Below are 72089 nucleotides of genomic sequence, written 5' to 3' on the forward strand. Positions count from 1 at the left end.
ATAGTCCCTTAATTAATTTGGCTTTTCTCCTGTCTCATAGCAGAAGATGGCTCTTTTATTCTGGCATGATACAGGGAGTTTGCATTTTCCTTTTAACAACATGCTTGAGTTTAAAGAAGGAGAGAGCCATTCTCCAACTCCAAAGTCAGCTTTAAATTTTAATTGGACTGGGACTATTAGAAGACCAATAGTGTTAAATCTTTAGAGAAAAGCAGAAACAAACATTTAGGAAGACATAAAATTTTTTAGATAATATATACCCATACGACATTTCACTCTGCTTCCTGGGATAGATGATTTGTCCCTTTTCTTCAGTTGTCTTATTTGTCCAGTGTTCTTCAGATTCCTTAACCTTCATTCTCCTAAAAGACAAAAACAAAAACCTTTCCCCAAGACTAATTTTGGGGATGTTCCTTTTTGGCAAGTTATTATCTGATTAAATGAAAAGACATATGTTACTGGTATAAGTTAGTTTAAATTGGATGTTCATGTTGGTTGATGAGCTAACACCTCCTCTAATTAAGAAGTTTCTCTTGTTCAAATCGAACCTTTATCAATTTTGATGGTACCCACAACTTATCTTCTCCTGTAGAAACAAAAGCAAAACCTCGTCCCCAATGTAACACATACCCTGGTTTCCATTCTGAGGTCAGCACATCCTTAAAATATATAGGCTGATTTAATTCTATAGTTTTTTCTATTAACCAATGTCTCTCTGCAGCTGTTGTTCCTTTCTCATTGGCATTAAGAAAATTCAAAGTTAATAGAGCATTATGCAGTCTATTTCTGGGGGTTTTTGTTGCCCCTTTCTGTTTATTTAGCATATCCTTTAGAGTTCTGTTTGACCTTTCTATAACTGCTTGACCTGTAGGATTATGTGGTATGCCTGTAATATGCTTTATATTGTAATAAGAAAAAAACTGTTTCATTTTAACAGAGACATATGACGGAGCATTATCAGTTTTGATTTGTGCAGGTATACCCATGATGGCCATAACTTTTAGCAAATGAGTGATTACAGAGTCAGCTTTTTCAGAACTCAAAGCAGTTGCCCACTGAAATCCTGAATAAGTATGGATAGTGTGGTGTACATATTTCAGTTTTCCAAATTCTGCAAAGTGAAACACGTCCATCTGCCAGATTTCATTCCTTTGAGTACCCTTTGGGTTACAACCTGCTGGTTATGGCGTTTGATTGTAGAAGGAACAAGTAGGACATTTCTTTACTATTTCTTTGGCTTGTTGCCAGGTTATGGAAAAATCCTTTTTTAAACCTTTACTATTGACATGATGTTTTTTATGACATTCTGAGGCCTCCAGCACATTTCCTATTAATAACTTATCAATCTCATCATTGCCTTGTGCTAGAGGGCCTGGCAGACCAGTATGGGATCGAATGTGAGTTATATATAAAGGATGACTCCTTTTCCTGATTGTATCTTGTAATTGAATAAATAATGAAGTTAATTCTGAAGCATCAGGGATAAATTCTGCAGTCTCAATATATAATACCACTCTTTAAGCATACTGAGAGTCAGTTACTATGTTGAGAGGTTCTGAAAAATGCATTAATACCAACAGAATAGCATATAATTCTGATTTTTGAACTGAATTATAAGGACTTTGAACCACTTTAATTAAATTTTCTGATTTGTAACCTGCCTTTCCTTGTTTGTTGGCATCTGTATAAAATGTACGAACTCCAGATATGGGCTTTACCCGTACAATTTGAGGCAAGATCCAATCAGCTCTCTGTATAAGATCAATTCTATCGCTTTTGGGATATTTGCTGTTAATTTCTCCCAAAAAATTACTGCAAGCTCTTTGCCAAGGTTCACTTTCTGTCCATAATTTTTCAATGTCCTCCTTAGTTAAAGGTATGACAATTTCTGCTGGGTCTATTCCTGCTAATTGACGAAGTCTCAATTTTCCTTTCCAAATCAAGTCAGAGATTTTTTCCACATAAGTTTTTAATTTTTTGTTTGGTTTATTTGGTAAAAATATCCACTCTAATATAATATCTTCCCTCTGCATTAATATTCCTGTAGGAGAATGCCTAGAAGGTAAAATAACCAAAATGCAATCCAGCTTTGGATCAATACGATCCACGTGTCCTTCATGTACTTTCTTTTCTACCAAGGCCAATTCTTTCTCAGCTTCAGGTGATAACTCTCTTGGACTATTTAGGTCCTTGTCACCTTCTAAGGTTTTGAACAAATTATGCAGTTCATCATTTTTTACCCCAACTATAGTTCATAGATCAGAAATATTTCCAAATAATCTTTGAAAGTCATTAAGAGTCTGTAGTCTATCTCTCCTAATTTGCACCTTTTGGGGTCTAATTTTTTGTAGCTCTATTTTATATCCTAAATAATTAATAGAATCTCCTCTTTGTATCTTTTCAGGAGCAATTTGTAATCCCCAGCAAGGCAAAATTTTCTTTACGTCTTCAAACATTCTTTCTAAAGTATCTACATTTGAGTCAGCTAGTAAAATATCATCCATATAATGATAAATTATAGATTTAGGAATTTTTTTACGTATCACTTCCAATGGCTGTTGTACAAAATATTGGCACAGAGTTGGGCTATTCAACATTCCCTGTGGGAGGACCCTCCATTGAAATCTTTTAACCGGTTGAGAATTATTATAAGTAGGCACTGTGAAAGCAAATCTTTCTCTGTCTTTTTCTTGTAACGGTATTGAAAAGAAACAGTCTTTTAAATCAATAACTATGAGAGGCCATCCTTTTGGTAACAGAGTAGGCAGAGGAATTCCAGATTGTAGAGAGCCCATTGGCTGAATTACTTTGTTAATTGCTCTAAGGTCTGTTACCATTCTCCATTTACCAGATTTCTTTTTAACAACAAATACAGGAGAATTCCAAGGGCTGGTTGATTCCTCAATATGCTGAGCATTTAACTGTTCTTCTACCAGCTCTTCTAAAGCCTGGAGTTTCTCTGTTGTTAAAGGCCATTGCTGGACCCATACAGGCTTGTCTGTTAACCATTTTAAAGGTAGAGCTGTTGGTGTCTTTGGAAGATCATCAGTTGTTGTGCCCTGTTCTTGTATAATATGGATGGCTGGTGACCACTCAGAATAATGCCTTCTAATATTTCTCTCAGAAACATGTGCTAATTTATGATTTGTTTCTGAGATTGGAGGGATGTTAATCTGAGTATTCCATTGTTGCAACAAGTCTCGACCCCACAAGTTCATAGCTATGTTAGCTACATATGGTTTCAATTTTCCTCTCTGTCCTTCTGGACCTATACACTCGAGCCATCTTGCACTCTGTTTCACCTGAGATAATGTCCCAATTCCTAACAGTTGAACATTTACCTCCTGAAGAGGCCAAGTTGGATGCCAAAATTCTGGTGCAATTATGGTAATGTCTGCACCTGTGTCTACCAGACCAGACAACAAAACACCATTTATTTTTATCGATAATTTTGGTCTTTGTTCATTAATAAAAGTTTGCCAAAAAATTTTCTTTATATTTGCTCCTGAATTTTCTATTCTGTCTGTTTCATCATCCTGACCAGCATGACTTATTCCAATAGGTATTTGGTTATTTAATTGCTCTGGGTAGGGGTTTCCTCTATGACTGCAGGAAAGGTTTGAACTGGATTTGCTATTGGGGCCTGCATGAGGCCCCTCTGGGAGTTTCCCAAAGACTGAGGCAAAGATTTACCTTGTCTGTCCCTTGTTGATCTACATTCGTTGGTCCAGTGTTTTCCCTTACCACACCTTCTGCATACTCCAGAAGGAAGGGGCTTTCTGTTGCCATTGTTCCTTGAAGAAACATTGTTTCTAGGAATGACCTGTTTACAGTCCCTTTTCAAATGTCCTTGCTTTCCACATCCAAAACATCTAACATTCCTCAAACCTTTTGAAATTGCTTCTCCTACCCACGTGTCATCATGCTCATGAGCTTCAACATTAACCGTATCTCTAATCCAATCTTCCAAAGGTGCAGATCTTGCCTTTAACGGCCTGATTATTGTTTTGCATGCTGCATTCGCATTCTCAAAGGCCAAAGATTCAATTATTATCTTACTAGCTTCTGAGTCCGGGACCATTCTCTTTACTGCTGAAGCCAGTCTTTGTAAAAAAATCTGTGAAAGATTCTTTTGGGCCTTGTACAACCTTTTTAAATGACTCAGTTTTTTTCCTGGTTCCTCAACTCTGTCCCATGCATTCAAGGCTGCTGTTCGACATAAAATTAGGGTTTGAACATCATATAAACATTGTGTTTGTGCTGAAGCATATTGACCTTCTCCAAAAGCTGATCCTGGCAGACTTGTATTCCTTTATCCCTCCACTGCTTTTCTATGTTTTTAGCTTTGTCCTTGAACCAAGTTAGCCACTGAAGCCTTTGACTGGGTTCAAGAACAGCTTGTGCCAGCTCCCGCAAGTCCTGTGGTACAATCCTATTATATGTTGACCAAGAGTTTAACATTTGCTTTACATATGGGGAATGCATACCATAAGATACTATTGCCTCCTTAAACCTTCGTAAATCTATCATTTCAATTGGAGCCCAAATATTTTGTGTAGTCATTTGATCAGGCGACTGCTGTATGGTTACTGGACAAACTAAGGGTGACTGTGTGAAAACAGGCTTTCTTTCTGTAACCCTATGATCCAATCTTGAAGCAGCTTCACTGTTAGTTTCTTCTGTCTGAGTTTTTACAGGTTTAATAGGTTTTTCTAAAGCTGTCATCCTGGCACTTAAATTGACTATCTTTTTAAATAGTAAAATGAGGATAAACATAGTAATAAAATGCATAATTTGATCAACAGTAATCTTCTCATATAGCTGTTCCATTGTCAGACTGTCTAAAATTGCAAACAAATTTTCTTCCAATGTACACAGAAAACCCATTTTTTTTTAATGTGGAAAAATTTTTTTTCTTTTAAATAGTTTTCTTTAAAATATCTGATATGTTAAGTGACTTACCAAGTCCTTGTAGAACAGTACCAATCCGAGATAATTTCAAACAGCCACCTAGTGTCCGAGGTGTGAGTCGAGAGAGAGAGAGAGAGAGAGAGAGAGAGAGAGAGAGAGAGAGAGAGAGCAAGCAAGTGTAGCCACAAGTTCTGCCTAAGAGCTTGAATCCAGCCACGTGTTCCCGCTTGAGCCTAGTCAAGCCTTGGCTCTGGCTACCTTAAGCTCCAACCACGTGCGTTGGTTTTACAGGCAGGGGCCCTGTTCGGCAGGGCAGGCCTGAGTTGTTTGTAGCACTGGCTTTAAGCAAGTAGCTCAAGGTTAGTCTGGCCTGAGGCCAAGCCGACCTGGGCCCAGGCTAGGGAGCCGGCCGCCCTGGCGGGAAACCAGACCTGCCGGCCGCCCTGGCGGGAACCCGGACCTGCCGCCAAGCCAAGTTAAGCGGTTTTAATGGATTCTTATCACGTTGGGCGCCAAATGTAGATGTAACCAACCGTCTTATTAAATAAGAAACACAGAGCCGATTCAGAGAAGAAAGCCAAGAGGTCAGAACTAAGAGCCTTACCCTTCCTGCTACAGCTATCCTGCTTCAGCCAAGAGAGCTCTCCGAAAAAGAGGCCTACTTCCTGTGTGTATGTCTTTAAATAGTCTAGATGTTCTGCCTTCTCATTGGTTGTAAACTAAACACGTGACTGCCTTATCATTGCCTGTATGTACCGCCCTCCAGGTCCTTAAAGGCGTGCGCCACCACCGCCATGCACTTGCTATGGCTCTATAACTCTGACCCCCAGGCAACTTTATTTATTAACATACAATTAAAATCACATTTCAGTACAAGTAAAATACCACCACAGGTTAGACATAAGGATACCCAGTATTTATACAATTCATTTCTAAAACGTGTCTTAAGAAAGAGATTCCATTATACATACCTTGTTGTTGGTTGTGACAAGGCATCTGAAATGTAAAAGAAAGAACACAGTCTGTGGCCTAGGTCATGATGAGTTCTGTTTGCAGGAGTCCTTGAAACACATATCAACATGGTATAATGCCAATCAAAGAGGGAAAGAAAAGAGTCTTCAAATAAAAGACTCTGCTTTAGTATATCATATGATGGTGTCACAAAAGAACTGGGGCTCCTCACTTGTACCACTTCCCACTTTTGCTGGTTCACACACCAGATCAGGAGGCACTATCTGTTTGGTCTCTGATAGTGTTCCCAAGCCACTCTGCAGCATGCTGGGAGCATCTTTATGATCCTGCTATAAAATTAACCCTTCCACAGTGTAGCCTCAACTATTTACACTAATGCTCATGTGTTAAATGTCTAACCACCAGCATCCCTACACTGGACAGAGGAAGCTTGCTCCATACTGACTTTTGTGGAACATATTGCATGGAAATTGAGGGGACCTGAAGTGCCTGACAACTTCTAAACCAAAACTTTAAGTTTTTATCTAAAGAGTGGGACCTTTTTTCTCCAGAAGAAAAGGCCTGCTCACAAGACTGATAATTAACACTGGATGCTTTGATGCATTCTGGACCAGGCTGGTACAATTCTTCTTCTCCCTTTCCTAAGCCAACTCTCTAATACCCATGATGCCTGCTCAGTTTTGTTGTTCAGTGGGATATCCTCTGAACCATAAGATCACTAAAGTAACCTTTCTATCTTAGAGAGAAAAAGGCCCTCTTACCTCCAATGAGTTCTCTGGTATCATTCCTTGGCCATCTGGTCTAAGTGTGCTGTCATCATTTTCTGGTAACACTAGGGGGACAGAATGTCATGAGCTGACAAACTGTCAGCTCTTGGTCCTGCTTCCTACTTATGTAGCATCCTTGCTTGATGTGGGTAAAAGTGCATGCACTTAGTACATGTGACCAGACATACTGAACAGGATGGTTGGGCAGCTGCTGAACAGTCTTCCCTTGAAGGAAATTAAAGCAGAGAAAGACCAGGAGAGATATGAGTAAGAGAATTGTTGCATTTCCAGACAGTGGAAACCCAAAGCAACATAAAATATTCTATCTTTGATTATGTATTATTAAATTAACATTTTCACATGTATTCTGTTTGGAGGGCCACTTGTGAGGTCTCATTGTGCTTGTGGAGGTCAGTGGATAGCTTGTGGTTTCTGTTCCTCCCCTTTTGCCATGTGTGTTCTGAGTTTCAAATCCAGGTCACCGGGCTTGGAGAAGGCATCGATTTCCTTGGAAAGAAGAATTTTATCCTTCCTTATGGCCAAACTTGTGTTTAAACTTTGTGTGTGTGTTTACAATTTTTATCATTCCAATTTCAGGTAAGAGTTGACAGATGAAGACAGTAGGAATACAATCTTTTATGTAGTAAAAGTCTCACATGAAACTCTCAACTTGGAAAGAAGGGAATCACTATGAAGGAGGCAGCTGTATTGGATGTCAGCATTTTACTCCAAGATCAATGAACATAAAGAAATTTGCATGGACTAGGAAGAGAATCACAAGCTAAGAGCAGAACTAGAAATACAAAAGAAACTCCAGGACTTAGAAGATGTGTAACGATAGAATGTTGGCAGATAAATGCCTAGTAATATATGATAGTGCTTTCATTAGCCACTCTCAAGAAAAAAAACCCCTGAACTACTAGGAGAGGCAAAGAGCATTTTGAAAGATGAAATAGGCAACTTTGAATCAAGAGAGATATCCATTCAGCAGGTGTTAGCACATTTGAAAGTTCATTTGGAGGCAAAATTGTCCATCAACATAACCAGTAAGGCTGGTGAAAAGGAATCATATCAATATACAAATATTAAAATATCTGTCTATCTTATCTGGAGCTGTGGGTTGTAGTTTTGTTACCCTTTGCTTACTTCTGGTATCCACTTATGAGTGAGTATATACCAGAGAAGCTAGGTAATAAGGAGGACCCTAAGAGGGATGCAAGGAATGCCTTGGAGAGGAAAATAGATGAGACTTGCTGAGTAAACTGGGGGCTATGGGGGACAATGGAGGGTAGGTATAGGGGTTGTGAGCATGGGGGAATGGGATGGTGGAGTTGGAACAGGGGCAGAGTGGGAGAGCAATGAAAAAGATATCTTGATAGAGGGAGACATCATGGTATGGATAGGGAGAAACCTGGTCAGAGAAGTTCCCAGGAACCCACAGGGATGACCCCAGCTAAGATTACTAGCAATAGTGGAAAGGGTGCCTGAGCTGGCCTACCCTGGTGATCAGATTTGTGAAAGGCCTAACTGTCATCAAAAGCCTTCATTGAGTAACTGATAGAAACCCATGCAGAGAGCCACAGTCAAGCACGAGGTTGAGCTCCAGAACTCCAGTCGATGAGAGGGAAGATGGACTCAATGAGTAAGGGGTATCAACACCATGTTGGGAAAACCTACAGAGACAACCAAACCAAGCTAGTGGCAACTCATGAACCATGGACCCACAGCTGTGGAGCCTGAAAGGGACTGGACTGGGTCCTCTGTGTGGGCAAGACAGTTGCATAGCTTGGTGTGCTTCAGTGGCTCCTAACACTGGAAATAGGATCTATTTGTAGATCATGAACAGGCTTTTGGAGCCTATCGCTGAGGATGGGACACCTTGCAGAACCTTGATGCAGGGAGAGGGGCTTGGACCTGCCTCAGCTGAATGTTCTGGGCTTTGCTGACTGCCCATGGGAGGCCATACATTTTCAGAGGAGGAGATGAGGGGTAGGCTGTGGGGAAAGGCTGGAGGCAGAGCAGGAGAAGGGATGAAGGAGGTATCTGTAGTCATTATGTGGAATGAATAAAAAATTTCCTAAAAAGATATTTGTCTAGCAATCTCAAGCATTGTTGAAATGATAATTTCCATTCTTCAAAGGACATGGAGAGGAGTTTTAAACATTTCATTTCATTTCATTTCATTCTATATATTTAATGTATTTTGCTTCTTTATTTCATATTTTCAGAAGAAGACAATATTCATGTATCCATTTTCTATCATAAGTATATCAATTTTAGTGGGTTCATGTGATGTTCATAAAATCAGCTAAACCAACAAAAGCGAGAACTTTAGATTTTCTAAACATTGTGTGGGTAATTCCCTTCTAATGACTGACGGTCTTATGAGTGAAATAAACATTCAAATTGAGCAAGTGAAATGCTACATAAATCAGTTCCAATGCAATAGAGACCCAAGAAAACAATCTCTGCAATGTGCAATGACCTGGAAATTCAAGCAAATCATGCAAGTGATTAAGATTCCCAATGGTGGAAAGATATTTGGCAATAATTGACTTTACTACAACTTTAATGAGAAATAGTTATGATTGTATTGCAATTGTGCCACATGTCATTCAGATTTCTTGTTCATGGCTATGCATGAATGTGCATGTGTGAGTGTAGGTTTGATCATAGGTATGGATTAGATGCATTTGCTTGGTTTCAGGTAAGTGTTTGTGCACATGGATGTGAGAGGAGGGTGTGGACTATCCTGTATTAGTCCACACACTTAGTTACCACCTGCCCTCCATTCTGATCCCCTAGTGTCAGAACCCTCAGTGGTGGTATTGGCAGGGATCATCCTCTATAGTCCTTCTTGCCTAGCTTTATGAAGGACCTTCAACCTACTGCCAGTTCAGGTATGGACACAGGCAAGTGACCCATACCCAGGCTCTCTGGAGTATTCTAAACCTGTTCTATCATAATGTGCTGCCCACCCATGAAGCCTCTCTATGCCCAGACCCAGGCAGATTTATCAAGCTCTCTTATGAGTCTGACTCACTTCTCTCCTTCCATACCACCCACCAGCAGGCCCAGACCCAGAAAGGAGGCACATCTGTGAGCCCTTTTGCTGACTGTGACCCATGATACTCACTCTTTACCCTCTATGACTATGCCACACCAAACAGATTATGGAGGCCAATACTAGGACCATATTTTGAAATCTCACCCAGGACCCTTAACTCATCCCACCACTTAGTCTCAGACCCAAGTGGTAGCCAGATCCATGCATAGAAGTTGTACATTTTTGGCAAGGCCTAGGTGAAGGCCATGTGTTTTGTCTTCCAAAAAGCACTAAAGGTGGATACTTCTCAGAGGCTTCTGCCTTTCCACGCAAAATGAGTGTGTCTGTACATGAGGCTGCCTGCAGCACAGCTACAGATGTGTATAAAGTAGAGACAGTGTCAAGGAAGGTAGCAGACATTGCACTAATTGGTGTCAGAGCATTAGGTGTTTCAGAGAGTTCCAAATTGACCATCAAAAGTCAGTGATTTGGCTTTGTCACTTTCCATAAATTTTGGGACAATTTCCTTCAGGTTTTTTTTTTTATAATTTAGTTGTTCTTTTACTGTGTTTTATACCAATCTGATTAGGAGACCTTTCCTAGCTGATTTTAGACTCAACTATTCCCTCTCTTTTCTCATATTCAAGTGCATCAGGTGTTCAACAGCAGGCTTTCACCTCTACCCACCAGGTAAAGGCATGAGTCAGATAACCTATTAAGATTCAACCATCTTTCTGGGCACACAGTCTCCAGAGAAGGTTTCTGTTTTGTCTTCTTCTCTCCTAGTGGTCTTGTGACTCTGATGAGCTTAGTGGGGGAAAGAAAATTATGGAATAAAAGAGACCTGGAACATAAGAGACTCAGGTGGGGATTCTTTTGAGCAATGTTTCAATGTTCCCAGGTAGAAAGGATATCACACACTTTGATGCATTACCAGGTACAATGTCTACAGGACTCAGGAACCCAGAGGAAGGCACCAGAGAAGGGAGGAAGAAGATAATATGGGTAGAGACTGCTCCTACATCTGGGAGGGACACCTTGCTCAGAAGCAACAGCTACTGAGCTTAAGGAGAGGAGACACAATGTATTAAGGCTACTGAGATTGTCTACAAAAAGGAGCCAAGCCCAAAGTTGTTCAATGAGACAATGCAGAAGATCAGACAAACTTGTAAAGATCAAAGTCCTTGAATCTACCAAAGAGGGGAGAGCCTGGAGGAAACACACCCCTCAGATATGAACTCATTTCCACCCAAAGACCACCATGTCAGATACTCCAGGAGAAAGTCATAAATATACAAAACATAGAAGACAGCCATAGCCTGTGGCAAGATGTGTGTCAAGAAGGTTGATCCCCAATGGCTCATGTCCTTCAGCCCTGGGAACATGGGTATTAGCTTATGGGAACTTCCTAAGGCACCCTCTCCATCTTGGAATCAGAAACAAGAATGCAGGAAAAAGAGCCAAGGCAGGGGTCAAAGGTCAGATCCCTCCTCACCCATAAGGTCAGAGGCTCAAGGATGAAGGACAAGTCTCTAACCTCCTCTACACCTCAGTCATCCTGCATGGCAGTCCAGGATGAGGCGCATAGGCTGGGAATGAGCTACACATTAACACTAGGCCCTTCCTTGCCAGTATATTGCAGATGTGGCAGTTCTGTCAGACTAAGCAGCCATTTTAGCCAACACTCTACCCTGTTGGTGCCGCAAGAAGCAGGAGTTAACAGTGAACAGAGGACTATGCATGGACTGCTACAAGTCCTGAAGGATGAAATGGAAGGGCTCTGTTCTGCCTGCTTCATTGGACCCTAACTGCTAGACTGCTCTTGAATAATCCTTTTGTACACTGTGTGAATATATGTTGCTATGATTGGTTTAATAAACAAGCTGAATGGCCAATAGCTGAACAGGTAAAAGTTAGGTGGGAAAGCCAAATTGAGAATGATGGGATGTGGAAGGGTAGTGTCAGAGGAGTTGCCAGCCAGATGCAGAACGAGTCAGACATACCAAATTGGATAGAGGTAAAAGCGCTAAGCCTCATGGGGGAATATACATTAATAGGAATGGGTTAAGTTGTAAGAGAAAGTTAGTAACAAGCCTGAGCTATTGGGTAAACATTTATAATTTATGTTAAAGCTCAATGTGGTTTTTATGAAGCAGCTGCTAACACACAGAGAAACTCTGCCTACACTAGACTATCATCTACAAGTTTCTGTGAGTATAAGAGAGAATGTTGTCCTTCACCAGACAGATTGGCTCTATCACATGTTAGAACTCAAAGTGAGCACAATACTTCATAGGCACTGTCATGGTGAATCTCAACAGTCAAACAGTCTATTGGATAATACCCAGTACTCGGCATGGATGTGTGAGATTATATCTATTAGATTAGCTGAGGTGGGACGACTAACAAACTCTTCTTGGCATTATTGCTTAGGAAGGTGTGATAGTTATTGCTTGCCAACTTGTTTGCATCTGGAATATACTAAGTCCCCAAAATGGAGGGCATATTTGTGAGGAATTTTTTTCTTAAGTTGAAGTAGGAAGACCCACTTCTAAATTTGGATCTTTGATGTAGGAAGACACATCTTTAATCTAGATCTTTTGAGCTGGGAAAAGACAAGCAATTGAGACATGAAGACATATGCATATAACTCAGAACATGAGGCAGGAAGCCACACTTTAATCCAGCCCACACTTCCTGCTGGAAGCCTATATAAGAACATGGAAGAAGGAAGCTTTTGCTCTTTGCCTGATTGTTCTGGTCTTGTTAATAAGTGCATTCCTTCACTGGCATTACAGCCTATTTCTTCAGTATCCCAGTGTCTACTGAGACATCCAGCATCATGGACATAGCAACTTCTGGATTCTTTTACTTTCCATTGCTAGTCAGTCACTGTTAGATTTGCTGGACTGTAGCCTGTAAGTCATTCTAATAGATCCTTCTTCTATGTCTATGTATAGAGAAACTCATTCTATACATTATGTTACTCTAGAGAACTCTAGAGAACTGACTAATCCAGAAGGGATAAAGTACTATATAAAAAGAAGAAAGTGAGCTGAGCCCAAGCATTCATTCATTTTGGCTTTCAACAGGTGTTGTTTCTTTACCACAAGCTCCTGCCTCTATACATGGCTGCCCTGCAATTATCAGTTGTAACCTCAGACTCCATGGAATAAACAAGCCAATTATTCTTTAGTTTGTTTTCATCACAACTGAGAAAAAATAATTCAGACAGACACAATTAAAATGAAGAGCTAGTAACCACAAGCAAAAGCTTAGGAATTTGGTAGTGTCACAGGCTGAAAAGATATTCTCATACTCAATCTTAAATGTCTTCATTAACACTCCCTCACCCCAGTTTTAGGGAGGTATGTGGAAGAGGAAGTAGAAAGATTAAAAGAGCCAGAGTGTTGGAAGACATCAAGGAAATATTGTCTTCTAGATATAACAGGACTGACACATGTATGAACTCACAGAGACTATGGCAGCATGTACAGGTTCCAGCCAGACTGGGCCCCAGTGCTGAGAGGGAGAAGTGGACAGGAACTCCCATTCCTAACCAAGAAGCTGTCTTCATTGGCAAACTCTTTCAAGGGAAAAATCAGTTTTCTCCAATAGAGTCTCATTAGGTATATTAATCGCACTTAAGGGTAGACCCAATATATGCTGTAGATGGCCAACACACAACATACTTAACCATTTTGTAGACTTTTGGGGTCTCATATTGCTTTTGGGGGGGCATTTTTAAAGTCTTACTGGTCTTTTGCAAGTATATTATGGTTTCTGATTTGGTGTTTTTATGTTGCTTTTTTGAGTGTGTATTTGTTGTGCTTTTACACTGATTATATATTGGTTTTCTTTTTTAATTTGCCTGTTTCTTTTCTACAGTGAGAGATAAAATAGTGGATGGGTGGTGAGGTGGGGAGAATCTGGGAAGAGATGGAGAAGGGGAAATCAAAATCAGAATATATTGTATAAGTTTTCAAGAAAGAAAAGGAAAATATTCAAAACATTACATTTTAAAAAGCAAGCCTTGAAAAAAGAGTAACGTCCTGGGAAATATTGTCTTCAAATGGCAAAGTACACTTTCCCCAGACTCTGCTTACCACTGTGCAATTGAAAGAGGAAAAGGACATCCCCCTCCCATTTTCCTTGTCCTTATTTATATCTTTCCCACTCCCTGATCCTCTAAACACAGTGTGTAACATGACCACTCCTGGATCCTTGCTCATTGGATCAAACCAGGAACACTGTTATCTAAGGTGAATTTCACCCTCAGTCATGAGACGTTGGAACTTTACCAGGTCACTTTGAGGAACATCAGCTCTACTCCATCTGCATCACCCACTTGTCAGAGAAAGTATGAGAGAGGGTGGTTCACCCGTTCCTGTCTACACCAGGTGAAGCCACCCTGACGCATACAAGATGAGCCTCAGTTTCCACCAGTTCATGCTACTGAATGAGAGCCCAAGGTGACATCAGATGCATTTTAAATTCTGTTGTTGTATATACATTGAAGACTTAGATATATTAGTATTATTCTACATAGGAAAAATAGTCTTAAGCTTCTCTATAGATTTAAATATGAAAGAAAATAATTAGCAACAGTATACAAAATTGGACAGAATTATGGAATTCCCACAGCACCTTCCATTTTTATTGGTGTTGTTTCTGCAGAAGGTCCTTCAGGGATGGGAGGTCCTTCCACATCCTGAGGGGCAACAGCTTGCTCCTGACAAATTTCCCTTAAGAATTCAGGAACTGGGAATTCATTATAACAGGGAGTCATGTCAGCCTCATGACAGAAAAAAAGAAAAAACTAACAATTGTATGTTTTTCCTTTTGATCTGATGGCTTGTTTCCAGGTACAGTCATCAGAGTGAGAATGGAGGTTCAGGAGGTTCACTGAATCAGTTAAGCAACACATGGACAGTGTAGGGAAAGTCTAAATTCATGGCAACATGACAACAGAGAATACTGGAAAGAGCCATGTTTAGCAAAAGCCTAAGTGAAAAACCCCTACCTCATCTCCCCATGCAGTGTCTATCTCCCATTCTCAGAAGCGCTGATCTGACTAGAAGCCTGTGGGCTTTCTAACCTTTCATTCTTCTGAATGTCTGTAAGTAGATGAGAAGTAATGCCCTGGGCATTTGCCCTCTGTGGTAGTCACTACAGGGTCCTGATCTCTGCAGTTTTGGCCCATTGAAGGCAGAAACTGGGATGCTGGAAGTTAGGGATTACTAAGTGCTTAGGCTATGAAATGTTTTTTGATCTGCATGAACAGCCTCATCACTTACCTCTGTGCCCTGGTTTATTCTTCCGTAGAGTAGCACACAAAAAAAAATGTACCACATGTAATGGGCTTTAAACACATACTGTAGGTAAAGTGTGCATCCTAATTTGTTAATTCATTAGTTTGTCACAGGAGATTTGACTGGGTAATCAGGATACCCATCTTGGGGAAAAACAGATTTAGACACAGCCTGATATAGAACATCTCAAACAATCTAAAGAGATCGGATCTGAATCCAGTGACAGTAGACAACCCCAGTTTTTTTAACTTCAGGTACTACTTTTTTTAAAAACCAAAATCCAAGTTCTTCCTTATAGGTGGCTTAGATCACAGTGGTGCATTAGACATGAGGATACCCAGTAACTATACTTTTCTAAAATGTGTCTGAAAAAGGAGATTTCATAATATATACCATGTTTTCTAGATTCCACCTGAAATTTAAAGGAAAGAAAACAGTTTGAGGCATAGGTCATGCTGAATTCTGTTTACATGGGTCTTTAGAACACATGTCGACATAGTATGATGCCAATCAAAATGGGCAAGAGTCCTGTGTCTTAGTATATTATGTGACAATGTCACAGAAGAACTGGGACTCTATAGTTTGTGCCATTCCCACTTTTGCTGGTTCAAAGGCCAAATTAACACTATTTGTTTGGTCTCTGCTGAATGTTCCCTAAGCCACACTGCATCTTTATAACTTGACTGTGAGATAATTCCTCCTATAGCTGGGCCTCAATTATTTACACTAATCCTCATGCAGTAAAAGTCTTACCACTCAACATCCCCATGCTGAAACTGAGAAACTTTCTCCACAGTTTCCTCTGCGGAACATAATCAAACTGCATCAAGATTTTAGGAACCAGAAGTGGCTGTCAACTTCTGAGTGAAAAGTATACATGCATCTAAAGAGGAACCCTTTTCTTCAGGAGAAACTATCCTCTCACACAAACTGTGATAAATGGCACTGCACACTTTTATGTTCAGTTCAGTCAGGAGCAGGCTGGTACAATTCCATTTTCTTTTCTCCCTGAGCTAACCCACGACGCACCTTGCTTTTCTTAATTGAATTTCATATCCACTACAATGTAAGGGGACAAAGTAAATTTTTTATATTAGAGAGAGGAAAGGCAGTCTTACCTCCACCTTCATCATGAGTAGCTCTCTCTGTTCTGTGGAGGAAGATGCAGTGTCAGAATTTTTATGTACCACTAAAAAGACAGAAAGTAACTTTGTCAACACATGATACTGTTTTTTATTACTCCAGGGATCCTTGCTTGATGTGTATAGAAGTCTATGTAGCTAGCATATGTGACTATATAATTTTCCCCCCAACCCACTCCTCCTCTGTTTCTCTGTTCAGAAAGGGGCAGGCCTCCCATGGGTATCAACAAAGCATGGCACATCAAGTTGCCAAGGGACTAAGCACCTCCCTTGCAATAAGGCTGGGCAAGGCATTCCAGTATAAGGAACAGAATCTTAAGAGCCAGGCAAAGTGTTAAGAATGGTTTGCTTTCTGCTTATTCCAGAACTGTGCACTATATTACTGTCATACAAATTAAGGCAAAGAGAAGAACTGAAGAGAAATGAGGAACAGAACTTTTGGTTTCCTAGACAATGGGAATCTAAATCAATGTGGAAGAATCTTTCATTGCATGAAAGCAAATAAATCTTTCAAAATACACACTGCATTTATTCTGGTTGGAGGAAACTATGCATGTGTGTCGGGTGGAGTTAGAAGGAGCTCTTCAGGGGTCTAGTTTTCTCCTTTCACCATGTGAGTTCTGGGATTCAACTGCAGTTATGTCAGCAGGCTTGGCTGAAAAAGTCATTATGCACTGATACAACCTATCTTTTCTAATAAAAGAGGCTTTATGATTAAGCAACAGAATACTGTCACTTCCTGTTTTAAAGCAGGGAACAATTGATACTTCCTGAGGCACATGTCTCAAATCTATTTCAACCTCCACCAATCCATATATGTTGACTCAGAATTTATGATCTAATTATGATCCATGCTAATGTATCCATTTTACTTGGGAAATTTTACTAGGATGAGCATATCTGAGAAAATTCTTGCCTATGTTGTGTGCACATTATTCCCTAAAGTATAGCATATCATGTATTATATTTTTTTATACTGTGCTGAGTATTGTCAGTATTCTACAGGGTTCTAAGGAGCATGAAGAACATGTATGTGTTATAGCCCTATAAGACACAGTGTAATATAAGGGCTTGATTAGTTTCAGATATTGGTGCTAAGGAGTCTGGGAAAAATTCTAAGGAAATACTGAGACAACTGTACATAGTAACACAACTCTGCAAGTCATGATGAAAGAAGTAAAGGAAGCATGGAACCACCTTCCAAATTCACATTATCTAAGAATTCATCCAAAGTACAATGTGAAAGAACCAATCAAAAATTTAAGTTCAATGTTGAGTTAGTAGAGCAATTGGGAAACAATCAATTTGGGTATAGCTGACAACAATGATATTATCAACTATCAAGTACCAACATATATGGAATTACCACACAAAAAAGAGCAAAATTAACATACGTCTCAAATTTAAAGGTAACACTGGACAGAAGTCAGAATAAGAACTATATCCTTTTCAATTGGCATAGTATAGTCCCCTAACACACAGTGTAGTGCTCTCAGAAGAGCACTTGTATATAAGACTGTATCCACACCACCGCCTTCTCCTCCCATCTCATTAGTTCCCTTTACTTTGTTCACATCATATACACATATGTAATTTTATTTTTACATAAAAACCTAGACCTTCAAGTGAAAGAAATTACCTGGGACTTGTCTTTTTCAATGAACATAAGACATTTAACATGGCAAGTATATTCGCTTACATCTATACTATGCAAATGACATAATCCCATGCTCCTCAATAGTTTACACAGTGTCTTATTAGGGTTTCTATTGCTGTGATGAAACACTATGATCATAAACAACTTGTAGAGGAAAGAGTTTATTTCAGCATACAGTTCTCTCTTCACACTCAGTTTCTGGGGGAACTCTGGAGAGGAACTGAACAGGGTAAGAACACAGAGTCAGGAGAGGATGCAAAGGCCATGATGCTTACTCACCAAGGCTCGCTCAGCCTACTTTCTTATAGCACCCAGTAACACCACCATAGGGGTGGCACTGCCTACAGTGAGCTGGGCCCTCACATATCAATGATCAATGAAGCAAATGCACCACAGGCTTGCCTACGGGTGAATCTGGTGGCAGCATTTTCTGAATGGAAGTTTCCTCTTCCCAAATGACTCTAGTTTATGACAAGTTAAAAAAAAACTGAGACAGCACACCTGGATTTCAGGGAGAAGGGGATTCTGACCCCCATTTTAATTTTTGAAACTGTAATTCAGTTACAATATTTCTCCCTTCCCCAAGGGGAAGGGAATTTAAATTAAGCAAAGTATAAGTAACCTGAAAATTCAAGATGCTAGGAATATGACCTTTCATGAAGTAAAAATCGCATATAGACTACTCTACTTCCTAAAATCTTTTCTGTTAATATTAAGCTTCTTGTGGTCTGGCAGCTTTATTGGTGAAATTAAGGGTTAAGGCCAACAACTGAAATGCTATGTATATTAGAAGTAAGGAACTATATGAGAAAGCCACAGAAGATCACAACTTTTGTGATTAGAATCTCAAGGATTTTACAATATGTTTGAAATACTTGACCTTATTGCAGTAGTAATAGAAGTTGGTTATGAGACTGTTGCAGTAATGTAAAATGTATTTCATGTAATTTTATCGTGTGTGTGTGTGTGTGTGTGTGTAAGTGCCTGACAATTAAAACATGAGAGCTAAAAGAGGGCATGGCATACCATGATGTATCACCCTTTTTTCTTTCTTTCAGACAGGGTCTCTCATAGATGCTGTAGATAGGATCACAGCTAGCAAGCACTAGAAATACTCCTGTTATTCACTCAACAGCATAGGATTACAAATATGAACAGTTCTGTCCAACTTTTTTTTTATGTGTGTGAGCAGATTCAAGCTCAGGTCTACTCCTTTTTCAGTAACTATTCTTCTCATTGAGCCATTAATTACCTCAAAGATAATCTTATAAAGCTATTTGAAATGGCATGTTGATTTTGGTTGCAAATCTCTCAAACAGAACTCACCATACGGCCTGTAAGTGTGTAAATAATGATTAAATTTAATATTTTATCATACTTGGGGTTTATCTTGAGTAGATTAAGTTAGATGGGAAGATCTGTTCTCTATGGTACAAGCATTCCCTGAGATGGGATCCTGGACAGTATAAAAGTAAGAAAAGTCAGGAGAGTACATTCATTTATTTTTCTTTGCTTGTGGGCTCTGGTTGCAAGGTCAGTCTCCCTCAAGTTTCTGCCTCTATCTACTGCTTCTCAATTATGGACTCCAAACTCAAACTGTATGGCAAAGTAAACCTTTCCTTGCTCACTGCCTCTGGGAAAGTAATCCTAACAAAACTTCCAAGGAGAGGTATAACAACAGTCAAACACTTATGCATTGGGAGTGGCAGAGGAGGAATGGTCTATGTGTTCTGGGAAATACAGTCTTTAAATAACAGAACCAGAAGCAAAGCACCCTTAACCTTGCCAGTGTTAACCATTACGCATTGGAAAGAGGAAAAGCACAGAAGGTTTCTGTGTCCTTACTGATCTTTCCCACTCCCTTGGCCTCCCAAGCACAAGGTCTAAAATGACCACGCCTAGGGCTCTCTCCCAGTGGACCTGACTAGGAATGCCTTTACCTAACTCAAATTTCATCCTCACTCTTGAGATTCTGGACATTAAACAGATCACTCTTGAGACTTTCCACATCTGCATCATCCATGTCTGGGACAAAGTGACTGAGAGGGTGGCTCAGTCATTCATGCCTACCCCAGGTGAAGTTATACTCATTTATACAAGACAAGCCTCAGCTTTCCTATGGTTTACCACTACTTAATGAAAGGCAAAGGTTACCTTTATCCTTTAAACCTATTTATCCTGTTTAAATTCTGTGGTTGTATTTCTACAGATGAGCTAGATAAATTAACAGTATCTACACACTAAAAACTACAGCAAAACGTCTCTATAGATTTATAAATAGTGCATAGTGTAAAGGGTATCTATTATACATAACTGAACATAATTCCCTCAGTACCTTCTGTTTTAATATGTGGTGTTTCTCTGGAGGTACCGGAGATGACTTGAGGTCCATCCATATCAAGCAGGATCACGGTTGTTTTGATACACCTTTTCTTTAGTACTGCAGAAACTGGGAATGCAGTCACAACAGGGAGAGTTAGGTCAGCTTCACGGCAGACAAACAGAGGAAACTTAGAATGGTTGAGTGTTTGTACATTTGATCTTATTTATTTTTGGGTAAGTCACTGTAATTAGAATGGTGCTTCAGGAAGATCACTGTGTCAGTGTCCAATTAATTATGTATCACATGATTATGTAGATAAAGTCTATTATGGTCACATGATGTAGGTAAAGTCTAAATTAGTGCAGATGTGACAATAGAGATGGAAGAGCAATGTGACTATGTTACGCTGGTGTGGTGACTGACAGGCAGCATTCAAATCCCAGTTAGAGCATCATGGCACAGTGAAATCCATGCAATCCGGCTGTGATCACATCTTTGCACCGGTGAACTAAAAAATTCATAAGGACCCCCAGGAGTCTTATTGGTGTAAAACATATGTTAAACCCTAAGGAAAAGCACATGGATTGTACAAGTGTTCTATGATGTTTGTGAAATGTAAAAACAATTCAATTAGACAAGAATGACTGAATCCTGAGCAAGTGTTTAGTGTGCTACACAACAGTGACCAATGGTTGTTTAATGTCATTCTTTGCTTATCCAGGATACTTTACAGCTCATGCAGGACATATGATATCACTTTAAGTAGGTTCAGAAGGTAAACAGCTGTGTATTCCTCTAACTTTTTAACCTTGGGTACCATATTAGCCATATCCATGATGCTCTGATCAAAGTCCCTGCCAGATATAAGCAAAGAGATAGATGTTCTGCCTTTGATCCCTGACTCTAATTATGTATTTCTTCCAAAATAAGTTGTAGAAGGTCTCTGAATTAGTAAACACAGCCTTCCTCCATCATTTTCATCCTACTAGGTACCTCTCAGCAAGTGACTCTGATCATCAAGGACTGAGAGGTGACTTATGCTTGTGTGTCTTCCGTGATGACTCAGAGTCCAAGCTATTCTAAATGAAATTGTCACATGAACGTTAGACCAAAAGAAAAGTTCCTTTCAATTGACCAACCCTGTATAAACCCTCAACATGAACTGACAAGAAAAGGGGTCTAGTGCTTCATGGTGTAACTACTCTTGAAGTGCCAAGAGATAAGAGGAAGGCAGTGGCTGCCCAAGGCATTACAGTGCATCATATCTGCTCACTGTTCCCTCATCAAACTTTTTAATAAAATACATGATTCTTTGAGAATTCCATAAAATGTATTTTGAACATATTCATCTCCACTCATCACCCTAACTCTCTTGATTCCATTCATATCTCTCCACTCCTTACCAGCTCTGTGCCCTTTTTAGTCTCCCTAAGTAATTCACCAAGTTCAGTTTGTGCTAATCACATATGTATGGGCATGTGGCTAACCTCTGCAATTCAGTCAACCTGCTACTGGCAGAGTCAGTTTCTATACACTCTCCTTCCATCAACAGACCTTCTATTTCAGTTTATTATTTTTGTTTTTTCATTGATTGTTTGTTATGTTTTGTTGGTGAAAAAGGCCTCTAGCCCAGGCTGGCCTAAAATTCACTATTTTAGAAAAGGCTGGTCTTTCTTGAATCTACCACTCTAAATCAAAGATTGCAGACTGTGTAATCCTGGGTACATTACATTGAGTACTTGGGACAAAACTCGGGTTTTTAGACATGATAGGCATGTACTAAGCCAATCCCCATAAGAGTGCCACTTAACACATTAGTTCACCAGTGAGAGCCCGAGCATGCAGACACCACCAATGTGGATAGAATGATGCCCAGTGGCACTCTTCCCTGCTGCCTGTGTAAATGCACCGAGAGCAAAAACGGAATAGGCAACATGGAGTCTAACTACCCATGACAGGAAGTAGCCTTCCTGCTCAGAGTCTAGCTCTCCTTTACAAGTATACTGTTGGTTGCTCGCATAGGACCCATACAAGATCAAAGAGGTCAACACTGTGGCTTATAGGGAAGAGAGGTTCAGAAGCCTTTCTCACCCCTAACTAAGAAGCTATTTGTAATTTATGGCTTCTGTGTGAGGGAGGGAGAGTTTAATTAAAGGTGTTGTCCCTGCAAGGTGAACCCAGTTTCAGTGGATGCCCCTACATGTTTGAGTATGTTTAGCACAAAATGAACTAGCAAGTTATTTTTAAGGATAAAATTTGGGAAAATGTAAAAAGGGAGAGGATCTATGAACAGTAAGAGTCATGAGGGATGAATAAGATGAAATACAGTGCACAAACATCTCAAAATTAATAAAATTATATTAATAATTAAAAAAACAAAATTTAAATGTATTGCTGGAATAATGATGCAGCACAGATCATTAAACGAATGATGACTGGAAATCTTAGCGCATACTGTCCTTAAATTTTGTGACTCTTTGTGCCCATGCCAATGTTGTCTAATCTGTTAATGCTTTTCTCCAGAACTTACAGGAATACGTCAGATCTAAGAGAAATCCATTTTGAACTATTCATCCCACTGTCCCATGTCCTTTATTTAATTTTGGGACTCTGTCATCTTAAAAGAAGCACTATGATTCTCTACCTTTCAAAGCAGTGACTGTCTGCTGCATGCTGAATGACACTTCGTAGGACTTCTAACCACTACAGCAGTCATTGCAGTGTTTGGGATCCCTATCGATTTGCCTTATAGCAGGCAGATGTAAGAAGGCAGGCCTCTCCAAGGGGATTATTGTGCTCTTGATGAGGTGAGAAGTGGCTCTTAAGATGCACAGCTAAGGACCCTCATCACTACCTCTTGAGTTCTGATTTATTCGTCTATAAAGGAACGCAAGCATGTAACCCAACCATGCATGGCTGTGGTCAAGTTTGAATACATTTTTGTAGATAAACTGTATTCTGATTTTTCAATTTACAAACTCATAATTAGAAATTGGGTTGGGTAGCTGGAATATTTTCTTTGGAAAAAAATTTAGACACAACTTGGTGAACAAATCCTTCAAATAACTAAAGGAATCACAGTTGAACATGACAACCATAGACATCTGGTCATGATTTGTTACTTGGGATGTCATTTCCTTAAAAAAAATATAAAAACATATAATTCTCATTATCAGTTAGGGGCTTATATCACAGTGGTGTATCATATAAAAGACAACTAGTATTTACACAGTTCTCATCTAAATTGTGTCTTAGAGAGTGATTCTACAGTACATACCACGTCTGCATTTATTAAATAGCACCTGTAATTGAAAGGAAAGAAAATATTTAACATTAGATCATGTTGAATAATATTTGTAAAGATCTTTGATCCTTCCGTAGTTGACATAATGAGGATATAAAAGTGTAGTGAAGTGGAGACTATATTAATTGACTCCTTATTTGATGATGTAACAGAAGATCTGGGACTCTATACTTTGTGCTAAAGACTAGTATCTTTTACAATTTTTTCTGATTCAAGGGCTGATCAGGATAACCTGTCTGGCCTCTACTGAATGTTCCTTAACTTACATCACATAACGTCTGTGAAAACTTGTATTTTTATTTATTTTTTCATCTTTCAATGTTGTTGTTCTTTTTTTTTGTTCACAGTTTTTTTCAGTTTACATACCAACCACAGTTCACCCTTCCATCCCTCCTTCCACTCCCCTTCTCCTTTCTTTCCCCGACTCCCTCCACTCCTACCCTACCTCTCATCCACTCCTCCAAAAGGGTAAGGCCTTCCATGGGGAGTCAACAAAGCCTGGTACATTCAGTTGAGTCAGGACCTACACCCCCCCACACACCCTGCATCAAAGCTGAGCAAGGCATCCCACCATACAGACTGGGTTCCAAAAAGCCAACTCATGAAAACTTTTATTTTTCACTAAGATATTCTTTGTTTCTAGGGACTATGGTAGAAATAATTTGAGCATATGACCCAAAGTTTGATGTGTCTGGAGCTTAGTGTGCCCAACAACATGAGGATCTTTAAAAACATGATGTACTGGGCTGGAAATATGACTCAGATGTTAGGAGAACTGGCTGCTCTTTCAGAGGACCTGGGTTCAATTCCCAGTACCACTTGGCAGCTCACACCTGTCTGTAACTCCAGTTCCACGGCTTGTGATACCCTCATACAGACATACATGCTCATATTGGGATTTGATTTTCAGCACCTACATGGTGCTTCTGCCCTTCTTGGCACCAAGTACACACGTGATACAAATATACACATGCAGGCAAAATACACTTTAAAAACAACACCACATGATGTACCTGATCAGTTTCTTAATTAAATTTGATACCCATTGAAACATAAGGGGACCACTGAGGTAACCTTTCTACCTCAGAGAAAGAAAAGGCCCTTTTACCTCGACCATGCTCATTGACGACTTTTGCTGGTTTACTGGTGAAACTGTATTGTCAGGAGGTTCATGGGACACTAGGGGGACAGAAAGTGACTGTCAGTTCACGGGACTGCTTACTATTTACACTAGACTTTACCTACTGAGATTCAAGTGCCTTTCTAGGCATATTGTCCCCAAGAAGGTTTCTGTTCAGTTCTCTCCCAGTGACTTTGTTAGTCTCATGAGTTTTGTGAGGGAGGGACATATAATGAATACAAAAAGGCCCAGGACACTAAGAGCTGAGGCTGGGGACATGCTTGGGGGTTAGGCCATATTGCATGGGCAATGTGTTCTGGTATGTAGCATCAATAATAAAGTAACAGGTATAAGGGATCACATAGGCCTCCATGGCTTGCCAGACCTATTGTCTTGAGTCAACATGACAATTATGAAAGAGGAGAAGTGGTTGGAGAAGGATAGGGGCAAGAGGAATAAGGGAGATTGAAAGGTGGGGGCTAGAAGTGGAATCCCATGTCTCTGGCACACATGGCTCAGAAGCAGGAGTCTGAATTTACAATCAATAAACACTGTGCATTAACCCTACAGAGCTAGTCTATGATTATACCAGACCACTTGTACAGTGAGAAAATCCAGGAGAAGCAGACATGTTTCTGATGAGCCTTGACTGTGAACCTACTCAAGTAGCTATAATAAAGGCACTTTGAGGAAAATGATTTCTTAGATTATAAGCTCATGTTGCAGAAAAGATGTGACAGGCCGGATCATGCCAAGAGTGAGAGACTCAAGTACTGAAAACACAGAGAACAGACATAGCCTATGGCCAGATGGGTACCAAGAGATAGCCAATCTCCATAAATCCATTTTATTATCCTGAGGAACACGGGAAGTCTTTTAGGAGAACTCTCAAACCCAGCCTCTGCCTTGGAGGATGAATCAAGAATGCTTTGGCACTAAGGACAGACCAGAGTGCAGACACTTTCTCATCCATTAAGTCAAAGTATCCAAGATAAACATCAGGCTTTAACCTTCCTTGACTCAAACATCTGACATGCATGCCAATAAAAGGAACACAGAATAAAAAAAACAAAAGCCATACATTATATCCTTAATTGTCAGAGACATTGCTAGTGCTGCAATGAAGCCAGACTAGAGAACCCTACTAGCTATCTAGAGGTTTACCCTGCGGATGTCCTTTAAAGAGAGACAAATTGTCATGAAATGAAAAAAGAGGTACTACTACAAATGTCACAAGGGAACCAGGGACAGAAACTGCATCACAAGAACCACTTTGTAGGCCCTTTATTTATATGTACATTTGAATGGAAAGGAGAAGGTTGTCCATACCAGAGAGATTGGCTTTACCATAGGTTAAAACCCTAAAATGAATCTAGCAGTCACTTTAACATCAGTAGTCAACTTCATAGAGTCCAGATCCCAGAGGATGCCTGTATGGAATTATCTTGACAAGGTTAACTGAGGTAGCAAATGGTTCAGCTGTTAGTGCATTATTCCTGGGACTGAGATCCATGACTGTAGAAGGAGAAGGTGAGCTGAGCATAAAGAAACACTCCTTTTCTTTATTTCTGTTGTACTGGACCTCTGCCTCAGACTCCTGTATCTATGGCTGCTCAGCAAATATGCACACCATACTCATGGTGTCATGGGAAGACTAGCACTCCTTCTTTGGCATGTTTGGGTCATAGTATTTCATCACACAAACAGAGAAAGTACCTTATGCACAAATTCCATGGAGAGCTACTAAGCACAGTGACAGGCTTGGACACTTGGTAGTGATAAATGCTGATGAGCACTAAGTGTTGAAAGACTGCCTTCAAATGACAGAGATGAACGCAAGAATATTATACCTGACAAGACTACCATGATGCCTTTGAAAAGGAAGAACACAGAAACCTCCTTCCATGACCTTGTCTCTGTTCTTTCCCATAAGCACACTACTCCAGGGACCGAATGCCCTTTGGTCAGACCAGAAATGCTGTCATCTGTATGAAATTTTGTGCTAACTCTTGACAGTTTTGACAAAAACCATGTCAATCTTGAGCTTGTTTACATTCAGTTCATCACATTGCAGGTGTCTGGGAGAAAGTAACAGAGAGATTGCCTACACCAGGTAAAGGTACAGTGACAGAGACAAGGTTGAGCTCACCTTTCCTCTGTTTCCTGTTACTCAATGTTTGCAAAAGGTGAATTTACATTTTATTCTTAAATCATGTGGTTGAATTTCAACTGAGGAACTATACAAGTCAACATTATCTACATAGGAAACTAATGCTAAGGTCATGATCTTTCCCTCCTATCATACAATAATGATTTACAACTACCGTATGTCACCCAATGAGATTAATGCATTTCAACAGTACCTTCTGTTTCACTCGGTGTCATATGTGCAGAAGTGCCACGCTGGACTTGAGGTACTTCAACATGTGTTGGAAAAACTGTGCCTCTCCAAAAGAATATCCTTTTAATTTTGGAAACTAGAATGCATTAACAGCAGAGACAGTTATGTCAGTTTCATGGCAGAATATAGAGGAAACCAGTCTGTTTTAGTACACTCCATGTCATGCCCTTTCTCCAGGCACCGTCATCAGAGTCACGGTGGTGTTTCAGGAGGATCACTGAGTGCACTGCACACTCCTGCATGCACTGCATTGGTGGTGTAGGCAAGTCCTAAATTCATGGCAGTGTGACAGTGTTGTGTTTCCCTGCTGAACACATGTACCTAATGAGTGCTCACCTTCAAATCATGGGGACTGACCAACCCTGAGAGGAAAAACACATGGAGCAGAGTGTACCCAACCAATACATTTAAAGATGTATTCCCACTGGATATGGAGTGCACTACTTTCATAACAGTTCTCTGTAGGCAGAGGAGGTGAAGCTCTGTGAGTTCTAGGCCAGTATGGTACATAAGTAGGTAGTTCCAGTATAGAAAAGGACAAACTGTGAGTCCCTGTACCCCGCCCCCAAAAGCAATGTATTCTCAGAGAATGAGTTAGTACACATCAACCTCCAGTTGGTGATTGCAGTTCTCAGTGCACATTGTCCTTAAATTGTGTTCCTCTTTGGGCCCATGCTTCTGTTGTCTAATTTGTTCATGCTTCTCTCCAGATCCAAAACACATTTTAGAAATATCCATCCCACTGTCCCATGTCCTTTATTTAATTTTGGGACTCTGTCATCTTAAAAGAAGCTCTGTGCTTCTCTACCTTTCAAAGCAGTGACTGTCTGCTGCATGCTGAATGACACTTCCTAGGACTTCTAACCACTACAGCAGTCATTGCAGTGTTTGGGATCCCTATCAATTTGCCTTACTGCAAGCAGATGTAAAAAGGCAGACCTCTCCAAGGGGATTATTGTGCCCTTGATGAGGTAAGAAGTGGCTCTTAAGATGCACAGCTAAGGACCCTCATCACTACCTCTTGAGTTCTGGTTAACGCATTTATGAAGGAACACAAGCATGTAACTGACCCTGCATATCTGAGATGAGGTTTGAACACATTTTTGTAGTTTACCTGTATTCTGATTTTCAATTTACATATCTGTAACTGGAAATTGGGTTGTGAAAAAGCCATCCTACTTTTGGGGGAAAAACAGATTTAAACAAGAATTGAAGTACAATACCCTCAAATAACAAAGGATTACTGTTGAACACAAGAACCATAGACATATCCATGATTACTTACTTGGTGTGGCCCTTGCCTTTAAAAGAAACTAAGAAAAAAATCTAACACAACAATTCTCATATCGTTCGGTATCTCACATCACAGTGGTGTATCACACAAAATACAACCAATGTTTTCACAATTCCCACCTAAGTTGTGTCTTAGGAAAATGATCCCATAATACATACCACATCTGTGTTTCTTAGACGCCACCTGCAATCAATAGGAAAGAAAATATTTAATGCCATGATCATGCTGAGTAATGTCTACAAAGCCTTTTTCCCCTTAACACCGAGTGATTGAAATCAGGACAGAGAAGAGCAGTAACAAAGAGACTATATTAATGGGTACATTATTTGATGATGTCACAGAGATCTGGGACTCTGTCCTTTGTGATACAAACTAGTAGTGGGCATACTTTTTCTTATTCAATGGCAGATTAGGTAAACCTATCTGGCCTAGAGAGGGTTGCAAAACCTGTATCACATACCATCTATAAAAACTTTTATGTTTCACTAAGGTATTTTCCGTTTCTAGACTATGGTTTACAAAAAACTTGAGTATATGGTTGGAAGCTTAGTGTCCAGCTTGAGGATGTTCAGAGAATCTTTCACCCATGAGGACTGGTGTAAACTAGAGGCACCCACCTTGATGGGATCACTCATAAAGCAGGACACAAAGTTGTTCCACATTGTGATGTGTGCTGTCTTGATCAAGACCAAGTTGGTACAGTTCCATTCCCTCCTCTTCCTAAATAAACTCTCTAATGTCCGTGATGACTCAGATCAGTTTAATGAATGAAATGTGATACCCTCTGAAACACAAGGGGACCACTGAGGTAACCTTTCTACCTCAGGCAAGGGAAGGCCTCTTACCTTCACCATCCTTGTTGGTAGGTTTTCTTTGTTGTGTGGTGAAGTGGCACTGGTAGAAGGCACTAGGGTAAAGAAAGCGAATTTCAGCTCACAGTACTTATTATTATTTACAGGGGATCTTTGCTTGATGTGAGTAAAAGCAAATAGACTTGGTACATCTTACTAAAACTAATGAACAATATGGTTGGGTTGTTGCAGGACTGCCTTCCAAGAAGACAAATAAAGGCAGAGAGTAGCTCTGGAGAGAAATAAGGAGCAGATTTTTTTTTGCAGGGAATGGTAATCTAAAGCAGTGTAAAAGAATCTATTATATGGTGTAAAGATGAAATGAATCATTCAAAATTTTCTTTTTATACTTATTCTGTTTGGGAGGCTCAACAGCTGGCAGTGCTCTAGCAGATGTCAACCTCTCTACCTAGTTCTCTCAGTCAACCATGTAGGTTCCAGGCTCAAAGTATTGATCTAGTCTTTACAGCAAGTGCCTTTACTGCTAAGTTCTCACTGGCCCCCTAAAACCAATCTTACGATAAAAACCACAGAGTACAATCAGCCCCTGAGATGATTTTCAGTGTAGGGCAATGGCCACTCTCTTCAGCTTCAGGTGGCCACCTGCAGACTTTTACCTATGTACATGTAGTACAGATCTGATCCACACCTTTACTAGAGACTCAACTGCCTTTCTAGGCATTTTTTTCTTAAAAGGGTTCTTTTCTAATCTCTGCCAAGGAACTTTTCAATCTCATGAGCTTTGTGAGAAACTGACATTTAGTGATTACAGAAAGACCTAGAACACCTGGGACTGAGAATAAAGACATATCTGGGACTTAGGACCCATTGCATGGACGATGTGTTGCAGTACGGAGAACCCACAATAAGGTTACACAAAAAAGGAACCACGTAAGCTTCTGTGGTAATTATGAAAGAGAAGTGGCTGGGGAAGGATAGGGGCAGGAGATCATAAGAAGAGAGACAGAAAGGTAGGGACTAGAAGAGGAATCCTGTTTCTCTGTCACACACAGCTCAGAAGCAGGCACTATACACTGAATCCACAGTTATAGTCTATGAGAGAGAGCAAAAAAAATCTGCAGAATGAGAGAATCCTAGGGGAGCAGACATAGTTCTGATAAGTCTGGGCGGTGAGCTACTGAAGAAGTGACAGGGAAGCCACTTAGAGAAGAGAGACTCCTTAGAGCATAAGCTCATGTCTGCAGGAAAGAAGAGACAAGTCAGCCCATGCCAAAGTGAGAGACTCGAGTACTGACAGCGTAAGGAACAGACACACATTATGGTGCATAGAGAGCTGATCCTCTCCTGTCCATACACTTTATTCTGAGGAACATGGGCAGTATTTTAGGGAAACTCACAAACTCAGTCTCTGCATATTGGAGGCTGAGGCAAGGGTGCCTCTAAAAGCATCAAAGATCACCCAGAGGGCAGATCCTTTCTCCATATGTCATCCATTAATTTAAAGGATCAAAGAAGGACATCACCCTATAACCCTCTTTGACTCAAATTACACAGAATGCCAGATAAGTTAAGGAGCATAGACTGCTTAGAGCTAACGGCACACATGAGGCTTCTACTTTCAGGACATTGCTAAGGTAAGAAGGAGGCTAGTGTTGCTAGAGAAACCTGCTAACTACTTAGCAGTCTGCGATGTCCTACATGGAGTGACTAAATAGTCCACAGAGGACCTAGCAGGCACTACTACCAATGTCCCAAGGGAGCCGGGAACAGGATCTGCTCATTCTTTATCACCAGGACCATTTTGTATGTGCTTCAAATGTATATTTGAATGCCCAGGCACAGGTTGTCCCTCACCAGAGACTGGCTTTATCATAGATTGAAACCCCAAACTATCACCACTGTTTGTGGGCATTGTGATGGCAAATATCAGTAGTCAACTGATAGGGTTAGGGCTCTGGTGATGCCTGCATGGCATTATCTTGACAAGGTTAACTGAGGTAGCAAATGGTTCAGCTGTTAGTGCATTATTCCTGGGACTGAGATCCATGACTGTAGAAGGAGAAGGTGAGCTGAGCATTGTAGATGTAACCAACCTTCTTATTAAATAAGAAACACAGAACCAATGCAAAGAAGAAAGCCAAGAGGTCAGAGCTAAGAGCTAAAACCTTACCCTTCCTCCTGCAGTGGTCCTACCTCTCAGAATTCACTACCCCTGTGTTAATGTCTTTATATAGTGTTCCTGTTCTGCCTTCTCATTGGTTGTAAACCCAACCACATCACTGCCTCGTCACGGCCTGTCTGTATAGGCCTCCAGGTTTTCCTTGCTTGGTATTGAGATTAAAGGCATGTGTGTCCAATAACGGCTGTATCCCTGAACACACAGAGACTTACCCAGCTCTGCATACCAAGTGCTGGGATTACAAGTATACGCCACCACTGCCCTGCTTTCCTATTGCTTGCTAATAGTTCTGACCCCCGGGCAACTTTATTTATTAACATACAAATAACATTTTAATACAAATAAAATATCACCATATTTCCCCTTTTCTATTTTAATAAAAAGGAAAAAGAAAAAGCTTATAACTAACATAAGAAAAACTATATACAAAAGTACAATAACTATATACAATATATACAAGTAATAAATACCTAAACAATGTCTAGTTCATTTGTATTTGACGAATTCAGAGAAAATAATTCCATTATCTATTCTATTGCATCTAATTTATTTTCTATCCTAATTAATCGTCAACTATAACTAACTAATCTTCAACTCCCTCAGAGACCCAAGAAGGAAATAGTATTAGCTAACAAAAAAATAAAAACAGGAAGTATATGCAAGCAACTTCCAAAAACTTGTGAGTTGACAGAAACAGCCAGCTGCCTGGACAATCATCTGAGGTTTCTCCGCAGTGTTGGGGCATCATTTTCAGCCTATAGGCTTAGCGTATCTGACAGACTCATTTGTAAAGTAGAATGTACACAAGGTCAACAGTTCAACCTCACATTGGGTGAGAGCAGTCTATATACCAGAAATACCTGAATTCCACTAGTTTCATGTCATGATTCAGGATTTTAAATTCTGGAAATTGTTGATGTTTTTTGAATTCAGCTGTCCATTCTTCTTGGCTATGTGTGTATGTGGCTTCATTTCAGCATCCCGTTCTTCTCCACATCCCTCTATTAAATGCCATTCTTCTGTTGAGAGGTGTGAGCTTAATTACTCTTCAAGAATAACTGTTTCAGCTACCTCCCCATTACACATCAGAAGCCATCGGCCCACTGCCTGTTCAGCTGCCTTCGAAGAAAAGGGCACTGTACCTTTCCCGGATTACGAAGGCCACTTCAGGGATGGTGCCATATTGTCCTGGCCTCAGAAGATGCCTTTTAATAAAGCCATAACCACTCTTGTTTTGACAAGAATCAGTAGTCCTTTGTTTCGTGTCTTGTCTGTCCTGTTTGTCAACAGTTGATTCGAGGATACTTTGTTGTCCAGTGGCTAACTTTTGCTACAATGAAAGTTAACTCCAATTACAGTTTTTTCAATGCCCATATTTTCTCTGAAGTAGATTGGTACTGTCAGGAGCCGACATGTCTCATAGTCATAACAAAAAAGAAAATTTTTCTAAGTTATTAAAACATTTTAAATGCCATATTCTGTAGATCTCTGAAGGGTTTGAAGATAACCTATCTAAAATATATCTACTCAATCTTGAAAACATACCTAATATAACTACAAGTTCTATTATAATGTCTAACTACTAACTTTCATTTCTTTATATCCTAATAGTTGGTAATAACAACATTCAAGGATTAGAAAATTGCATTACATTGTTAAATGAACGGTACAATTAGAAATATACATATAGCATTTTCTAATAATATCAATTTCAATATATATAATTTATATACACTATAAAACAATGCAATCCAATGTAAAGTATTTACATTTTTTTCTTTCTTTCTTTCTCTCTTTTTTTAATAAGAACCTTAAATCTAATCTCCTTTGCTTAGACCTTTTCCTCACCCTTTACATAAACTTATAACCAACCCCCCTAATCAATGAAAATTATCCCAGACCCAAAACCCATTAAAAGACCTAAAAGACCAAAAAAACCAACCACCCCACACCACCTCTTTAGGAATGTGGGTGTCGTATTCTTGAAATTGCTTCCTGCTGGGTATGGGCGAAGTTATCTTTATCCTGAAAGAAAAATTTTAGGTTAGTTGTCAAATTCTAGGAAAGGTAACTATATCCTTCATTATCCATTCTGTGTATAATGCCAAAGTTCAGGGTTTATCTCAAATCCTTATTCAAGTAGTCTTTGAGACTGGATCATCTCAGCTAGCGCTCTCAAAATTGCTCTGAGCACTTTGTAGTTCAAAGCTGATCTGTAGATGATGTTTGTCAGCTTAGTGATGTTATTATTGTCCATGTGGAATTGTTGTTGTTGTGGGGCCCCATCTTCTTCCTGGAGACTTCAGTTGATGTTAGGCCTGACCATGATTTCCTGCAAAAAACTGATAAGAGACTCGAACACAAAGACTATATATGTGGCTTTTTAGAATTAGTTAGTACTCTATATGACCATTTATATCTTAACAATGTTTAAAATATATATATCTATATATATTAATCTTGTAAATTTTGATATAAATTTCATACTTTCCACATCCAAAACATCTAACATTGCTCAAACCTTTTGAAATTGCTTTTCCTACCCACATATCATCATGGTCATAAGCCTCAACATTAACTGTATCTCTAATACAATCTTCCAAAGGTGCAGATCTTGCCTTTAATGGCCTGATTATCCTTTTGCATGCTGCATTTGCATTCTCAAAGGCCAAAGAATCAATTATTATCTGACTAGCCTCTGAATTCGGGACCATTTTCTGTACTGCTGAAGTCAATCTTTGTAAGAAATCTGTGAAAGATTCTTTTGGGCCCTGTATAACCTTTGTAAATGACTCAGTTTTTTTTCCTGGTTCTTCAACTCTGTCCCATGCATTCAAAGCTGCCGTTCAACATAGAACTAGGGTTTGGACATCATATAAACTTTGTGTTTCTACTGAAGCATATTGGCCTTCTCCAATAAGCTGATCCTGACAGACTTGTATTCCGCTATCCCTCCATTGTTTTTCTATATTTTTAGCCTCATTATTGAACCACATTTTCCACTGGAGATGTTGTCCAGGTTCAAGAACAGCCTGTGCCAATTCCCGCCAGTCCTTTGTTATAATCCTATTACTAGTTGACCAGTTGTTTAACATTTGCTTTACATATGGGGAGTGCATGCCATAAGATGCTATTGCCTCCTTAAATCTTCGTAAGTCTAACATTTTAATTGGAGCCCAAGTATTTTGTTCATTCTCTTCATCAGGTAGCTGCTGTACCGCTACCGGATAAATTAAGGGTGATTGTGTGAAAACTGGCTTTCTTTCTGTAACCTTATGATCCAATTTTGAAACAACTTCACTGTTTATTTCTTCTGTCTGAGTTTGAATTTCTCTATAATTCATTTTTACTAGTTTAATAGGTTTTTCTAAGACTGTTATCCTGGTACTTAAATTGACTATCTTTTTAAATAGTAAAATGAGGATAAGAAAAGTAATAAACTAAATAATTCGATCAATATTAACCTTTTCATATAGTTGTTCCATTGTCAGAGTGCCTAAAATTTCAAACAAAGTCCAATTTTCTTCCAATGCACACATAAAGCCCATTTTTTTTAATGTAGAAAAAAAATTCTCTTTTAAATAGATATGTTAATTGACTTACCAAGTCTGGGTAGAACAGTAGAATCCCAGGGAATTTCAAAACAGCTTCCTGGTGTTCGAGGTGTGAATCCAGAGAGAGAGAGAGAGAGAGAGAGAGAGAGAGAGAGAGAGAGAGAGAGAGAGAGAGAAAGTAGCAGCTTGAGCCGAGTCAAGCCTTGGCTTTACGGGTATGGGCCCTATTCGGCAGGGCAGGCCTGAGATGTTTGTAGCAGTTGCAAGTAGCTCCAGCTGCTGGTCAGTCAGGCCTGGGCCCGAGCTAGGCAGCCAGGCCGCCCAGGCCGGAAACCGGACCTGCCGCCAAGCCAAGCCAAGCGGTTTTTAATGGATTCTTGTCACGTTGGGCGCCAAATGTAGATGTAACCAACCTTCTTATTAAATAAGAAACACAGAACCAATGCAAAGAAGAAAGCCAAGAGGTCAGAGCTAAGAGCTAAAACCTTACCCTTCCTCCTGCAGTGGTCCTACCTCTCCGAACTCACTACCCCTGTGTTAATGTCTTTATATAGTGTTCCTGTTCTGCCTTCTCATTGGTTGTAAACCCAACCACATCACTGCCTCATCACGGCCTGTCTGTATAGGCCTCCAGGTTTTCCTTGCTTGGTATTGAGATTAAAGGCATGTGTGTCCAATAATGGCTGTATCCCTGAACACACAGAGACTTACCCAGCTCTGCATAGCAAGTGCTGGGATTACAAGTATACGCCACCACTGCCCTGCCTTCCTATGGCTTGCTAATAGCTCTGACCCCCGGGCAACTTTATTTATTAACATACAAATAACATTTTAATACAAATAAAATATCACCATAGAGCATAAAGAAACACACCTTTTCTCTATTTCTGTTGCACTGGACATCTGCCTCAGGCTCCTGTATCTATGGCTGCTCAGCAAATATGCACACCATACTCATGGTGTCATGGGAAGACTAGCACTCCTTTTTTGGCATGTTTGGGTCATAGTATTTCATCACACAAACAGGGAAAGTAACTTATGCACAAATTCCATGGAGAGCTACTAAGCACAGTGACAGGCTTGGACACTTGGTAGTGATAAATGCTGATGAGCACTAAGTGTTGAAAGACTGCCTTCAAATGACAGAGATGAATGCAAGAATATTATACCTGACAAGACTACCATGATGCCTTTGAAAAGGAAGAACACAGAAACCTCCTTCCATGACCTTGTCTCTGTTCTTTCCCATAAGCACAGGGTGTGACACACTACTCCAGGGACCAAATCCCCTTTGGTCAGACCAGAAATGCTGTCATCTGTATGAAATTTTGTGCTAACTCTTGACAGTTTTGACAAAAACCATGTCAATCTTGAGCTTGTTTACATTCAGTTCATCACATTGCAGGTGTCTGGGAGAAAGTAACAGAGAGGTTGCCTAAACCAGATCAAGGTACAGTGACAGAGACAAGGTTGAGCTCACCTTTCCTCTGTTTCCTGTTACTCAATGTTTGCAAAAGGTGAATTTACATTTTATTCTTAAATCATGTGGTTGAATTTCAACTGAGGAACTATACAAGTCAACATTATCTACATAGGAAACTAATGCTAAGGTCATCATCTTTCCCTCCTATCATACAATAATGATTTACAACTACCGTATGTCACCCAATGAGATTAATGCATTTCAACAGTACCTTCTGTTTCACTCGGTGTCATATGTGCAGAAGTGCCACGCTGGACTTGAGGTACTTCAACATGTGTTGGAAAAACTGTGCCTCTCCAAAAGAATATCCTTTTAATTTTGGAAACTAGAATGCATTAACAGCAGAGACAGTTATGTCAGTTTCATGGCAGAATATAGAGGAAACCAGTCTGTTTTAGTACACTCCATGTCATGCCCTTTCTCCAGGCACCGTCATCAGAGTCACGGTGGTGTTTCAGGAGGATCACTGAGTGCACTGCACACTCCTGCATGCACTGCATTGGTGGTGTAGGCAAGTCCTAAATTCATGGCAGTGTGACAGTGTTGTGTTTCCCTGCTGAACACATGTACCTAATGAGTGCTCACCTTCAAATCATGGGGACTGACCAACCCTGAGAGGAAAAACACATGGAGCAGAGTGTACCCAACCAATACATTTAAAGATGTATTCCCACTGGATATGGAGTGCACTACTTTCATAACAGTTCTCTGTAGGCAGAGGAGGTGAAGCTCTGTGAGTTCTAGGCCAGTATGGTACATAAGTAGGTAGTTCCAGTATAGAAAAGGACAAACTGTGAGTCCCTGTACCCCGCCCCCAAAAGCAATGTATTCTCAGAGAATGAGTTAGTACACATCAACCTCCAGTTGGTGATTGCAGTTCTCAGTGCACATTGTCCTTAAATTGTGTTCCTCTTTGGGCCCATGCTTCTGTTGTCTAATTTGTTCATGCTTCTCTCCAGATCCAAAACACATTTTAGAAATATCCATCCCACTGTCCCATGTCCTTTATTTAATTTTGGGACTCTGTCATCTTAAAAGAAGCTCTGTGCTTCTCTACCTTTCAAAGCAGTGACTGTCTGCTGCATGCTGAATGACACTTCCTAGGACTTCTAACCACTACAGCAGTCATTGCAGTGTTTGGGATCCCTATCAATTTGCCTTACTGCAGGCAGATGTAAAAAGGCAGACCTCTCCAAGGGGATTATTGTGCCCTTGATGAGGTAAGAAGTGGCTCTTAAGATGCACAGCTAAGGACCCTCATCACTACCTCTTGAGTTCTGGTTAACTCATTTATGAAGGAACACAAGCATGTAACTGACCCTGCATATCTGAGATGAGGTTTGAACACATTTTTGTAGTTTACCTGTATTCTGATTTTCAATTTACATATCTGTAACTGGAAATTGGGTTGTGAAAAAGCCATCCTACTTTTGGGGGAAAAACAGATTTAAACAAGAATTGAAGTACAATACCCTCAAATAACAAAGGATTACTGTTGAACACAAGAACCATAGACATATCCGTGATTACTTACTTGGTGTGGCCCTTGCCTTTAAAAGAAACTAAGAAAAAAATCTAACACAACAATTCTCATATCGTTCGGTATCTCACATCACAGTGGTGTATCACACAAAATACAACCAATGTTTTCACAATTCCCACCTAAGGTGTGTCTTAGGAAAGTGATCCCATAATACATACCACATCTGTGTTTCTTAGACGCCACCTGCAATCAATAGGAAAGAAAATATTTAATGCCATGATCATGCTGAGTAATGTCTAAAAAGCCTTTTTCCCCTTAACATCGAGTGATTGAAATCAGGACAGTGAAGAACAGTAACAAAGAGACTATATTAATGGGTACATTATTTGATGATGTCACAGAGATCTGGGACTCTGTCCTTTGTGATACAAACTAGTAGTGGGCATACTTTTTCTTATTCAATGGAAGATCAAGTAAACCTATCTGGCCTAGAGAGGGTTGCAAAACCTATATCACATACCATCTATAAAAACTTTTATGTTTCACTAAGGTATTTTCTGTTTCTAGACTATGGTTTACAAAGAACTTGAGTATATGATTGGAAGCCTAGTGTGTCCAGCTTGAGCATGTTCAGAGGATCTTTCAACCATGAGGACTGGTGTAAACTAGAGGCACCCACCTTGATGTGATCACTCATAAAGCAGGACACAAAGTTGTTCCACATTGTGATGTGTGCTGTCTTGATCAAGACCAAGTTGGTACAGTTCCATTCCCTTCTCTTCCTAAATAAACTCTCTAATGTCTGTGATGACTCAGATCAGTTTAATGAATGAAATGTGATACCCACTGAAACACAAGGGGACCACTGAGGTAACCTTTCTACCTAAGGCAAGGGGAGGCCTCTTACCTTCACCATCCTTGTTGGTGGGTTTTCTATGTTGTGTGGTGAAGTGGCACTGGTAAAAATTTCACGGTACACTAGGGGAAAGAAAGTGAGTCTCAGCTCACAGGACTTATTATTATTTGCAGGGCATTTTTGATTGATGTGGATAAAACGCATGGACTTAGTACATGGGATTAATTGTAATCAGACTTTTCTATTCCATCACCAACACCCAAATGTTCAGCAGTTGTTTTTTAATTAATTTACTCAGAGGCTTAATATTATTTACAAATGCTTGGCTGGTAGCTTAGGCTTATTAGTAACTTGCTCTTTCACTTATATTAACCCATAATTTTTATCTATAGGCAGCCACGTGGCTTGGTACCTTTCTCCATACAGCATTCTCATCTTGCTTCCTCTGGGTCTCGCTTGGGACTCCTGACTTTGCCCTTCCTCTTTCCAGCATTCTTAGTTTGGTCACCCTGCCTGGCTACTGGCCAATTATCCTTTTATTAAATCAATTCAAGTGACAAATCTTTACAGTGTACAAGAAGATTCTTCCATCGCAACTAAATCTAATGGAAAATATGGTTGGGTTGTTGCTGGACTGTCTTCCAGGAGGACAAATTAAGGCCCCGTGCATGTCTGGAGAGAAATGAGGAACAGATATATTTTTCTTTCTAGGGAATCTGAATCTAAAGCAGTGTAAAAGAATAGTTATATCATGTAAAGATTAAATAAATGTTTCAAAAAATTTATTTTTACATTTATTATATTTGGGAGGCTCAATAGCTGGCAGTGCTCTAGCAGAAGTGAACCTTCTGTACCTGGTTCTCTCAGTCAAACATGTAGATTCCAGGTTTAAAGTATTGATCTCAGTCTTTACAACAAGTGCTTTTACTGCTATACACCAACCACTGAAAGCTAACCTTATGATAAAAATCACAGAGTTCAATCAGTCTCTGAGATGATTTAAGCATAGGATAACTGCTACTCTCATCAACCTCAGCTGGGCACCAGACTTTTACCTATGTACATGTAATAAAGGTCTGATCCATACCCTTTCTAGAGAGTCAACTGATTTTCCAGACATGTATTTCTGAAAAGGGTTCTTTTCTGTTCTCTCCACTGATCTTTTCAATCTCATGAGTTTGTGAGACAATAAATGATTACAGAAAGACCTAGAACACCCAGGACAAGATGAGAATAGTGTGGGAATTAATCCACATTGCCTGGAAAACGTTTTCCAGTGTACAAAATAACCAATAAAGTAACTGGAAAAGTGGACCACATAGGCCTCCAAGGTTTTCCAGACCAAGAAACATGCCAATAATGAAAGAGAAGTGGCTGGAGAGAAAGAGAGGTCAGCAAGATGTAACAAGAATGGAAATTGAAAGTTGAGGGGCTAGAAGTAGAATCCTGTCTCTCTGCCACACACAGGTCAGAAGAGGACAGTATGTATTGAACCTACAGATATAGTGCACAATAGGAAGTTTTTTTAAAAAAAAAAGCTGCAGAATGAGAGAATCCAAGAGAAGCAGACATAGTTCGGATGGGCCTGGGCTGTGAGTCTACTGAAGTAGAAAAAGTAAAGCCCCTTAGAGAAGAGAGACTCCTTAGAGCATCGGCTCATGTCCCCAGGAAAGAAGAGACAAGTGAGACCAGGACAAGAGTGAGAGATTTGAGTACTGACAGCATAGGGGACAGACACCTCCTATAGGTGTCTGGAGAGCTGATCCCCTTGGGTCTATACCCTATATTATGAGGAACATGGGCAGTATTTTAGGGAAACTCACAAACTCAGTCTCTGCATATTGGAGGCTGAAGCAAGGATGCCTCTAAAAGCATGAAAGATCACCCAAAGGGCAGACCCTTTCTCATCCATTAAGTCAAAGGTTCCATGATAGATATCAGCCTGAAACCTCCCTTGACTGAAATCACCTAGCATGACACTTAAAGTCAAGGAACATAAACTGGTAAAAGCTAAAGACATATATGAGGTCTTTACTTGTCAGGACATTGCCAGTGTTGTAATGAGGCCGTACTAGAGAAGCCTGCTAGTTATTTAGCTGTCTAACCTTTGGTTTTCCTTTAAAGATGGCCTAAATGATCAACAGAAGACCAAGAAGCCACTACTACAAATGTCCCAGGGGAACCAGTGACAGGATCTGCTTATTCTGTATCACCAGGACCACTTGGTAAGAAATTTATATATACATTTGAATGCACAGGAGCAAGTTGTACCTCACCAGAGAGACTGGCTTTATCGTAGACTGAATCTCCAAACTGTTTGTGGGCATTGTGATGGCAAATATCAGTAGTCATGTGACAAGGTCAGGGCTCTGGTGATGCCTGCATGGCACTATCTTGACAAGGTTAACTGAGGTAGCAAATGGTTCAGCTGTTAGTGCATTATTCCTGGGATTGAGATCCATGACTGTAGAATGAGAAGGTGAGCTGAGCATAAAGAAACACTCCTTTTCTCTATTTCTGTTGCACTGGACCTCTGCCTCAGACTCCTGTATCTATGGCTGCTCAGCAAATATGCACACCATACTCATGGTGTCATGGGAAGACTAGCACTCCTTCTTTGGCATGTTTGGGTCATAGTATTTCATCACACAAACAGGGAAAGTAACTTATGCACAAATTCCATGGAGAGCTACTAAGCACAGTGACAGGCTTGGACACTTGGTAGTGATAAATGCTGATGAGCACTAAGTGTTGAAAGACTGCCTTCAAATGACAGAGATGAACGCAAGAATATTATACCTGACAAGACTACCATGATGCCTTTGAAAAGGAAGAACACAGAAACCTCCTTCCATGACCTTGTCTCTGTTCTTTCCCATAAGCACAGGGTGTGACACACTACTCCAGAGATCGAATCCCCTTTGGTCAGACCAGAAATGCTGTTATCTGTATGAAATTTTGTGCTAACTCTTGACAGTTTTGACAAAAACCATGTCAATCTTGAGCTTGTTTACATTCACTTCATCACATTGCAGGTGTCTGGGAGAAAGTAACAGAGAGGTTGCCTCACCTATTCCTGCCTACACCAGGTAAAGGGACAGTGACAGAGACAAGATTGAGCTCACCTTTCCTCTGTTTCTTGTTACTCACTGTTTGCAAAAGGTGAATTTACATTTCATTCTTAAATCGTGTGGTTGAATTTCAACTGAGGAACTATACAAGTCAACATTATCTATATAGGAAACTAATGCTAAGGTCATCATCTTTCCCTCCTATCATACAATAATGATTTACAACTTCCGTATGTCACCCAATGAGATTAATGCATTTCAACAGTACCTTCTGTTTCACTTTCTGATACATCTACAGAAGTGTCTGCCTGGACTTGCAGTATTTCAGCATTCTCAGGAGCAACCATGTGCTGTTGATGGTTATTTTCCAAGACATTGGAATCTGGAAATGATTTAACAGCAGAGACAGTACGTCAGTTTCATGGTAGAAAATAGAGGAAACGAGTCTGTTTCAGTTAACTCCATGTCATACCCATTCTCCAGGCATAGTCATCAGAGTCACGGTGGTGTTTCAGGAGGATCACTGAGTGCACTGCACACTCCTGCATGAATTGCATTGTTGGTTTAGGCAGGTCCTAAACTCATGTCAGTGTGATGTTGTTAAAAGAAGAGCAACAGCCGGGCGGTGGTGGCGCATGCCTTTAATCCCAGCACTCAGGAGGCAGAGCCAGGAGGATCTCTGTGAGTTCGAGGCGAGCCTGGGCTACCAAGTGAGTTCCAGGAAAAGGCGCAAAGCTACACAGAGAAACCCTGTCTCGAAAAACCAAAAAAAAAAAAAAAGAAGAGCAACATGACTGTGTTAAGTTTGCTTTTACCTGATAAACAGTGTCCATGTCTCTCTTGGAGTCCCATAAATATGGTAAACTTCATAAACTCCCTCCTTTCTGAGTAGTGTTTACTAGGATGCTATATACTGTGAAACTTCTCAGTGCAAAACATATGAATATACATATACATGTATATCCATCCAAATACACACACATGCATGCATACATGCATGTACACACACACACACACACACACACACACACACACACAAAACTTGCCCTCAAATAAATGTACATATAATACCAAATTACTCTGTGGTATCTGTTATTGGCAGAACAGTTAGCTACATTTAAATGAATCCATGGTAGCATGAGATTGTTTTGGTTACTCATGCAACCAACAGTAGAGAATGTATTTATTTTCACTGTTTACCTTCACTGTTTACATGAGAAACTATAGAAGGGTCCTAGCTTAGCAGAAATATATGGTCTTCCTCCAATATTTTCAACCTGCCTAGTGCCTCTCAGTTAGTGATTCTCTGGTTAGTGGACCACATTGAGAGGTGAACAAGGCTTCCATATTTTGTAGAGATGCTCAGATTCAAAGTCACTCAGAGCCAAGTTGTCACATGATGGTTGGGATGAATAGGAACTTCCCTTCCACTAGACAGGCCTGGATATCCTCATCACGAATTGACAAGAACATTGGTAATATAATAAACAGTGCCTGTACACATCATTTTCTAGGTGACATCCTCATTGGCCATATGTACAGCCTTTATTAATTCTGGCTAAGATAGGGGTAATGACTACAGGAGCATCGAGAATGTACTATCCCTGTTCATGCCTTTCTTACCAAAGTCCTATCTTCTCTATATTGCAGTTTTCTTTTTCCAGAACAGATCTGTATTCTAGTCTAGCCTGAAATTTCTACAGTAAATAATGAACTTATGTCTCTCCTTCTTTCACCTCTCAAGGACAAGGACTAATAAGATTGAGACATCCTGGGCACATTTTGAGCAGAATTAGGAGTCAAACTCTGCATTTAATTAGCAAACTCCGTGGTTATGCTAATCATACACTGAGGCAACTGGGCCTCAAGCTCCAGCCCATATTTGCATACTAGCTTTTCTTAATACAAACTACCATATAACAAAGTACTGAAAGTGTAAACACACTGTGCATAAAATACTTTTGAAATGATGTTACTTAGCCATATGCCATTCACTGCTGAATATATTGATATAGATATCTGAGTGGTCACACTGAAAACATGAGGACCAATCACCACTGAGAAGAAAACTCCTGGAGCATAATAGAGTACACCCATTTTTAAGTATATAGTCTCACTGAGTGTGGTAGTGAACTCCTTTTATAACAGTTCTCTGTAGGCACAGGCAGGCAGAACTGTGTGATATCCAAGTCAGAAGGGTATATATGTAGCTAGTTCCAGGAGAGCCATGGATACATAATGAGATCCTGTCTCAAAAAAAAAGCAAAAAATGAAAAAAAACCCACTATATTGTCCAAAAAGTCAGACATCACAGATCAACATCCAGGTGGAGACTGGAGTTCTTAGTGGACACTGTGCCTAGATTGTGTTGCTTTTTGTGTCCATACTAATATTGTTAAACACCTTAAAGCTTTTCAGGTTTTACTGGAAGGAGCCAACCAAGTCTAGCACACACCCAGTTCACACACATCCATCCTGTATCAATGTAGTGGTAAGCATAGAATCTGTGATCTACTCCACAACATGGGCTGTTTTCTTCCATACTTGCTAATGTGTGCAGGCAGGGTATTAAATGCACTTGTTGCACTGCATATGTAAAGATTCTCATCACTTATTCTTGGCATTGGTTTATTCATCTGTTTAGGAAAACACAAATCAACCCACTACATATGGCTGTGTTGAGCTTTAAACACATTGTTATAGATAAATTATGAATACTACTTTTTCTCAAGAAATTTACAATTTTAATAGAAACCAGCTGACATTCATCCCCAAAGGCTCATTTCCAGTTACAATTTTTTAAAAATTTTATTTTTCTTTATTAAGAAATTTTCTACTCACTCCTCATGCTATCCACAGACCCCCACTCCTCCCTCCTCCCATCCCCAGCTCTCTTTCCCAAGCCACTCCACATCCACACATTCCCCAAATCAAGGTCTCCCATGGGGAGTCAGCAGAGCCCAGCTCACTGAGCCTAGGCAGGTCCAAGCCCCTTCCCACTGCACCAAGGCTGTGCAAGGTGTCACACCACAGGCCCCGGATTCCCAGAAGCCTGCCCATAGACCAGGGACAGATCCCGATCCCCCTGCCTGGGTGCCCCCCAAACAGTTCAAGCCAAACAACCGTCTTCCATGTCCAGAGGGCCTAGTCCAGTCCCATGGAGGCTCCACAGCCACCAGTCCACAGTTCATGTGCTTCCACTAAGTGTGGCCGGTCATCTCTGAACATCCTCCCATCATGATCTTGACGTCCCTTGCCTGCAGTATCTCTGCTTTCTGTCATCAATTGGATTCCCAGAACTTAGCCTGGTGCCTGGCCGTGGATCTCTGTATCTGCCTCCATCTCTCACTGGACAAAGGCTCTATGATGACAGCTAGGTTGTTTGCTAGGCTGGTCACCAGAGTAGACCGGTCCAGGCACCCTCTGGACCACTGCCAGCAGACCAAAGTGGGGTCAACTTGTAGATTCCTGAGAGCCTCCCCAGCCCTCTGCCTCTTCCTATTCCCATGATGTCCTCAACTATCATGGTATCTTCCTCCCTGCCCTCCCACACTGTCCCTGTCCAAGCTTGACCCTCCCATTTCCCTATGTTCTCCTCCCCCACTCCTAAAAAAAATATTTTGTTTACTCAATCAACATAGATGGAGTAAACAAAATACAATTTAAAAAAAGTTTTTAAAAAAAGACTCCCAGAACAAGAATGGAGCCTGTGCTAGATCCTCCATGGTTGACTTATGGCCAGCTGACACAGTGGCTCAAGGCCTGAATTTTTTTTTCACAACAGTTTTCCTGAAAATTGGGTTCAGTGACATGGACATCTGTCTAGATAAAAGAAGTTTAAACATAGCCTGGTGCACAAAATCCCAAACTAAAGAGGTCACAGCTAGATGTAGCAACTGTAGACACATGAGTATGGTTTCTTACTTGAGGTATCACTTTTTTTTTTTAAATCGAACTCCCAACTGTCAATTGATGAATGTGATTTTGCTTACTGTGGTACACTAGACAAAAGACAACCAGTATTCACATAATTCACATCTAAAACATGTCTTCAGTGACTCCAGAATACATACCATGTCTGTGTATTCCAGGTTCTACCTGCAACATACAGTAAAGAAAACACTTTGAGACTCAGATTATGGTGAGTTCTGTTTGCACAACACTTTGGTTCACCTGTTTGCTGGGCATTATTACACCAAGGATTGCCAAGCCCTTGGGTGGAAGATTCTGGATTAGTATGTTATATGATACTGACAGAATATCTCAGGACATCTCCTTTGTGACAAACACTAGTCTGTTTTTCACTTTTGCTGACTAGAGGCCACATCAGGTATCCCTATGTGTTTAGCCTCCACTGATGATCAACTAAGGTATATCATGACATGACAGAGCAACTCCATATCTGATTACTATGATTTGTTTGTTTGAAACAAGAATTAACCTTTATTGAGCACTTACTATATGACAGGACAGATTAATATCTTTTAATATTTTAAGGCAATTAAGTAAATATTGTTATTGCTACTTTATTGAGGAAGGCAATGTAGACACAGAAAGGGTAAGTTTGCCCAACGTCACAGAGCCAAGAACTCCCAGTTTTTCCAGACAGGAGGCTTGAAGCTCAGAGCTTAGGTTGTCATACCACCAGCTTCCTTTCTAGAGTCCCTCTTTGGCCCATGTGTTGGAATTCCTGGTCACTGGCCACTCCCTCCTCCCCCACTCCCCAGCTACATGACCGAGCATGCACTGCCAAAATGATTAGTCATTCCAAAGCTTTACGTCCTATGTAATCCATGTGCTGCATTAGGCAATCTATGCTTATGTGTGGCATAGCTACATATGCGCATGGGCAGGGGAATCCATAAAAAGCTAGTCACAGACTCCTTCCCCCTTCTCCCTTCCCCTCCCCCCATGTCTTCCATAGGCCTAGGCACATTCTCTCCTGTCCCTCCTTCCCTAATAAACTCTGATAGTGGGTTTTGTGGTGCCTCGAACCTTTCCTCACACAGTAACAGTGCCGCTTAATGAATGACATTGTGCGGCCACATAAAAACCAACACTGGTGAAAACCAACACCACGTGCTCTTTTGCTCTCCTCAACAACTGCCGCCTGGCTCTCCCGCACTGTGGTTTGCTTTGGAGGGTGTTAGTTCAAAAGCAGCCTCAGCTTCCTACCGGCCTCTTGGAGACTAAATTCCCTGCCTGATCCAGGGCATCCGATCAGAAAGGCCACACCTTGTTCTGATGCCTTGGGAGTCATTCTCTTCCAGGCACACAGTCCAGGATGCCAGCAGCATCTTAGGAAATACCTAGCATCTAGGAACCGGGCAAGGCAGAAGGAGAGCGAGGCCTTGGTTTTCTGACACAGCAGGGGCTGACATGGCAGGGCTGGGCAGAACAGCTAAAGAGGCAGCGCCACACCCATGCCAGCTGTGCACCTTGCGAGCAAACGCCCCTGGGCTCCACTTCTGACTTTCCAGGCAGAGAAACTCCAGCCACCCTGTGACTCTGCGAGGCCTCCCTGCATGGGCCACCCTCTGTGCTTGAGCAGTCAGTAGCATGGGTGCTCCAGGATGGCCATGCCTGCGCAGATTGCCAAGCCCGCACACAGGCTTCCCATGGTTTTTCACAAGCTGGAAGTGCAGGGCGTCTCTGCGTGGGGTCTCTTTTCTCTCCAGGCGGCAGCTGAGGGGGGCCAGGTTAACTTGAGGGCTCCGTTTGCACATGGTGTTGGCAGGGGCTTCCAGAAAGAGAAATATTGTTGACCCCAAATGGCCCCATGGCTGGTGTGTTAGGCCAGGGGCAGGGTGTTGGAGGAGGATGTGAATTCTGACTGGAAAATGTCCCCCTCTCTTCAAGGAGGGCCCCAAACAGGCCCTGTCCGGCCTCCTCTTGAGGCCAAGATCTGAGGGAGGGTGTGTCCATGAGTTGGGTAGGACCCCCTTATGCGCACGCGCTCACACACACGCACACACACTCACACACATGCACACATGCACGCACATGCACCCCAGTCGAGGCTGAGGGTTTAGTGGTCCCCGAGGATAATGTGCACTTCCACGTGTTTGTTTGAGTCAGGCATACTGGTCTACACCTGTAGCTCCTGCACTAGGGTGGTAGACACTCAGGAGACCAGTAGTTTGAGGCAAGTCTGGGTTGTAGGAGACCCAGTCCTACATGCCATAGTTTTAGGATATTTAAGGTAATCCGAATTGTAATAGCCCTTATAAGACCTCATAGGCTTAGGATGAGTTGGTGTTTCTGTGTTGAGAAAAAAAAATGGCCCCATCTCTCTTGTGATTTCTAGAGTGGTACAAAAATATCTAAGTTTCCTGTATTCTACTGATTATTATGATTACTATATTACTACTATGCCCTTTTATGAGGCACTCTAATAATGTACGTGCATCCCATGACTTAGAGTTCTGAGCACCTGGACACCCTATACTGGGGCATATGAAGCTTCCACAACATTGATCTTGGGGAAACAATCAAATTCAACCTAAACCTGAGGCTCTAGAAGTCATAAAAGGAGGGGACCCTTACGTGAACATTCAAGTCTACATGGATGATATGTCTATCAACTTCCAAGTGAAATTTACATACTTTTGTCAAAAGCAGAACACCATTCTCCCAAAGACATCCTGTCCCCTTGACTCAGAATCAATACCTGACATAAGCATGTGTGAATGTTCTATCCAATCACTAATCTGGTCTAATTCTGTTTCCCCCTCTTCCTAAATGAACCTTTGTATTCATGAGTTTTGTGGCATCCACTTTAAAACCAGCAGTGATGGGGAAGAATGATTGTCTGGATCCTGTTGACCATTCAAGTCCTTTAACACAGTTTTACATGAGAGTTGCTTCAAGGTTGATGCGTACTCTTAAAACTGGGTAGATATTCTGGGTACTTATGTGTCACTCTTTCAGGGTGTATAGCTCACAAGGTCTCTGCACTTCTAAGAGCCACATTTGTATTGCCATTAGACATCAATCAAAGATCTCCCCACTTGTAATTGTCTTTAGGCCAGGTGTGAAGGTGAGTGTCCCAACCCTAAGTATCTGTGAACTGATGAGAAGTACTGGTACTTCCTTATAATGACTAGGATGAAATGTGACACTAATGTAACAATACCTGTCCTGGGCTATGTCATAAAGTAGATAGTACCTAGGACTTCTACAGACTTGCAGATATCCTGAAATGTACTTAGATGATAGAACATCTTGTTTGGTGAATAAAGTAACATTTTAGAGACTCAGGATAGTGGGCAATATGTCTGGGTTCACATCTTGGCTTTTCTACCTAAGAGCATATTCTCTCTCTCTCTCTCTCTCTCTCTCTCTCTCTCTCTCTCTCTCTCTCTCTGTCTCTGTCTCTCTCTCTCTCTCTGTGTGTGTGTGTGTGTGTGTGTGTGTGTGTGTGTGTGTGTGTGTGTGTGTGTGTGTTTACTCCACCCTGGGAATTCACATAGTCAATAAAGAAGAACATGTGTCTATGCTGTTGCTGAGTCATTTAATGAATATAATCCAAGCAGTGTCAACACTTGGGAAGGTTATTTATTGTAAAATATCCTGCTATCCAAAGTCCTGAATTTTAAATTCCCAGGTCACTGTTCTTCAATGGCATATGACTGCTAGTCCTAAAGACCTACATTTCAAATTTACCAATCTCTATTGAAAAGAGGTGTAGATTTTTAAATTATTCCTATGTTGTCCTAAGTATACAATCAATCAAATGTCCATGCCTAAAAATAGCCAGCATTCTTCACTAGAGTATTCTAGCTGCTTTACCATGGTCAGTGTATACCTGTTTAATGAAATGAACCCCAGAATTCTTGATGGATTAACATTACATTTTAAAATGTCTATTATTATAAGATCATTGAAAACATACAACCTTAATTAACAGTTCTTCACAAATATGAACATCACTACATTTAGGTTTTGAACAATTCATGAAGAGAGCTATAGCTCTGAAAGAGGTCTTCTATTCACAACCCTGGAGCAGTTCTGAGGAGCTAGCCTCCTCTGGACTGCATTACAAAGTATTTCATAGAGAATATAATATACATAATACATGATAAAAATAATTCTAACAACACAGAAGTTATAAATATTTAAAGATATTTTGAGAAACATTAACCAGTCTAATTGAAGAAGTATTCAATGGTTAGTAATGTCATACCTGGATTGTTACAGCAGTTCCCCATTTTACTCTAATTCCAAACAATTATCGCTGTATTTATAAACATTTACAATGAGCCAAACCTCAGAGTATACTGGCACTCTGCACTGAGGCACGAACATATCTAAGTACATGTCAGCAGCATGTCATAGAACGTTTATTGTGAACTCATCATACTGTGACATCCAACAGCTGCTATCTAGGCAAGTCAGCTCATCTAAGTCCAAGACTACAGTCTGGGTTATTTTAAATGACACTGTACTGTACTTCATGATGGCCAACTACAAAATAAATGTTTTCCTTACACACACACACACACACACACACACACACACACACACACACACACACACAAAACTTGCCCTCAAGGAAATGGATGCACTACTGAATTTCTCTGTGGTGTCTGTTAAATGGCAGAAGAGTGAGCAACATGAGTCAACTCAGGTAGCATGAGGTTTGTGTTGGTTACTCATGTAACTAACAGTAGAGAATGTATTTATTTTCACTGTTTACCTTCACTGTTTACATAAGAAGCTATAGAAGGGCCCTAGCTTAGCAGAAATATATGGTCTTCCTCCAATATTTTCAACCTGCCTAGTGCCTCTCAGTTAGTGATTCTCTGGTTAGAGGACCACACTGAGAGGTGACCAAGGCTTCCATATTTTCTAGAAATGCTCAGATTCAAAGTCATTCAAAGCCAAGTTGTCACATGATGGTTGGGATGAATAGGAACTTCCCTTCCACTAGCCAGGCCTGGATATGTCCTCATCACGAACTGACAAGAACAGTAGCCAGGAGCATTGGTAATATAATAAACAGTGCCTGTACACATCATTTTCTAGGTGACATCCTCATTGACCATCTGTACAACCTTTATTAATTCTGGCTAAGATAGGGGTAATGACTACAGGAGCTATGGTGATATTTGTACTGAAATGTGATTTTATTTGTATGTTAATAAATAAAGTTACCTGGGGGTCAGAGCTAATAGCAAGCCATAGCAGAAGCTGGGTGGTGGTGGCACACACCTTTAATCCTGATCACATGACAGGCAGATCTCTGTGTGTTCAAGGATACAACCAACATGGAGACACACACCTTTAATCTCAATACCAACCATAGAGACCTAGAGGTCTGTATAGACAGGCAGTGATGAGGAGGTCATGTGGTTGGGTTTACAACCAATAAGAAGGCAGAACAGAAAGTCAATAAAAAGACAGACACACAGGAAGTAGACCTCTTTCTGAGGGGAAGGACGCAGCGGCAGGAAGATTAAGAAGGCGGTTTTAAGTCTCAGCTCTTAGCCACTGCTCTGACATCTTGGGTTTTTAACTCTGCATTTGGCTCTGTGTTTCTTATTTAATAAGACTGTTACATCTACAACAGTGTCTGTACACATCATTTTCTAGGTGAAATCCTCATTAACCATCTGTACAGCCTTTATTAATTCTGGCTAAGATAGGGGTAATGACTACAGGAGCATTGAGAACGCACTATACCTGTTCATGCCTTTCTCACCAAAGTCCTATATTGCTATGCTTTCTTTTTTTCCAGAAAAGATCTCTGTAGTTTCTTTTGTTTTTTTACTCTTGCTTTTTGGGGGCCCACCATCCAGCTCCTAAATAAATCACATAGAGGCATATTCTTTCTTATGAATGCCTGGCCTTAGCTTTGCTTCCTTCTAACCAGCTTTTTTAACTTAAATTATACCATCTACCATTGCCTCTGAGCTTTTATCTTTCTCTATTTCTATATGCCTTTCTTTACTTCTTACTCCACAGCTTACTGTGTAGCTGAGTGGCTGGCCCCTGGAGTTCTCCTCTCCTTTTCTTGCTCCTTGATATTTCTTCTCAGATTTCTCCTCCAATTCATTCTCTCTGCCTTCCAGCCCTGCCTATCCTTTCTCCTGCCTAGCTGTTGGACATTCAGCTCTTTATTAGACCAATAAGGTGTTTTAGGGAGACAAAGTAACACAGCTTCACAGAGTTAAACAAATACAACATAAAGGAATGCAACACATCTTTGCATCATTAAATAAATATCACACAGCATAAACAAATGTAACACATCCCAAGCTAATAATCCACAACACATCAGGTCTTTGGTATTTCCTTCAGTCTGCAAAGATAGTCCTGCTGTAGAGTAACCATTCTGTACCCTATGATGATTTGTCACTGTGACTGGTTTAATAAAGAAGATGACTGGCCAATAGCTGAACAGGATAAGCTTAGGTAGGAGAGTCAAATTGAGAATTCTGGGAAGAGAAAGGGTGGAGTCAGAGGAGTTGCCAGCCAGACGCAGAGGGAGCAGGAGATGTATGTGACATGCTAATAAAAGTACCACCACATGCAGAGCATAAATAAGGTATATGGGTTAACTTAAAATGTAAGAGCTAGTTAGTAATAAGCCTGAGCTATTGGCTGACATTTATAAGCAATCTTAAGTCTCCATGTTTATTATCTGGGATCAGGGGGTCAGGATAGGAAAACTCTGCCTTATAAATGGCACCCAACTTCCAGGGCCGTGTTCATCCACACAAAGCCTGAACAAGCTTTTTAAAAAGGTTCTAAACATATAGAAATGGAGCCAGACATGACTTCCTAGTTTTGCATCTCTCATACCTGCTACAGTACAGTGACAAATCTCCTGGCAACTGCCAGCACACCATGAGCTAAGCCACATGGTACATTCCCATCACATGGGACATGGTAAAGAGAGATATCTCCCAGCGCCATACTGCATGGCAGGTTTAGGGTTTTTGCAGACAGAAAAGGTTACAGATACACAGTAAAGACAGATTTAGATGAAGAAGACTTCTAAATGGATAATAGCATGTTTTAAAACATGCATAAGCTTGGGATAGGAAAGATAAAGTGTAGAGAAAGTCCTTTAAAAAGGAATAGAGTAATTTAAAACAATATAAAAAGTCAATAAAGATAGGAAATACACAGAGAGTATGGATCCTATATGCTATTGTGTTGTGTTTTAATTTTTTGGCTGCTAAGACACATTGGATTATGGAAACTGCTAGATTCAACCAACTTATATATTTTAAAAATATCTTGACTTCAAATTTTAAGTCACAAATATGTTATTTTGGGGGGAAGTTATGCTTTTATTTCCACAGGAAATGAGAGGCTGTGGATTCAATCCAGGTTAAAGACAATCAGGTTTGATTGAGGATGACCCCCTGAAATCCTGACTGCAGACATGAAGAAATAAACCTAAAAGAACAAGACACATGATGTATATTTTACCTGCTCAAATGCATAACAAAATATCATCTTTGGCTGACTTGTGTACAATGCACAATCAATATTTATATTGATACAGATATGAATGTTACCTTTAAAAGTCTATATATTTTCAGAACAAGGAGAACAGACACCAATAAAAATGGATGGACCAAGGTGATCTAGCATGCAAAACTGCTTCAAGGCTGCTGACTAAGATGATCCAGCCTCACAGACTACTTCAGCCAAGACTTAACAGTTATCCTGATTTTCTCAAGGTTCTCCCAAAGATTAACAGTGCCCCCAGAAAACAGGAAGCAGTCTAGAGAAAATGACATCCACATTCCCCAAGTATTGGCTATGGATGTTTGTTATAATTTTAGGGGGGTTGATTACAAGTTGTTATTGGTAATGGTCAGAAAAAAAAGCTGAACAAAGGAGATTACATTCAAGATTCCATTCTGAAAAGAAAAGGGGAGGATATAAAAATAATAGAATAAAAGGATAGATTATTGAATCTATTTTTAAACCAAATACAACTACCAGTCTTAAATATTTTACATTAGTATGAATTTTTACACATTGATACAAATTTAAAGTTAATTTTGTAATACTGCATGTATGTTTCTACTCTTGTTTTGGTTATTATGCTTATGCATCTCATTTTAAAATGTAATGTATAATTAAAAATACAGATTAAGTCAGGTGGTGGTGGTACACACCTTTAATCCCAGCTAGAATTACATAGTGACCCTCACACAGCAATAGTGGGTGACTTCAATACACTTTTTTCAATATACAGGTCATCTAGATAAACACTAAACAGAGACATGCTAGTGTTAAATAATGCCATAAACCATATGTACCTAGTAGATATCTAGGAAATATTTCATCCAAACACAAAAGAATATACTTTCTTATCAGCAGCTCATGGAACTTTTTCCAAAATTGACCATACAACTGGACATGAAGTAAATCTCAATAGATATAAGAAAATGGAAATAACATTCTGTATCTTATCTGAACACCATTGATTAAACCTAGATAAAAACAACAGCAGAAATGCCAGAAAGTGAACCAAGACATGGAAACTAAATAACTAACTACTGATGAAAACTGAGTCAAAACAGAAATCAGGAAAGAAATTTTTCAAATTGAATGAAAATGAAAACACAGCAAGCCCAAAGCTGTGAGACATAAAAAAGGCATTCTAAGATGCAAGTTCATAACACTAAGTGCCCACATATAAATCAAACAAACAAAACAGAAACAAAGAGATCTAATGTTGGCAACTCAATAGTAAACCTGGAAGCTCTAAAACAGAAGGAGAAGGAGAATATTGTGAGATACTTGATTACACTGTTTGAAAATACGTCATTGTAATTAGTTTAATAAAATCTAAATGGCCAATAGCTAGGCAGGATTTGGGGGGCACAGAGAATGCTGAAAAAAAGGGCAAAGATGCTGAGAGACTGGAATAAACAACACATGCAGTAGGAGAAGTAACAGACATGACTCATAGCAGGACATAGATTAATACAAATAGGTTCATTTAAGTTATAAGAACTAGTTAGAAACAAGCCTAATCTATAGGCCAAGCTTTAATAATTAATAAGAAATCCCTGTGTCATTATTGGGGAGCTGATGGTCCCAACAAAAAATCTGTCTATAAATGGCGTCTAATGTGGAGGTATGAATATCCAAACATAGGGCCTGAGAAAACAAAAAATAAAATTATGGGCAAAGAACTAGTCCTGTAGTCTCTAAGGCAGGCTGGTTCTTGTCAGTGTACAAAGACATGGCTACAGGCTGCTGCCTGTGGGATGGAGCCAGTTGCCATCGACTAGTACCATGTGCCAGTGCCATAGGCTAAGCTGAGCTGTATGTTATGTGATCAGAGAATGTTGCAGATGCTTAGTAAAGCCAGGTCCAAATACAAGAATCCTCTAAACAGGTTATAGTGTGTTTAACAATGTGCGAAGGCTTAAGGGAAAGAAAAGATATAGACAGTTGTAAAAAAGCAATGCTTTAAAAATAATAAAATAAAGTCTTTAAAGAGAGAAGTAAAGTTAAAAAACAAAAAAAGAAAAAGCCACATAGAGATGGGAAATATACAGAAAGCCTGGATCCTGTATAGTGTTGTATTGACTTTAAATTTTGTGATTGCTGATGAGCAAACAATAGCTGCTGAGAGACACTGGATTATAAAAACTGCTACATTAAACTAGTCTGTATATTTTTTAAATGTCTTAAATTGAAGTAAAAAAAATATGTTACGTTGGGGAAGAGGTTATGCTTTTGTTTCCAAAGGAAATAAAAGGCTGTGGATTCATTCAAGGTAACTGGGATCAGATTTGATCAGGGGAAACCCCATAAAAATCCTGGCTACAGACATAAAGAAATAAACCTATAAAAACTACAAGACAAGTGATGTATATTTTACCTGCTCAATCAGAAAACTGTTGTTGTTGGTTGTTTTTGTTCTTTTGTGGGTCCTGCTACCAGCTGTCAAATAAATACATACAGAGAGTTAGTCTTTTTTTTTTTGGTTTTTCGAGACAGGGTTTCTCTGTGTAGCTTTGTGCCTTTCCTGGGACTCACTTGGTAGCCCAGGCTGGCATTGAACTCACAAAGATCCGCCTGCCTCTGCCTCCCAAGTGGTGGGATTAAAGGCGTGCGCCACCACCGCCTGGCTGAGATTTAGTCTTAAGTATAAATTCCTGGCCTTAGCTTGGTTTGTTTCTAGTCAGCTTTCCTTAACAGAAATTATCCTGTCTACCTTTTGCCTCTGGGCTTTTACATTTCTCTTACTTTTGTATAGCTTACTTTTACTCTTACTCCATGGCTGGCTGTGTGGCTGGGTGGCTGGCCCCTGAAGTCCTCTTAGCCTTCTCTGGCTCCTTCTTTCTTTTCCTCCCAGATTTCTCCTTATATTTATTTTGCCAGCCCTTTCCTTCCTTTCTCCTGGCCTGCCACCAGCCATCAGTCCTTCATCAGAATATCAAGTACTCTAGACAGGCAAACCAACACAACTTCACAAAGCCAAACAAACACAACATAAAAGAATGCAACACATCCTTGCATCATTAAACCAATGTTCCACAGAACAAACCAGTATAGTACATTTTAAAATAATATTCTACAACATAAAACAAAAAAATCATCTTTAACTGACTTTTGCACACCACAGAGGCCATACTTGTGTTAATTTAGATATGTATGTTACCTTTGAAAGCTTATGTGTTTTCAGAGCAAGGGGACCAGACACCAAGGAAAATGGATGGTCCAGGTGATCCAGCCTCTCAGAATGCTTCTGTTGCAGTTTCCTCAGAATTCTGCATCCAGAACAGCTTCAAGGCTACTGGCTGAGATGGTCTTACCTTACAGGCTATTCTAGCCAGCACTTGACCATTATTTTAATTTTCTTAAGGTCCCCCAAAGATGTCAGTGCCCCCAGACAACAGGAAGAAGTTAAGAGAGCGTAACACCCACATTCCCAAGAGGTGGAGTGAGTAGTTTATGGTAATCCATTGTGTTATGGATGTTTGTCATAATTTAGTGGGGATATAGGAATATAGGTGAAAAAAGACAACTATTAACCTCAAATATTTTACATTGGTATGGATTTTGGTACATAGATACAAATTTAAAGTTATTTTTGTTATACTGGAGGTATGTTTCTACTCTTATTTAAGATATTGTACCTATGCAGCTCATTTAAAAATGTAATGTAAAGTTCTTGTCCCTGAAAGCTATTTAGGATAATAAAGAAATACAGGTTAGTAGTTAGTCTTTTATTACAATCAAAATTACAGTCAAGTTAGGTATATTTTCAGGGTCAATCAGAGACATATTTTAAATAGATGGTCTTCCAACACTTCAGAGACCTACAGAATATGGTATTTTAATGTTTTAATAACATAGGGCTTCTCATGACAGTGAGACACATCTGTTCCTGGCAGCACCAATCTGCTTCAGAGAAGATGATGGTCATCGAAGAAACTCCATATGGAATTTGCTTTCTATGTGACAAAAAAAAAAAAGAAATTGCCTTTGCCTCTACTGTTGTCACTACACTATCTAAACTGGACAAGCAGGACATACAAAAAAGCAACTACTGAACTTTGCCAAGACAAGATAGGACAGTCCTTCAAAAATTCCTGATTCATAGAAAAGTCTGACAGATATACTGTAGGCAGAAGATGGATGAACCAATATTGTAGAGGCATGTTGGGTGACAGTCCAGTCAGCCAGATGTCTGTTCTTTCTACAGGTTTGGAAGTGGCTTGCACTGCACTTCCTGTTTACTTGGGTAATATTATATCCTTCTGGGGTCTTTGATGAAGTTGAAGACTACATAGTTTTAGTTATGTTTTTCATTAGTTACGAAAGAAAATAAGATAGGTACAAAACTTTGGAGTCACCAAGATAGGATAAATAATGGAGTATTTTCTTTGAATCTGCCAAATACAAATGGACTGGGTATTGTAAATGTAATCCTTACTTGATAATTGTTCTTATTGTATATAGTTTTACTATGTTAGAGTTAAAAACTCTTTCTTTTTTATTTCCCAAGAAGAGGGAAATGTTGGAAGATATTTGATTACACTGTGTGAAGATATGTCACTGTGAATTGTTTAATAATAAGCTAAAGTGGCCAATAGCTAGGCAGAATTTGGGGAGCACAGAGGACAATGGGAGGAAGGGCAGAGGTGCTGAGAGACAGGAAACAAACAAGACATGCAGAAGGAGAGGAAAGAGATATGAGCCACATGGCAGGATGTAGACTAATAGAAACTGGTTAATTTAAATTATAAGAACTAGTTTGAAACAAGCCTAAGCTATAGGCTGAGCTTTCATAATTAAATAAGTTTCTGTGTCATTTTTGGGGAGCTAACAGTCCTGATGAAAAAGACCAACAGAAGAAGGAGAAGGAAAAAGAGAAAGAGAAAAAGAAGAAGGAGGGAGGAGGAAGAGGAGAAGGAGAAGGAGGAAGAGAAGAAGAGATAACACTCAAAAGAAATAGACAGCAGAAAATAATTAACTCATGGCTGAAATGAAGAGATAGAAGCACACGCGCGTACACACACACACACACACACACAGACACACACACACACACACACCAAAAAAATCAATGAAATGAAGTTGTTCTTTGAGACAGTAAAATTAACAAACCCTTAGCCAAATGAAATAAAATATAGAGAAGGAGATCAAAATTTATAAAATTAGAGACAAAAGAGGGAACATTACAACAGACACCAAGGAAACATAGAGAATCATAAGGACATACCTTAAAAATTCTGTACTCTACCAAACTGGAAAACCTAAGAAACAGATGAATTTCTTGATATATATATATATATATATATATATATATATATATATATATATATATATATATATATATATATACACATATATATATACATATATATATGCATACATACATATATATACATATATATATATATAACCTACTAAAGTAAAATCAAGATCAAATAAGCAATTTAAATAGACCTCCTAGTGAAATAACACTTAGTGAAATAAAGCATTAAAAGTCTCCTACTCCAAAAAAAGTTCATGGACAGATGAATTCAGCACAGAATTCAATCAGGCCTTAAAGAAGAATTAACTCCATTACTCCTCAAATTATTACAAAAAATAGAAACTGAAGGAACACTGCATAATTCTTTTTATAAAGCCAATATTATCCTGAAAACTAAACCACACAAAGACTCAACAATAAAGGAAATTATAGACCAGCAAGCCTTATGAAGATAGCTGGAACAATTCTCAACAAATACTTAAAAAACCAAATTCAAGAGCACATAAAAAAGATTATCCATCATGACCAAGTTAGCATTATTCTAGAGACATGGGGATGGTTCAACATGGGTAAATCAATCAATGTAATGAACCATATATACAAACTGAAAGACCAGAACCATATGGTCACCTCATTAGATGCAGAAAAGACCCTTTGCAAAATCCAATACTCTTTCCTGAAGAGTTGGGACACCAAGGACATACATTGAAATAATAAAGGTGACTTACAGAAAGCCCACAGCCAACAGCAACCTAAATGTAGAGAAACCCAAAGCATTTCCACCAAAATCAAGAACAGGACAAAAATGTCCACTCTCTACATACCTATTCAATATACTACTTGAAGTCCTAGCCAGAACAATAAGACAACTGAAGGAGACCAAGGGGATATGAACAGGAAAAGAGTCAAAGTATCTCTACTTGCAGATGATATGATTAAATACATAAATTACCCTAAAAACTCCTCCAGGAAACTTCTACAGTCGATAAACATGTTCAGAAAAGTGGCAGGATTAAAAAGTAACACACAAAAATTGGTAACCTTCCTATATACAAATCACAAACAGGCTGAGAAAGAAATCAGGAAAATAACACATCTCAGAGACCTTGCCTTGGAGGAGGTGGGAATGGGGGGGTGGGTTGGGGGAAGGCTGGGGGGCGAGAGAAGAGAGGACAGAATAATCTGCAGTTGGTATGTAAAATGAATAGAAAAATCTCTTTAATAATAATAATAATAATAAATGAAAAAAACCTTGGGATAACCCTAACCAAGTAGAAGACATATAATAAAAACTTTAAGACACTGAATAGACAAATTGAAGAAGACATTGGACAATGGAAAGATCTCCCATGCTCATGGATAGGTAGGATTAATATTGTAAAAAATGGCCATTCTACCAAAAGCAATCTACAGATTCAATGCAAGTCTTATAAAAATTTCAACATGATTCTTCACAGAAATTGAAGATAATTTTCAGCTTCATGTGGAAACAGAGAGAGAGGGGGGAGAGAGAGAGAGAAAGAGAGAGAGAGAAATCTCAGGATAGCTAACACCATCCTGAATAACAAAAGAACTGCTGGAGATATTACCATCCCCAACCTCAAATTGTACTACAGAGTATGTACATACAGTATTGGCATAAAAACTGACACATTGATCAATGGAATTATATTGAAGATTCAGAAATAAGTACACATACCTATGGGCACCTGATTTTGATTTTTAAAAGAAGCCAGAAATACACAATTGAAAAAAAGAAAGCATCTCCAAAAAATACTGCTGTTCAAACTGGATAGCTACATGTAAAAGAATTCAAATAGATCCATACTTATTGTAGGGAAAGCAGGCCAGCCAAAGAAACCCACCCCGGCCCTGAACCCAGAGCCAGTGAAAGAAACACACCCTGAATCTCAGACCTGACCCAGTGAAAGAAACACTTTATCTCTGAACCCAGAACCTAAGAAACATGCCCTGACTCTGAAACCAGTGCCAAAGAAACATACTTTGTCCCTCGAATCAGAGCCAGTGAAATAAAGATACCCTAGCCTTAGAATTAGAGCCAAAAAGCTGAAAAGGGCCAGTAAAAGAAACAGAGTTTGACCCTGAAACCAAAGCCATCTCTGCCTTTGATCAAGGAAACCACCAATCCCTGAACAGGAAAACTAATCAATCTCTAAGCAGAAAATCTTCTCCTTCAAGAAACTCCACCCCTAAGAAGCCCTATATAAGCATCTCTGCATGTTCAGTTGTGGGCTGTTCCTTCCCATCCTGGCAGAAGCAGCCACTCTCCTGGACTCCTCCTTCCTAATAAATCTCTTTCTTTTTTTTCTTTTCTTTTAATTAAGAGATTTTTCTATTCATTTTACATACCAACCACAGATTCCCCAGTCTTCCCTCCTCCCACCCCCCATTCCCACCTCCTCCAAGGCAAGGTCTCCCATAGGGAGTCAGCAGAGTTAAGGCAAGTCCAAGCCCCTCCTCCCAGGACCAAGACTACACATAGTGTCTCACCATAGGCACTAGGCTCCAAAAAGCCGGCTCATGCACTAGGGACAGGTCCCAATCCACTGCCTGGGGGCCCCCTAAACAGTTCAAGCTAAACAATTGTCTTGCTTATCCAGAGGGCCTAGTCCAGTACCATGGGGGCTCCTCAGCTATTGGTCCACAGTTCATGTGTTTCCACTAGTTTGGCTAGTTGTCTCTGTACTTTTTCCAATCACGGTCTTGATATCTCTTGCTCATAGAATCCTTTCTCTCTCTCTCTCTCTCTCTCTCTCTCTCTCTCTCTCTCTCTCTCTCTCTCTCATTGATTGGACTCCTGGAGCTCCACCTGGGACCTGGCTGTGGATCTCTGCATCTGCTTCCATCAGTCACTGGATGAGAGCTCTGTGATGACAGTTAGGGTATTCAGCCATCTGATCACCAGAGTAGGTCAGCTCAGGCACCCTCTCAACCATTGCCAGTAGTCTATGGTGGAGTCATCCTTGTGGATTCCTGGGGACCTCCCTAGCACTCTGCTTCTCCCTATTCTCACAGTGCCTTCATTTATCATGGGATCTCTTTCCTTGTTCTCCCAAGATTCAATACTCTTGTCTCTTCTAACTCCAGTCCTGTCAGCCGTCTGCTAGTGCAGCTGGTAGAGTTGTATACTGGACTTAAAGGAATAGCATTTTCTTTTTTCTCAATTTGTACTTCAATAAAGGAACCAATTGCCTACCTCAAAACATTAAGAACAAAAACTTATAATTGACAAAAAATGTTAGAAACCAAACTTACCTGTGTGCCTCTGAGCAGTGGTGTTACAGAGATGAAATCAGAAAGGGCCACCAGCAGGATTTCAGTGTGACCTTTGGTGCTGGGCTGTCTGCAACTTCCAGAGTAATAAATCTCTTTCTTAAAAGAGTGTTAGGTGAAGATCTTCATTTGCAGGTGCAGAACAGAAGAACCTTGCTAAGACATCCCTTAGGGACTGAGCAGGGTGAAGCAGAAAAATGTAACAGATTTTCACCAGAGCCTGAGGAGATTGCTACATTTCTGCAGGGGTTTCCCATTTAGCAGAGTGAAGCTGAAGAAGCAACATCTTGGGCCAGAGAGGAGAAGCATCATCATCATCATCATCAGCAGCAGCAGCAGCAGCAGCGCTCTTCTGGGAAGTCCCCCTTAACGTGGGGGTGGGGAGGCAGAACAAAGCTCAACTGTGATGGCTTTCTCCAGGAGAGGAGCAGGATTGCTATATACTGCAGGGAGACCATCCCCTGCTGCATCCCAGCTTCAGGTATAGCCTGACTTTGCAAACAGGATACCTTTCTCTCCAGAGCTGAGCTGTCCTATTGCAGCTCCAGGTATAGCTTGACTTCCCGAACAGTCAGAATACCTTTCCCTCCAGAGTTGTAAAACAGAAAGCATCTCCAACAAATGCGGCTGGTCAAACTGGACAGCTACATGTAGAAGAATTCAAATAGATCCATACATATGATCCTGCACAAAACTTAATTCCAAATGGACTGAAGACCTCAATATAAGACCAGATACACCAAATCTGATAGAAGTGAAAGTGGGGAATAGTCTTGAACTCATTGGCAAATGAAAATGTTCCCTGAGCAGAATACCAGTAGCACAGGCACTAGGACCCACAGTTACTAACTGGGACCTCATGAAGTTGAAAAGCTTCTGTATGGCGAAGGATGCCATCATTCAGACAAAGTATCAGGCTATAGAATGGGAAAAGATTTTTACCAATTATGTATTGAATAGTGGCTTAGTATCTAAAATACATAAAAACTAAAACAACTGAACATCAAGAAAATAACCCAATTCAAAATGGGGTATAGAACTAAGCATAGAATTCTCAAGAGATGAAACACAAATGGCTCAGAAGCATTTAAAGAAATATTGAACATCATTAGCCATCAGGGAAATGCAAATTAAAACTACTTTCATTTTATACCAGTCAACCAAAATCATCAATAAAACAAATGGCAGCTCATGCTGGCAAGGATGTTCTCTAGTCTAATTACACAATGGCATTTCATTCAGCTTAAAAAAACACAAAATTCCTTTGTGTAAATGTACCACATTTTCAATACCTTCTCAATCAGTCAACAGACATCTAGACTAGAATGGCAATGAATGTGGATGAAAAAGTCTCTCTGTAGGAGGAGGTAGAATCCTTTGGGTACATGCCCAAGAGTGGCATATTTAGATCTTCAGGTAGATCTATCCCCAGATTCCTGAGAAACCACCACACTGACTGCCATAGTGGCCGTACAAATTTGCACTCCCACCACCAAAGAAAATGTTTTCTCCTTTCCCCACATCCTTACCACAAAAAGACCAGTCCAAGTTTTACCCAATTTTTCTCCCCTTTTGTGTTCTAAGAAAAAAAATACATGAAAAACTTCACCCTGGCTTTGCCTCTTCTCCCTGGTCCTTGTTATCTCTATGGAGAGAATTCTGATGAGACATATTAGAGTACAGTACAGGAGGTAAACAGTCCTTACTACAGAGTAAAGTCTGGCACTCTCAACAGGGGTAAGTTAACAGTGACCAAAGATACTATTATGTCAATTTATGTTTTAAGCAAGTTTTATTCCAAAGCCCCCTGATGGGTGTTATCCTGTGTGGGTGATTGACAAGACCATTCGGATTGACTCTTATGGGAAGTGAATATGGTATCCCTTGCTCATTATCAGAAGCCTCTTGCTAGATAGTAATTTTATAAGATTTTTGTAGCAGGCTGGGTGTTCAGCCACTACAGTAGTAGGGAAGGCATAAGTGTAGAGTTAACAAATTCACTCTTTAGCCCAGAACAGGAATAATAGTTTATAGAGTAGACTACAAAAGGGAAGCAGGCTGGGAAGTAACTACAGTATCACCTAGAGCACAGGGCAGCGGGCAGGAGACAGGTGTGGGGGATTTCTCCATTTGAGCAAACTACTTTTATAGCAAGGGGGACTTTCCTTGTGTACTTTCCTGGCATGTAGTTCATCCAATGCAAAGAAATGCAGTTCAGATTACCTAGTCTGGGAGGTCAGCATAAACTGTAGTGCACACAATCCTCAATTATGCATTCCTGGCCATGTGAATAGGGCCTGTGCAAATCAGAATCAAACAAATAAGAGCAGTTCTGGTTGACTAAAGTTTGGTTCAGGTTAAAGTGTGGGTCACAGGGCAATAGGCTGCAGCTCTGTGATGCCAAGTTGCAGCAATCTGTGGCTAGCAGTTTGAGATTTCAGGACCATGCTTTTGAAGATTTCCTAACGGAGATCAGATCTTTTTTTTTTTTTTTTTTTTTTTAACTAAGGTCATTTTCTCAATAATCAGGTATTGGCAGTTACCAGGTTTCTCCAGAACCAGGTTTTGACAGTTATCAATTAAAGTTTTCTTAGCCGTTCAAGATGTCATGTTCCCTTCCAGGGTCAGAGATATGACTCAGGTCCCATTCTTCTTGACCATTGATTAGTTGACTGTAGTTGTAGTCCTGGGTTTTAAACTATAAATGATGATGTCCTTCAAGCCTACTAATATTGTAGTAGCTATGTAACACTTAGGCCCGAGTAACTCAGCTTTCTCTACCACTTCACAAAGGCCTTGGAAGTTAGAATGTGAGGAAGGTGCCAATACATGCTGTACTCATTCATCATCATCTAATTGGAAGTTTATTTACTTCACCGCTGCTAGGTGATGGCCGTGGAGATGAGTGATACAGAAAGGCAAGTCTGTACACCAAGAGGTCACACCAGAATGAGCAACAAGCTGTGTGCAGAAACTTTTATAATGCACGGAACAGTAAGCAGTGTGGTCAGTGAAGTCTATCATCAACATGAGGGCTTAGGCCAAGAACTCTGCAAATGCCATCTATTTGACATTGTAGAAAACTTATTTTTCCTTTGCCCATAGGTATTGGTTGCAAATAGCTTCTGGATTAGGAATACTGTTCACTTCCCCCTCTCAGAGTTGGGACCCTGTGTGGCTCACCCCTGTGAAGGTACCATGTGTGCTGCCACGGGCTCTACGAGTTCACATGTGCATCAATCCTGCTACATCTGGAGGACAGTGTTTCCTTGGAGTGGTTCGTCACCTCTCGCTCTTGAAATCTTTCCACCTCCTCTTCTGCATAGGTCCCTGAGCCACGAGGGGCAGACTTGATGAAGACATATCATTTAGGAGTGAGTGTTCCAAAATTCCTCTCTCTGTACATTGTCCAGTTGTGGGTCTTTTTGTCCTCCCCAACATCATAGGTTCGTTTGACTGCATGATGGCTTTAAATGCAACCATCCTGGAAAGAGTACAGATATTCTAAAATGTGGTTATATGGTTACAAGGGCTAGCCTCTTGATTAGATTGTCTATGTGTCTATTAGAGCTCAGCCCCTCTTGTTCTTAGGAGAACAAGCCTGGGATTGCCTCAAGAGGCTTTTCATAAGCTTGGGGTGATCAGCATAGCTCTTTAGAATTGCTAACCCACCCAGGTTGTAACAGAGGGGTAGAATAGGTTAAAGGAAGATCTCTTTAGGCATCCTCAGCTGTATAGTTCCTATACTTGATGTGTAAGTGGTACCTGTGTTAGGGTCCAAACTGTGACTCTGAATCCCACTATGGTGGTTCAAATAAGAATGGCTTCCATAGGCTCATATACTTGAACACTTGGTCTAAAGTTGTTGGAACAGTTTGGGAAGGATTAAGAGGTGTGGCCTTAAAAGACCTTTTGCCATTCCGTGTGTGTGTGTGTATGTGTGTGTGTGTGTGTGTGTGTGTGTGTGTGTATGTGTGTGTGTGTGTGTGTTTTTCTCCTACTTGTGGATCAAAATGCAAGTTCTCAACTACTGTTCCAGTGCCATTTCTGCCTCCCAGATGCCATGCTTCCTGCCATGATGGTCATAGACTCTAACCTTCTGAAACTTTAAGCCCCAAATTAAATATTTTCTTTTATAAGTTGCCTTGGCCATGATGTTTTATTGCAGAAATATAAAAGTAACTAAGACACTCCCTAATCAATTAAAGACACAATTAGTACTGGAAAGCAGAAATGAAAGACTGATAAATTAACTCTTTTCTTTGCTTCAGCCCCACTGGACCACTTCCCATGAATGCTGCCCTGACTGCTCTGCCATAGTCCCACTGAACAACACAAGATGGCACCCTAAGAAGGCCTGTTGATGTTGGCTATGATAGTACATTGTGAAGAGGAACGAAGAGGTTTATTGACTCCTCCATCAAAACCATCCTCAGGATCCTATCAGAAGTTTAGTTTTAAACAAAGTCAAGAGGTAACCATAGCTCAGCAGTGCTGGTCAAGGTATTCCCTCCCTCCTGACCCCCTTTACCATTGTCTGAGCTTCAGTCTCCTGAAAAGTGATATGATACATTTTAAGTTTCTTTTCAGAAAATAAGTCCTCCTGGCTTCCTCAAGGGTCCTAGCTTGTTCCTTCTCTCAGTATGAAATTCTTGGCATCAATGGTATCAGTGTCCTAATACCAAAGGGAGGACCAAAAGTGTATCTCTACATTATTTCATGCCTGCCAGGATGGTTATAGAAGTAGATGCTTTGTGACTTGGAATCACTGCTTTGAGCTCTTACACTCCCTTCTTCCTCTACAGTTTCCAGGTATGGCAGAGTAGAATATACAGAATGAAATGACAGAATTTACCACTCATCATTAATTCTTCTGCATCTAAACTAAGATCTACAAGGGGGACTGAGCTCTAAGGATGGGACTTTGCCCTCAGTGGGAAACTTGGCCAAGTACTTTATGTCTAACCTCCCTGCTTAAAAAATATATGAGAGCTAAAGTGGCTTGAGAAATAGGAAATGGGAAGAAAAGATTCTGGAAACCCCCCAAGACTTTCTAATGGTGGAGACATATGGCTGTTAAAGCTATCTGCAGCTAGGGTTGGTGCCTGAGATATCAAGAATGACAAAGGAAGGGAGTTTCCTTTGGAGCTTACATTTCACTAGATAGATAGAAATCCCCCAAGTGTATTAGAAAGCAAAGGCTTTATAGGTAACCCTACTTGCAAGAGTAAAAATATTCTAAATAGAACAACTTGTTTTCTTCCCTTTGGCTATCAGAACATCAAAACAATGGTCCCCTATAAACTGGATTTCCTCTGGAGTATCATGGCAGGAAGAAATGGCTGAGTCCCTCATTCCTGTGGGAATGTTTTCCTGTGACACATACTTCTCTCTCCTATTTTCCCAAGGCCAAGCTTTGGGCATGTGGTTAACAGGGAAGAAAGGCAAATGTTCTAAATATCTTGGATGCAATGGAAGATGATGCTTTTCATAAGATAAGGAACACTGTGGGAACAGAAAGGAGGGAAGTCAAATTTCATTTGGAGATTTTAAAGCCTGAGATGCCTGTTACACTTTTAAGTAGAAAAGCCAGGTAGCTAACTGGATACATGAGTCTAGAGTCTGTGGGAAATAAATACTAGAGAAACGGTGAGGATAGGAAGCACTAGAATTGAGCACATTTTGGACCAACCTCACCATTCTACACCTGTTACATCTGCATTGCTAGAATCCAAGAATTTCCTTTGTTGCCTCTCACTTCACAGTTGGCCAGCCACATCATCCTGAGTACAGTTTTGACGAGCAAGTGGATATAAAGTGCTTCAAAGTGTGAATTCAAAGAAGCAGTGACTGTGAGGAAATGGGGGCATATGGATTAAATGACACAAAAAATTATTGTGACAAATTGAAAATGTAGTAAAGCTGTAGGAGGTTACAAATTAAGGAAGATTTATTTCTTTTTAACATGAGATGGATTATAAAATGTTTATCTTGCTAATGAAGATGTCTCAGTAGTGAGGGTTCAATTCAGTAAATTATGGAAATTACCCAAGTCATGGGCAAAAAAGAAAGGATCCAATGTCTTTACTTTGTGAGCAAGGGAAGTCCCACCTAGGCCATATGGAATTGAAGCTCTAGGTACTGCTCAGTCCTATCACCAATAGAAGAGAGCAGGGTGATTAGGATGGAGAAGACACTGGCAGCTTGCTTACTGAAAACCTAACACATGACATCTGCTTGTCATGATGCTCCATAGTGAGCAGTGTCTGGTTTTTTTCTTCATCTTTCAAGACTTTTCTCAGTAGAGCCAATGCCTATTCCACCAATAGCACTGAGTTTGGACCTGTTCTATTTGATTTGAACTGCTTAGTCACAAATGACAAATAATTTATTGGAAGGACTCTGAGATGTTCCACTACCTAAATATGGGATGGAACAATTTCAACCTAGGACCTGTAGACCTCTAGGGCTCTCCCCAGCAATCTCTTCTCCTTTCTACATATGGGCTTCATTCAATTTTTAAAGACTCTTCCTTTATTTGTTTTTTGTATGAATGGTTTGCTTGTAAATATATATGCACTGTGTGTGTGTTGTGCCTTGTACCTGTGGAGGCCAGAAGAGGGTGCCATATCACCCAGAATGAAGTTAAGGATGGCTGTATGCCACCATGTGGGTACTGGGAACAAAAACAGGGTTCTCTTCAAGAATAGAAAGTGACTTTTAACCACTGAGCCATCTCCCCAGCTCTGGACTTCTTTCACTTTCACCAGCTTCACAAATTGAGAAACACAGGCACTAACAGGTCTTGATTACCACTTTAGTACTTATATGATGAAAAGGACTGAATTATCTCTGTTATGTCTCTTAGTATACTCTGTGTCTGGACAACAAAACTGATGTTGGACAATATAGAAAAAAAATGTTATTTGACTCATGATTCTAGTAGCTAGAAAGTCTACATAGTATAATGCTGTCTGATATCCTAGGAAGAGTCCTCTGACTGTTTTGCACAGTCACAGAAAATCAGAAAGGGTACCAGACATGTGTAAAAGGTGTATGAGTTAAGGGCAGGCATGTCTATTTATAACTACATGATCCACCAGGAATTAACTCCTGACAGATCCAGCCCACTCTCTGTATACAGCATTAATCCATTCCTGAGGTGGGGCCTGCCATGTTCTAATTTGTTGGGGGATATTTGATCACACTGTGAGCCCTGAGTTTGCATTGTGTTGATTAAATAAAATTAACCTTGGATCAGGAGGCTGAGTTAGCAATTAGTTGACAGAAAGTGATCATACAGCATCAGAGGGCATCCAGGAGAGATAGAGAGACACAGGAAGTAGGAGGGAGGGATTTGGAGTGAAACAGGTTTTTCTGGTTTGGCAAGCAGAAGCAAGGAGAGAAGGTTAGCTTTTTGGCTACTCAGCCTCTCTAAGCTCACAGGTTTTCATCTCAGCCTTTGAATTTCATACTTATTTATAAATAGAACGATAGAGATTTAGTTAATGCTACCTCCAATGGCAGTGACAGAGCTGGTGCCTGCAGGAACAGAATTCCCACCAGGCTGTGGCCTGAGCAGCCAAGGCCACTGCTGGAGAAGCAGGCCCATAAATGCAGAGTTGCAATTGCTGGCTGAAATAGCAGTACATGAGGGCTCAGCCACTGTGCCTAAATTAAAACATCACTAATTTTTTCTAGGTCCATCCATTTGTTTGCAAACCTCATGATGTCATTGTTTTTCTCTGCTGAGTAGTATTCCATTGTGTATATGTACCACATTTTGTTTATCCATTCTTCAGTTGAAGGGCATCTAGGTTGTTTCCATGTTCTGGCTATTACAAACAATGCTGATATGAACATAGCTGAACAAGTGCTCTTGTGGTGTGGTTGAGCATTCCTTGGGTATATGCCCAAGAGTGGTATAGCTGGATCTTGGGGGAGATGGATCCCCAATTTTCTAAGAAAGCGCCATATTAATTTCCAAAGTGGTTGTACAAGCTTGCATTCCCACCAGCAGTGGAGGAGAGTTCCCCTAGCTCCACATCCTCTCCAGCATAAGGTGTCTTCAGTGTTTTTGATCTTAGCCATTCTGACAGGCGTAAGGTGGTATCTCAGAGTTGTTTTGATTTGCATTTCCCTGATGATTAGGGATGTTGAGCAATTCCTTAAATGTCTTTCAGCCATTTGAGTTTCCTCTGTTGAGAATTCTCTGTTTAGTTCTATAGCCCATTTCTTAATTGGACTGTTGGGCATTTTGATGTCTAATTTCTTGAGTTCCTTATATATTCTGGATATCAGTCCTCTGTCAGATGTGGGATTGGTGAATATCTTTTCCCATTCTGTAGGCTGTCGCTTTGCCTTGTTGACCGTATCCTTTGCCCTACAAAAGCTTCTCAGTTTCAAGAGGTCCCATTGATTGATTGTTTCTCTCAGTGTCTGTGCTACTGGTGTTCTATTTAGAAAGTGTTCTCCTATGCCAATGCGTTCAAGACTACTTCCTACTTTCTCTTCTAGAAGGTTCAGAGTAGCTGGGTTTATGTTGAGGTCCTTGATCCACTTGGACTTAAGTTTTGTGCACGGTGATAGATAAGGATCTATTTGCAGCCTTCTACATGTTGACATCCAGTTTTGCCAGCACCATTTGTTGAAGATGCTTTCTTTTTTCCATTGTGCACTTTTGGCTTCTTTGTCAAAAATTATTTGTTCATAGGTGTGCAGATTAATGTCAGGGTCTTCAATTCGATTCCATTGGTCCACATGTCGGTTTTTATGCCAGTACCAAGCTGTTTTTATTACTGTAGCTCTATAGTAGAGCTTGAAGTCAGGGATCGTGATGCCTCCAGAGTGAGGTATCCCAGACTCAGAAAGACAAACATGGTATGTACTCACTCATAACAGGATACTAGATGTGGAACAAGGATGACTGGACTGCTACTCACATCACCAGGGAGGCTACCTGGAAATCAGGACCCCAAGAAAGACACAGGGATCGCCCAATGACAGAGAAATGGAATGAGATCTACATGAACAGCCTGGACAGGAGTGGGGGTAGTGAAGGGCGAGGGTCGAGGGAAAGAGAGCTTGGGTGAGTGGGAGATTCCAGCTGGATCAACAACAGAGAGGGAGAACAAGGAATAGGAGACCATGGTAAATGAAGACCACATGAGAATAGGAAGAAACAAAGTGCTAGAGAGGCCCACAGAAATCCACAAAGATACCCCCACAACAGACTGCTGGCAATGGTCGAGAGACAGTCCGAATTGACCTACTCTGGTGATGGGATGGCCAAACACCCTAATTGTCGTGCTAGAAACCTCATCCAACTACTGAGGGATCTGGATGCAGAGATCATGACTAGGCCCTAGGTGGATCTCTGGGAGTCCAATTAGCGAGAATGAGGAGGGTTTATATGAGAGAGAATTGTTGAGACCAAGGTCGGATAAAGCACAGAGAAAAATAGCCAAACAAACGGAAACACATGAAATATGAACCAATGGCTGAGGGGTCACCAACTGGATCAGGCCCTCTGAGTGGGTGAGACAGTTGATTGGCCTGATCTGTTTGGGAGGCATCCAGGCACTGGCACTGGGTCCTGTGCTCATTGCATGAGTCGGCTGTTTGAAACCTGGGGCCTATGCAGGGTCGCTTGGCTCGGCCTGGGAGGAGGGGACTGGACCTACCTGGACTGAGTCCACCAGGTTGATCTCAGTCTGTGGGGAAGGCTTTGCCCTGGAGGAGATTGGAATGGGAGGCGGGCTGGGGGGAAGGTGAGGGGGGCGTGAGGGGGGAGAACAAGGGAATCTGTGCCTGTATGTAGAACTTAATTGTATTGCAAAATAAAAATTAAAAAAAAAAAACATCACTAATTACTTTCCATTAGGCTCTCAACACTGCCATACTGGAGACCAAGCTCCCAGCCCATAAATCCTGAGAAACAACTTACATAAAAATCTTGAAGGGAGATTCTCATTGGGTAATATCCTACATATATGGTCTTGTCAAATAACAACAGGAGTGCCGGGCGGTGGTGGCTCACACCTTTAATCCCAGCACTCGGGAGGCAGAGGAAAGTGGATCTCTGTGAGTTAGAGGCCAGCCTGGTCTACAGAGCAAGATCCAGGACAGGTACCAAAACTACACAGAGAAACCCTGTCTTGAAAATAAACAAACAAAAAATAATAATAACAACAGGAAATTGTGAGGTTGATATAGCAAAGCTAGTGTTTTCAGGACAGAGGTGGCAGGAGGTTGGTGTAAATCGAGGCTTTCTTTTGTCCTACCCCATCCCATGGCTGCTTCTAAAATAATCACTCAGAGGCTTAATATTAATAACAAACTGCTTGGCTGAACATCTCAGG

At 40.4% G+C, this 72089-nt stretch overlaps 1 long non-coding RNA gene across 1 annotated transcript; it reads right to left on the reverse strand.

Moving 5' to 3' along the window:
* Positions 1-23337: 23337 nt before the first annotated feature.
* On the reverse strand, positions 23338-42069 carry LOC131901801 (uncharacterized). Its single transcript, XR_009376882.1, has 3 exons — positions 41956-42069; positions 24543-24613; positions 23338-23432 (listed from the first exon to the last, which is right to left on the reverse strand). It is a non-coding gene; the product is annotated as an uncharacterized LOC131901801 (long non-coding RNA).
* Between the last annotated feature and the right edge of the window lie 30020 nt (positions 42070-72089).

Source organism: Peromyscus eremicus, unplaced genomic scaffold, assembly GCF_949786415.1.
Source record: "Peromyscus eremicus unplaced genomic scaffold, PerEre_H2_v1 PerEre#2#unplaced_415, whole genome shotgun sequence".
In the NCBI taxonomy this organism is placed as follows: Eukaryota; Metazoa; Chordata; class Mammalia; order Rodentia; family Cricetidae; genus Peromyscus; species Peromyscus eremicus.